Here is a 56,302-nt window from a genome sequence, read left to right as displayed (position 1 = left end):
AATTACATACAGTCATAGAGTCATACAGCACAGATATAGAACCTTCCAGCCACCTGTCTGCACCAACTAGACATCTCAGTCTTGACCTATTTGTCAGCATTTGGCCCATATCCCTCTAAAACCATTTTATTAATATGCCCATCCAGATGCCTTTTCAATGTTGTAATTGTACCCACCTCCACCATTCCTCTGGCAGCTTGTTCCAGACATATACCACCCTCTGAAGAAGTTGCCCTTCAGGGTCCTTTTAAGTCTTTCCCCCTCACCTTAAACCTATTCCCTCTAGTTTTGGACTCCACCACCCTACAGAAAACACCCTGGCTATTTATCCTATCCATGCTCCTTGTGATTTCATAAACCTCAAGAAGATCACCCCTAAGCCCCTGATGCTCCAGGGAAAATAACTCCAGCCTATTCAGCCTCTCCCTATAACTCAAATCCTCCAGCCCCAGCAACATCCTTGTAAATCTTTTTTGCATCCTCTCAAGTTCAATAACATCCGTCCTATAGAAGTGTAATCAGGATTGTATGCAGGATTCTAAAAGTGGCCTCATCAATGTCCTGTACAGCCGCAATGTGATGTTCCAACTCCTATACTCAAGATTCTGATGAATGAAGACAAGCATGCCAAACATTTGCTTCATCACTCTGTCTACCTGCAACTCCTCTTTCAAAGAACTATCCACCTGAACCACTAAGTCTTTTTTGTTCAGCAACAAACCTCAAGGCCCTACTATTAACTGTGTAAGCTCTGCCTTGGTTTGCCTTACCAAACTGCAACATCACACATTTATCTAAGTTAAAGTCCATCTACCACTCCTTGGCCCATTGGCCCATCTGATCAAGGTCCCTGTGTATTCTGAGTTAATCTTCTTCACTGCCCACTACTCAACCAATTTTGTTGACATCTGCAAACTTACTAACCATGCCTGCGATATCCAGATCACTTGATGGCTGGTCAGAATTTATTCCCCATCCCTAATTGCCCAGAATAGAGTTGCTGTGTATCTGAAATCATATATTGGTGAGACCAAGTAAGGTTGGCAGAGTCATCCATGTCCTAATGGGCATTAGTGAGTCGAATCAGGTTCTATAACAATTGACAGAAGGAAGGCTAGCTTTTTTATTGAATTGAAATTTCACCATCTTCCATATTCACAGAGCATTAATCCAGAACTTTATTAGTCCAGTGACATTATTATTACCCCACTGCCTCCCTTATTCCAGGTGCGCTGCATCATAACTGCTCTCTTAAATGGCAAGTTCAGTTCAAGGGCAGTTAGGGATGAACAACAAATTTCAGTGATGACCACATTTCATAAAAGAGTAAGTAATAGGACAGGGAGCTTAAATCAACCCAACGTGAAGTGGACAAGTCTAATCTGAGCTAGTGGACACAATGACTATTTTCTGATCCTATGTGTTCGTGATCACACGTGAATGTAATCTGAATGTGTACTGGGAATGGAATTAATAGCAAGCGTGGATCATGAGGATTAGGATGTGGCCTGATTCCATTTAAACCAATAACCCAAACTAATTATTTGGATAAAGAGTCCCCACCAGTGGCAATGTGATGCCAGATTAAGCAGGACAGCTGGAGATACTGATAAAGAAGAAAATCTCAGTTGACAGCAAGCAAGACGTGCATGACAAATTATTAAATCCGCAAAATACTGCATGTCAATGACTCATTACCTAATGAATCCACTGGGGAATTGTTCAGACAGTGGTTTCGATGTGGGACTCACTATGACAGGGAGTGATTGAATAATTTAAATGTATTCAAAGGGAAGTTAGATAAACACAACGGAGAATGAAATAGGTTGACGAAGTAGGGATCTCCTGTGACACAATGATAGAGTTAATACCTTTGGATTCAAGTCTCACCTTTTAGCCATTTAAAATGAGTTTGTAACGTAATTAAGCAGGCTGATTGCCAGTCCGTAAATTCTTCCAATGTGTTTGATGACAAAAAGTAAGAGTGGGAGGCTCTCTTGGTCAACTACCTTGCAGAAGGCAATGACAAACTATTGTACTAAAAGCAAAAACATGAGTGAATCCAAAGGAAGTCCAAGGTCAAACCCCTTGGAAAAGAGGACTGGGGAAAAAAACAGGTGGATGAATTGAGTGGGAAGAGGCCTCTGTGGAGCATAATCACTGGAATAGACCAGGGTGGCTCAGTGGTTAGCACTGCTGCCTCACAGCACCAAGGACTGGGATTTGCTTCCAGTTTTGGATGACTGGAAGTGTGGAGTGTCTGCATGGGAGTTCTCTAGGTGTTCTGGTTTCCTCCCAGAGTCTAGAGATGTGCAGGTTAAATGGATTGGCCATTCTAAATTGCCTATAGTGTCCAGGGATGTATTGGCTAGGTGGGTTAACCGTGCGAAATGTGGCATTATGGGGATGCATTTTGGGCCAAATGGCCTGACTCCACACTGTAGGAATTCTATGATTCTAGGTGGGCTCAATAGTTTGTTTCTGTGCTGTACAATTTGATGTAAATTGCTTTATATTTGGGAGAGTCCAAATTACCCATTTTTAAACAGGTGGCTGAATTAGACATCACTCCAAAACCAATCAGGTAAAGGAGTGGAAGTAGACCATTCAGCCCATTGAGACTGTTCTGCCATTCAATGAGATCATGGCCAATCTGATAATACTCAACTCTATTTTCCTACCTTTTTCCAATACTTAATGTCTACCTCAGCTTTGAATATGCTTAATGATCTGGCCTTGATCATTCAGTAGATTCAATACCCACTCAGAAAAAAAGTCTTTGCTCTTAAGTCTCATACAGAAAGGGAGCATGAACTAACATGGTGTTAAAAGGTGCAGCAAGTATATTATACAGCAATTTCAAACCCAAGACCATTATCCTCTAGAAAGACAAGGGCAGCAGTTACATGGGAACAGCACCTGCAAGGTTCCCCTCCAATCCGTTCACCATCCTGAGTTGGAAATATACCACCATTCGTTCAGTGTTGCTGGGTCAAAATCCTGGAACTCCCTCCATTAACAGCATGTATGTCTAGTTCAGTTCAAGAAGGCAGCCAACCTTCTGAAAGCGTGACAAGGAATTGCCAATAAGTGCTAGACTAGTACTGCCCATATCTCATGAATAAATAAAACTACAAAAGAGGTTATGAATCAAAATTTGCATCAACTCTTCCCTAAGCTGCTTTTTAGAATATGGGATTTGAACATCTCGGGGTTGGACAATAAACATTGGCCATCTAATTGCTTTGTACTGGTTCATTTTGCCATGGTAAAGAGCATTTAAGAGTCGATCACATTGCCGCATGTCTGGAGGTACATGTAGGCCAGACTGAGTAAAGATGGCAGATTTCCTTCCCTAAAAGAGGGAAGGTTATAGAAAATCTGGTCCATGTATCCCTGAGAATGGTTTTATAACGCAGATTTTAAAACTGAATTTAACTTCCATAGACTGCAGTGGTGGGACATGAGCTCATATCCCCAGAGTGTTAGCCTTGGTCATACATTATTCATCCAGTGACATTACTGCCAGGCTACTGCTTCCCTGTCCTAAATGGAAAAATGCAATCTAGAGAAGTATAAGATAATGCATTTTGTCATGTGTAACAAGGGAGGAGAATGCACAATAAATTGAAGGGTACCGTATAGTGAAGGAACACAGGGACCTTGAATGTATGTTCACCAATTCTTAAAGGAAAGCATGCCATATGTCTCCTAACCACCTTACTGACACCTTACTGAAATGTAGGATTTAAAAACAGGGAGATGATGCTCAAACTGCATGTCATGTTAACATGAGTCATCTCAAATTGAAAATGTTACAAGCTATAAAGCAAACATTACAGCAAATGAATTGTATTCTGGGTATCCATCTTTGTTATGGGCCAGACCTTCAAAATTAAGAAGGTAGCTGAAATAAGTGCAGAGAGGCCAGTATCCTGTCACCAAGTCACCCTTTATTTACTGGCGCACAGTGCACTGGCTGTAGCCAGCCAACTCAGTCAGTCCCCAGAACTGAGGAGATTCTAAATCACCGTTTTTTAAAAATTTGTAGTTACACAAAATACAATACAGCAGTAACAACACACAAGAGAAATAGGGACACAACTACAAAGTGCCCAAAACTTCAAAACAAACACTGCATAAAACAGAGTTAAAAATCACACAACACCAGGTTATAGTCCAACAGGTTTAATTGGAAGCACTAGCTTTCGGAGCGACGCTCCTTCATCAGGTGATGACCTGATGAAGGAACGTCGCTCCGAAAGCTAGTGTGCTTCCAATTAAACCTGTTGGACTATAACCTGGTGTTGTGTGATTTTTAACTTTGTACACCCCAGTCCAACACCGGCATCCTCAAATCATACATAAAACAGTTTTCACACAACTCACTGTCCTTTTAAAAAAGTACCACAATGGCAGAAATCAAGAAAAAAAAAGAAAAGAGTCCATTTCAGCTCATAAGGGCAAGGTTTAAGGGAGGTAAAATCCCACGATATACAATTGCGACCACTTTCACATCACCTGCACCCAGGCACAAAAGGAAGCAGTCTAAAAACATAACCAAAAACAGCATTCAACAAACAAAAGCACTGATTACACAACTCAACTCCCCCAAATACCCTGTAGTCTGCAGGTACCACAATCAACCCCTGACACCAGTCCACACCACATACTGATCACACCATTCTTAGCTAGCTTTCCTGCAGGACAGTCATCAGCCTTCCAGTCTTCAGCTGCCTTGTGTACCAACCAACCCTCCCAAATACAATCAATTACAAAACCCACGTATAGTAATTCGGTTTACAAAAATCCTCACACAATACAAATTCCACACCCAAAAGCAGGGTCCACACCCAAAAGATTGGCCTACCCACAATGGCACAACCCACAAACCAACAACACAAGGCCAGGCCATATCACCAAGTCATCCTGGAACTCACAGGTCTCTCCAACAGTACCATTGGCTGTTTAGCCTGCCATTTCAGAGCAAGTTCTAACAAACAAACAACAGTATATACTAGCTGTGACTCAGCCAGCACAGAAATCCATTCTCCTTACAACAGCACACTGGCAGTGTAACTAGCCAGCTCAGAATTAGTCCCCAGAACTGAAGTGATGCTAAATCCCCTGTTTATATTTTTTTACACTGACTGTAGCACCAACCAGCACAGAATTAGTCCCCTAAACTGAGAAGACTCTCAATCTCCTGTTTATATATTTTTTTCTATATCTCCTGGTTATATTTTTCCCCCCTCACAACCACCTAACTTCAATAGTGCTTATATTTTCCCCAGCACCCATGGTGTGTGTATGTGCGGGTGTGAGGCACAGTGAAAGACAACAGGTGTACAAATCTTTATTCAATTTCCACCACCAGGAAGAAAGGAAACATCAGCGTGGCCAGTGACAAGCAGTGCCCTTCTCAGAGGGCATAGCTGCATGATCAAACAGTGAAGGGGAGGGCAGGGGTTAAATCAAAATAGAGTTGGAGGGGGAAATAATATACTCCACTCCCTGCGGTGCCCACCTTTCCCTGAAAATCTCAAGGGTATCCCTTGTTTATATTGATTGGTCCAGGTTAATAACCCCAATCAAGGAGCTCATAGTCAACGATGTCCATCTGGCTCCAATCACGACAGTAGCCTACACCCTAACTTTTTCTTATTTCAGAGGTAAATGTAAGTGCTGTGTTCCAGATGTACAGAGGAACCTCGATTCTCCAGCATTCAATTATCCGAATATCGGATTATCCAGCAAGATTGCAAGGTCCTATGCTCAACTAAACTATGTTACCTGGCATTTGATAATCCGGAATTTGATTAACCGAACGAAATACTTCCTGCCCTTTTGGATAATCGAGGTTCCTCTGTACCTCAATCGGCCAAACTACTTAATGTTAAGCAAAACATAATTTATTCCAACCTATACTTAAAATACAACAAAAGAAAGATGAACTTGGAAAGTTACCTCTATTGGAAAGCTTAACAGAGTAATAGATACAGTAGCTATTACTGTTCCAATGTAGTAACAGCCCATAAACATACACTTCAGAAAATTCAGAAAAACAGATTGTTTCACGTGCCATCCTATCAACAAGAAAAAGATACACACAGCAGCTCCCCAAAGAGAGACAGTGCAGCAGCTAGGAGAGATTCGCTGCCTTCCAACCCTGCTGAGACACCAGCAACAACTGCCAAAAGCTAACTAAACGTCTTGGGTCTGTGAAAGCTTGACCACACCCCCTCAGGCAGCTTCTATTGTTCCATCTTATCAAAGAACCCCAAGACCTCACAAGTTATTTGTATTCTCACTACCTGCCTGCCAATCTTCCACTGTAAGAAACCAGGATAAAATACACCTCTTAAAACTGCAGCATCATCACAGCTTGCAGACCCACTTCAAATAATTGCCAGCCAGAGTCACAATATTGTAAAGAAACAGCGCATAGTCTTTAAAGGTGAACACTCATAAAGGCAAAGTCCACATACAACACTGACCACAACAGTTCTAGGGACCAGGAGACAGGAAAGATGTGATTGCACTGGAGAGGATACACAGAAGATTTATGAGGATGTTGCTAAGTTTGGAAAACTTTAGCTATGAGGGAACATTGGATAGTTGGAATTATTTTCCTTGAGAATTAAGAGACGGATGAGTGGCTTAGTTGAGGTATATAAGATTAGGAGTGTCCAAGATGGAGCAAATGGGGATGATCTATTTATTTTAACAGACGGTGAAAAACCAGAGAACTAAGTTAATTGGTGTTGAGAGAATGGAAGTAGACTTCCTCAATGAAGCTTTACATTATAGGAATATATACCTCAACACAGGAGAGCTCTGCTCATTAAGAGAACTGCAGGCAATCAATGATCCTGCCTCATTTGAGAGGTTGAGCTGAAAATGTGTTGCTGGAAAAGCGCAGCAGGTCAGGCAGCATCCAAGGAACAGGAGATTCAACGTTTCGGGCATAAGCCCTTCATCAGGAACCTCATTTGCGAGGTTTCAAACATAGCTGTCAATCAAGATTGTTACCTGTGGTGAGCCCTGACTCTATAGGACTGCCCTTCCTAAGGCTACCTGTAGAAGGTTCACAGCAACTAACCTTTGAAGTTACTAATAGATTGAAACTGCCTTTTCCTCATTAATGATAAACCTGTCTTTGATAGTTACAAAGCTGTTTTCTCAACACAAGACCTGATAGAATCATTGAGTGGCACAACACAAAAGAGGCCATTCGGCCCATAATGTTCGTGTAGAATATTGCTGTTCTATTCCTACTCTTCCTCTATCCCAACAATGATAACTGGAACTGAATGGCTCATCCACCTGTAATACATCAGAGAATGTCCTTATTTTGGTCTCTATGTTGTAAAACCATGTGGATTGGTCCCTATTATATGCTTCGTCATCAAAAACAATGCCGATATAAATATCACTTTGCTTATCCATTGCTACAAATTTGTGGTTACCCCTGACCGTCTTAGACAATTATAATCAAGATGACACATCTCATATGCAAGGAGCTATTACTTTGTTGAGTGAATGGGCAATAGTATATTAGACGAGACTGAAAACACACACACACACACACACACACACACAAACACACACTTCTCTCATTAATGTTAGTAAAGCCAAGATGGTAAATATGTGTATCAGGTACCTACATTCAGAGTGTTCTCACATTGGATTACCAGGGCCCTCTACTTTTCCTCATTTATATAAATGATTTGGATGCGAGCATAAGAAGTACAGTTAGTAAGTTTGCAGATGACACCAAAATTGGAGGTGTAGTAGACAGCAAAGAGGGTTACTTCAGATTTACAACAGGATCTGGACCAGATGGGCCAATGGGCTGAGAAGTGGCAGATGGAGTTTAATTCAAATAAATGTGAGGTGCTGCATTTTAGGAAAGCAAATCTTACCAGGACTTATACACTTGATGCTAAGGTCCTAGGGAGTGTTGCTGAACAAAGAGACCTTGGAGTGCAGGTTCATTGCTCCTTGAAAATGGAGTCGCAGGTAGATAGGATAGTGAAGAAGGCGTTTGGTATGCTTTCCTTTATTGGTCAAAGTATTGGGTAGCGGAGTTGGGAGGTCATGTTGCAGCTGTACAGGACATTAGTTAGGCCACTTGGAATATTGCATGTAATTCTGGTCTCCTTCCTATCAGAAAGGTGTTGTGAAACTTGAAAGGGTTCAGAAAAGATTTACAAGGATGTTGCCAGGGTTGGAGGATCTGAGCTACAGGGAGAGGCTGAACGGGCTGAGGCTGTTTTCCCTGGAGCATTGGAGGCTGAGGGGTGACCTTATAGAGGTTTACAAAATTATGAGGGGCATGGATAGGATAAATAGACAAAGACTTTTCCCTGGGGTCGGGGAGTCCAGAACTAGAGGGCATAGGTTTAGGGTGAGAGGGGAAAGATATAAAAGAGACCTAAAGGGCAACTTTTTCACACAGGTATGTGTATGGAATGAGCTGCCAGAGGATGTGGTGGAGGCTGGTATAATTGCAACATGTAAGAGGCATTTGGATGGGTATATGAATAGGAAGGGTTTGGAGGGATATGGGCCGGGTGCTGGCATGTGGGACTAGGTTGGGTTGGGATATCTGGTCAGCATGGACGGGTTGGACCAAAGGGTCTGTTTCCAGGCTGTACATCTCTATGACTCTGTGACTCTAAGTGCATAGATTGCTTAAAATCACAATGGAACCTTTACATATCCATTTTCTCAATCATCGCAGTTCATCTCAGAGTAAATGATTCATTGTGTTTAATAGTCACATAAGACCCATTGCTGAATATAGAGTATCTGTTTGGAATGCAGGACTTACCAAAGAGCATGTGAACAAGTTTCAAAGACTTCAGAAGAAGCTCTGAAGCTACTCTGAGACAGTTTGTCAGCTGAATGTGTATTCCCTTGCTGAAAGTCAGCAAAAGCTCTAGCTGGACCTCAGTTTAGAAAAGAACTGAATCCCACTTCACAGCACCAGAGTCCCAGGTTCGATTCCAGCCTCGGGCAACTGTCTGTGTGGAGTTTGCACATTCTCCCCATGTCTGTCTGGGTTTCCTCTGGATGCTCTGGTTTCCTCCCACAGTCCAAAGATGTGCAGGTGGGGTGAATTGGCCATGCTAAGTTGTCCATAGTGTTCGGTGCATTAGTCAGAGGTGGGTGAGTTACTTTTCAGAGGGTCGATGTGGACTTATTGGGCTGAAGGGCCTCTTTCCATATTGTAGGGAATCTAATCTAAAAGTACATTTTAGATCTAAAAGTCCAATTGAGGAGAAAAGACACCTTTGCTTAAATAAAATATTGAACAAACAGATCACAAGACAACTGAACACCCAGTTTTATAATTAATAATAGAATGTGACTGTTTGTGAATTCATTTAACTCAACTTGACAACGTCTGATCTGTAGACTTTAACACAAAATTCAGAACAGGGGAGACCATTCACCTCTATTCTATAAAGTAAGGAGAACTGTATTTGCTAAATACTCCACTATCAACATCTTGGGGGTTCCCATTGAATTAAACTAAACTGGACAAGCCATATAAATAAAAATATGAAGTGTTGGAGGAACTCAGCAGATCTGGCAGCATCAATGCAGTGTGGAACAGAATTGAAGTGAGTCCAATATGACTCTTCTTTGGAATTGAAGGATGCTGGAAAATGATGGCTTTTTGTTGTTGACAGAGAGTGAGGAGGAGTAAGTGGAACAGATGATGAGGAAGCCCACTACAAAAAGGCCAGAGAATGTTAATGGTCTTAGAGGAGCATATATGGATGCATCTTAGGTGTTAATGGTGGACATTAATAGCAGAAAATAGGTAGTCTCTGCCAAAAACAACCCTACATAAACAAGACACTGGGAGGAGGAAGGGGATGTAACCAAAATGGAGGACAGTGCTTGTGCTCTGATGTTGCTGAATTCAGTACTGAGTCCTGAAGGCTGCAAAGTGCTCAAGTACTTTGAGGTAATGTTCCTTCAGCTTGACTGGAACACTACAGGTACTCTCAGTTGCCACTTGCCAAAATCACAGAATTTGGGAAGTGTAATGGTGCAGAAGAAGGCCATTTGGCACACCGTATCTGCCCTGCCATTATATACAGTATATAATAGGGGAAAATGTGAGGTTATGCACTTTGGCAGGAAAAATAAGGGAACTGATTATTCAAATGGAGAAATATTGCAGAAAGCTACAAAATAAAGGGAGTTGGAAGTCCCTGTGTAGATATTGCAAAAACCTGGCACACAGGTTCAGCAGACAATGGGCAATGCAAATGGAACATTGGTCTTTATTTCAAAAGGACTGGTGTATAGAAATAGGGAAATCTTGTTCAAACTATATACGGCACTAGTCAGACCACAGCCAGGATACAGTGAACAATTTAGGGCCAGTTATCTAAGTAAAGATACTGGCAGTGGAGCCAGTCCAGAGAAGGTTCACTTGGCTGAACCCAAGTTTGGAAGGGCTGTCTTAGGAGGAGAACTTGAGTAGGTTGAGCCTGTACTTATTTGAGTTAAAGATTGAGAGGCAGCTTTATTGAAATATACAAGCTTCTTAGAGGACTTGACAGGGTAGATGCAGAGATGTATTTTTTCCTGGTGGGAGAGTCTAAGACCAGAGGGCATAATGTCAGAGTAAGGGGTTACATAATTTAAGACAGAGATGAGGGGAAATTTATTCTCTCAGAGGCTAGTGAACTTGCAGAATTATTTACCACAGAGGACTGTAGAGGCTGGGTCATTGAGTATATACGTTGTTGAAGTGACAGGTTTTTAATCAGTGAGAGAATCGAGGGTTATAGAGAAAAGTTGAGGATTATCAGTTCTGCCATGATCTCTGTGATAACCCCTACAAGGGTATCACTAATTAATCTCCTGGTGGAGCTCACTGTATATGAGTTCCCTTGGTAACAGTTAGTGTCCTGCCCAGCTGGAACTCACAACCTGAGCCCTTTATAGATCCAACTCAGGATGGGACGGCAGAGTTTTTTTTATAATATTCACTGGATGAAGTTGTCACCAGCTAGGTCAGCATTTATTGCCCATCCCTAATTACTCAGTGCAGTTAAGAACCAATCACATTGCTGTTGGTCTGGAGTCACATGTAGGCCAGGTAAGGATGGTAGTTTCCCTTCTTAAAGAACATTAGTGAACCAGATGGGTCTTAATTCCACATGTTTATTAATTCAAATTCCACCATTTGCCGTGGCAGGATTTGAACCTGGGTCCCTGTAACATTATCTGGGTCTCTAGATTAACAGTCGCATGGTGGCACAGTGGTTAGCACTGCTGCCTCACAGCGCTAGAGACCCGGGTTCAATTCCCGCCTCAGGCGACTGACTGTGTGGAGTTTGCACGTTCTCCCCGTGTCTGCGTGGGTTTCCTCCGGGTGCTCCGGTTTCCTCCCACAGTCCAAAGATGTGCGGGCCAGGTGAATTGGCCATGCTAAATTGCCCGTAGTGTTAGTAAGGGGTAAATGTAGGGGTATGGGTGGGTTGTGCTTCGGCGGGTCGGTGTGGACTTGTTGGGCCGAAGGGCCTGTTTCCACACTGTAAGTAATCTAATCTAATCCTGCAGTAACACCACGAGGCCATTGCCTCCCTATGCTTCTAAAACTATGACTCTATAATGGTCTATGTGGGATGAGGCTAGCTTTTGATGCAATGAGTAGTGGCTCTATTTTGATGCTTAGCAATAAATAATGTTTCTTTCCTGTTGGGTTTATTGATTCATTACAATCCCATTGATTGGTGGAGCAGGCTGGATGAGCTGAATAGCCTGCTTCTGTTAATAAATGTTCCGGTCTCATGAGGTGATTTGGATGGATGGGAAAGATTTGAAGGAAAGTGGGTGAGTCAGCTCTGCCTGTTATTTATCCTTCAACTGACATAGGTTATCTGGCCATTACCAAGTCGCTAATTTGTGGGATCTTGCTGTGCAGAAAATGGCTGCTGTGTAATTCTACTTTCTAACAAATGACTGCACATCCAAGGTATTTAATTGGCTGCAAGGCATGTTCAGATGTATATACAAAGAACAAAGAATAAAGAAAATTTACTGCCCAGGAACAGGCCCTTGGGTCCTCCAAGCCTGAGCTGATCCAAATCCACTGTCTAAATGTGTCACTCAATTCCTAAGCATCTGTATCCCTCTGCTCCCCACCTACTCATGCACCTGTCCAAACGCATCTAAAGTGAATCTACCGTGCCTGCCCTCTATTACCAGGCACCTGCCACCCTCTGTGTAAAGTACTTGCCACGCGTATTCCCCCTTAAACTTTTCACCTCTCACCTTGAAGCCTCTCGTTATTGAACCCTTCACCCAGGTTAAAAGCTTATCTCTATCTACCCTGTCTATACCCTTCATGATTTTGTAGACCTCATCAGATCTTCCCTCAATCTTCTTTTTTCTAATGAAAACAATCCTAATCTACTCAACCTCTCTTCATAGCTAGCACCTTCCATACCAGGCAACATCCTGGTAAACCTATGGCTATGAAAAGGACTATTTCGAAATGCATTTCATTCTGTAGAGATGATGTGAAGGTACCAGTGTTGGACTGGGGTGGACAAAGTTAAAAATCACACAACACCAGGTTATAGGCCAACAGTTTATTGGAAACATTAGCTTTCAGAGCATCACTCCTTTATCAGGTAGCTAGTGGGGAAGAATCATAAGACACAGAATTTATAGCAAAATATCACAGTGTCATGCAATTAAAACGAGAGATTGAACAAACCTAGATTGCTGTTAAGTCTTTCATCTTTTAGAATGGGTTGCATTAATGCATGAGGAAGAATTGACCAAAAGATTGACAGTAAAAACAGATAGAAGCCATTTTGTCACAAAGCAATTTTGCGGTAAGATTTCTAGCCTAATAGTGTAGTGTGAGAACACTTCTGCTCTGATCAGACTGACCTTGCAGGTGCAGGATGTCTCGTTTCCTCAGTGCCATTAGCTCTGTCTTAAAGAATGATGAATTGTTTCTCTCTGTCCCTTATCAGTAAATCTAGCCTAGCTAAACTTGGGAGTATAAGATAACATTTTGTAGACATTAAGAAACGTAGGTCAGGAAAATGTACGGGAACTTTATGACACTCCCCGAGGTTAAATAATTAAAGAGCAGTGAGCTTGTACTTTCTGTATAACTTGGAACATTCTGTATTTCGTTGGAAAATGTCGGAATTCTCTGAACGAAGGTGTGTTCCCCATCGCCATGAGAAAGCGAGTTAGTTGCTCAAGACCTCATCTTCTGACTATTTTGTTTTAAACAATTCGGAATAACGGGTTAATTTCCCCAACAATATATAAATCTCAGAACTTCTTTTAAGTCACATTCTCGAGATAACTTAAGGTTTCATTAAAAAAAAGGTGACAGATCAGACAAGGTCTGATACGTGTGTGTGTGCATGTCTCTCTCCCTCACATGCAGGCACATGCATTTAAGTCTATGGAGTGAATCTGCATTTGAAGACAATCTCTATTTTTGCTCAAAAAGCACACAATCTGCAGGCAGTCAATCCATATAACATTTTATAAAGTCCTACTTTGGAAATAGAACCAGTCTGACTCAAGGTTGGGAACAGACAGACTCTAACCTCACACCTTTAATACATTGTCTGAGCTGAGATGTCAAATATTTTCAATAAAACCTTAAGCTATCTTGAGAATGTGACTTAAAGAAATTCTGGGACTTATAGATTAGTGAACTAAAACCTGCAACACATTCTAAAAGACGAACTACATAACAACAATCTAGCTTTGTTCGATCTATCGTTTTAATTGCATGACCCTGCGATCTTTTGCTATAAATTCTGTCTTATGATCCTGCCCCACCTGATGAAGGAGCAGCCCTCTGAAAGCTAGTGCTTCCAAATAAAACTTGTAGGACTACAACCTGCTGTTGTTTGATTTATAGCTTTCTGTAGAAAGAATTCTCATCCCAATAATCCGCCTGGCAACAACGCACCAATCACAATCAAGAAGTATGGTAACAGGCAGGCCGCCAGGGGCGAGGATCATATGATGCTACGTCCGACAACAGAGCTCTCAAAGACTGGGAGAGTGAGTGGTGGAAGTGTTGGACACAGAGTTGACTTCGGTTGATGATGCTCCTGGTTCCAATGGTTGTGTTGTTTCTCCCTTGGCTGCAGTCTGCACTCGGAGGTAAGAGGTTGTGGACAGAGACCCTCAATGAGCCCTGAGGATCTGACATGAAAAGAGGAGTAGAGGAAGAGGATGAATGCTAGAAGGTGTTGGGCTGGGGGATGGTAAGGACAGTGGGTCGGGAGGATGACGATATGGGGGCTGGAAGGGTCACGAGTGTGCAAGGGAGGAGGATTGCTAAGAGCTTCTAGGAGGATAGAGGGTTTGGTTGTGCGAGGGATGCTGGATAAATGGGATTGAGGGAGGGTGAGTAAGAGATGGAGAAAACGTAGAGTGTGGGGCAGGAGACAGGGAATGGTTTAGGGACAGTGGGGAGGGAGAGGGCTTTACAAGGGCGGTGGAGTTAAAGAGGTGAGGTGTGGGTTGTGAAAGAGAAGAGGGGAGAGAGACTTGTTTCAGGGCTGGGGTAAGAGGAAGATGGAGGGAGCATGCGGTGTTTGGCCAGTGGCTGGTAGAAGATGGGTCTTTTTGAAAAGAGCAGGATTTTGGCCTTTCAAGCCCGTGCATCCACTGGACAAGTTTCTGTGTGATCCACGTTTCTACCTTTCTACACTCTGCCCTTTAATATCCAAAAACTTATCTGCATCTGCCTTGGATAGTGAACGTTTTCATGCAGAGGGTGGTGCGTGTATGGAATGAACTGCCAAAGGAATTGGTGGAGGCTGGTACAATTACAACACTTAAAAGGCATCGGATGGGTATATGAATAGGAAGGGTTGAGAGGGATATGGGCCAAATACTGGCAAAATGGGTCTAGATTTAATTAGGATATCTGGTTGGCATGGATGAGTTAGATCCCAGGGTCTGTTTCTGTGCTTTGTCTTAATGACTTTGAATTGCTGTGTATCCACAGACTTTTCAGGTGCAGAAATCAAAGATTCCACTGACTGAGGGAGTGTTGGGGAAGGGAGAGTGCGTCATCGACCATAGTGTGGAAGAGGGATTTAGATTGTGACTCAGTCTAGTTCATTGATCTATTTATTTGGGGAGCTGTAACTATTTTTTAAAAAAAAGTAATCACGGTCAACATTGTTTGAGTTTGTTTGAAGGTGTAACTTCCAATAGGCAATCTGGATCTCTCTCCTTTAGCAACTTTCTACCTTGTATTAGAAGGAAAACTTCAGCAGGTCAGGTAAGATCTAGAGAAATTGTGTTAAAGTTTTATGTTGAGATGCCCTTTGACGTGAACAGCATGCCTGCACCTTTTTTAATGGTTTCGAGCAAATTGAAGTTGTGAAGTCTGTGGTCCGCAGTTTGTATTGTCCACAAATTGAATGCAAAATGATTGACTTATTGGAGTACTGTACCATAAATCAAACCCAGTTTATTCCCAGAGTCATGCCAAATCTTAAAGCTTCTTAGAAGGGACGTGCAGTGGCCCATTATATGATTTCCAGACCAAAGCATGAGCCAGATATCTGCCTTAACAAGAATTGTTATTCACTGAATCATTAGCTATAGCCACAAGTAAACAGATACACTATTAGCAAAACGCTACTGAATAAAGCTCTAATTCCTTTTAAATTTCCATCTTTATACATACTCGTGTGTATGTGTGCGTGGCACCCCTCCCCACCAAAAAAAAAGATTTTTGGTGAAGGTTGGATAAAGCTAGAAAATTAGTTCAGTGACATTGCTTCCCTAATCTCATGTTGAGATGGTCCTCCAGCTAGCCAGGCCAATGATGAGTGGTTGTCTTTCCCTAGAAACTTCAAGTTTTGTAAGAAGAGTCACTGTTTCACATGGGAAGATGTCTCTGATTTGCCATTTTAAAAGTCAGCAATCGCTGCTGGGAAGCTAACTGGTTTCACATTGAGTTTTTTTAAACTGCAGAGAACAGGCAGCTTCTATTGGGAAGCAGAAGACAATGTCTGTCTTTGTCTGTGTGTGTGTGTGTGTGTGTGTCTCCAGAACTTTGTCTCTCAGCTAACTGAGCATGTTGGAATTGGAAACCGTTTGGATCACTTATAAACAGGGATAAAATCTTATTCGGAGCGTGGAGAAATTTAAAGTTGAGGTTAAAATCAGATCAGCCAAGATTTTTATTGACAGGAGCCTATTGTTCTTTGTTCTTAAACAACTGTTTAATGACTGAATGTCCAAACACTGCAGGAATCCAGAGCCACAAGAGTTCGTGCCAGATATCAAATTCCTTGCTATGGAAAAAGTATAGCCATCCTTGTAAATCCTATATTTTTAAAAAAGTTCTTTCACATTAAAAATAGTGTCTTTTCAGGACTAATCCTTTTTCTGAAGAGTGGGGTCTCGGGTAGATTAGATAGTGAAGAAGGCATTTGGTAGGCTTTTATTGGTCAGAGGATTGAGTATAGGAGTTGGGAGGTCATGTTGCAGCTGTACAAGACATTGGTTAGGCCACTGTTGGAGGATTGCTTGCAATTCTGGTCTCCTTGCTAAAGGAAGGAAGGATGTTGTGAAACTTGAAAGGGTTCAGAAAAATTTATAAGGATGTTAGCAGGATTGGAGAGTTTGAGCTATAGGGAGACACTGAATAGGCTGGGGCTATTTTCCTAGGAGTGTCAGAGGCTGAGGGGGACCTTATGGAGGATTATAAAATCATGAGTGGTGTGGATAAGGTAAACAGGCAAGGTCTTTCTCTGGGGTGGGGGACCCCAAAACTAGATGGCACAGTTTTAAGGTGAGAGGGGAAGGAGTCCTGACAGGTAATTTTTTTTCATGCAGAAGGTGGCATGAGTGTGGAATGTGCTACCAGCAGAAGTGGTGGAAGTTGATACAATGACCAACATTTTAAAAGGCATCTAATGGGTATATGAATAGGAAGGGTTTAGAGGGATATGGGCCAAAAGCTGTCAAATGGGACTAAATTTCAATAGGATATCTGGTCGGCATGGACAAGTTGGACTGAAAGGTCTGTTCCTATCCTGTATATGAGTCATAGCAGACTCAAAATGTTAATGGTTTCTTTTTCCACATACATGGTGAACCTGTTTCTTTTGACAAGGTTAGATTCTTCTCCTCTTTTTCAGAGGTTCTAAGTGACCCAGGCTCCAACTAGACTGAGTTTGAAAGCTTTATTGGGGCCCATTTTTGGTTACCGAAACAGATAATGCCCCCAGCGTAAGCCTTTCATGTATTGAAGAAAACCAGTATAGTCAAAGGGGAGTGGCCAGCTAGCTGTGTAGGGAGTCTTCATTTAGATTAATTAGTTGCAGCAGGAGATGTGAAAAAGTGTCTGTGTCAGCCTGGGCTACCTGCGTGATGTTTTCAGGAGTTGGGTCTGGTCCATGATACAGCTGTGTGCAAACTCCTGGAGGGGTTAAGACTACATCCTTTTTGCTGTTTTGAATGGATGTAAAGGATCCCTTGGCAACTGACAGAAGAGGAGCTTGATGTTTACCTATCACTTGGCTGCTATTCTGCCCTCAACAAACATTGCTGAAATCGTTTTTCTCTTTCCTGTGTGTGGAATCACACTGTGCAAATTAGCACCGATTTATTATAGTGCAGGAAAAGACCATGTGGGTCCTCTTGTCATGGCACCAGCACTCTGTGCATTGCAACTTGGTGCAAATCTGTTGCTTGTTTTCCCCAATAACTTTGCACATTCATCCAGTTTAAAAAAATCGAATACCCTCCCAAATGCCTCATTTGAACCTGCCTCCACCCCACATCCTGGCAGTGCACCCTGACCCTTGCTGTTTGTCATGAGTAAAGAATTCTTGCCCTCATCTTGAAACTGCCATCTTCAACAAACCACTTTAAAACTCCCACAGCTACTCACAAGAAACAGATTGCTGGAAAAGCTCAGGTCTGGCAACATCTGTGGAAAGAAATCCGTTAATGTTTCGTGTCGAGTGACCCTTCCTCGGAACACTTTTTAAAGTTGCCATCTGGTTCCAATCCATTTAAGAGCAAGAATGTCTTCCTCCTCTTGGCTCTGACTAGACCACTCGCAGAATCCCTATAGACTGAAAGTTGGCCATTAGGCCCATTAAGTCTACACCATCTGAGTGGCATCCCAGCCACACCCAACTCTCTGCCCTATCCCCTTAACCCCTCATTCCCCATGGCAAATCCACCTGCCCTGCACATTACAAGACACTGTGGGGAATTTAGCATGGCCAGTCACCTAACCTGCACATCTTTTGGACATCATGGTTGTGAAACCTTCGATCAAATCTGTGTTAGCACCTTCTGTCAAAATAAAACAGCCCTAACCTCTCTGGATTACCTTCCTAACTCTAGCACCATTCTTTTAAAACCTCTTCTGCATTCTTCCCAGTGCGTTTACATTTTTTCCATATATACATGTTTTCTACATTTACAACAGTGACTGCACTGTAGTTGTGCATCCTTTGACTGCAGTGTGACTTGAGCATCCCAAGACTGTGAAATGATATTATTTGTTCGTTGTGGTTTGCTTTTCCTGATGAGTGAAATTTTTTTCTGCTTGGGAAAGCAGCTTCGCTTTCTATGTAACTTGAGGCTTGTGTAGTTTTGGAAATCATCATGGCTTGTGCTTCTGGCTAAGAGTCGTCAGCTTAGATTATCTTGCAGAATATAGACCAGCAGAATAATGCATCCCAGGGTTTGTCACAGGAGTATTAGTAAACACAAATTAGACATCAGAACACAGGAGATACTGGGTCAAAAGGCTAAAATGTTGGTGAAAGGAAGCGTCTTTGAGGAAAAATATGGATGTTGTGAGGAGGAGGAATTCCAGAGCCTCAAGGGCTGCTGATGGTGAAGCTATGGAGTCTGGAATTCAAGGCGCACAATATCTTAGAGGTTTATGGGGCTGCAGGACACTACAGGGATGGGAGTGAGATCATGGAGTGATTGGAAAAAGGAGGATGTAAACTGTTACTGGCCAGAAGCCTGTCCAACTCCAGTGAGTCGTGAGGCTTAGGGGTGAATGGGTGTGGTGCAAGCAGCCATTGCTGGTTAATGACTGCAGAGACGTTTGTGTCGCTAGCATGGCTGGGATCCTTTGGGTGTGACGTGCCAGATATTGCAGTGAATGACCCAATATTACCTCAACTGTTTGGCATGCAAATTAATTCCATAACATGGGATAGAGGATTAAATATTGGGATTGGAGTATGTTTGGGCCAGTATTGGTTACCAGTGACCAGAAACTGAACTGGACCAGCTTTCTAAATATTATGACCACAAGAGCAGCTCAGAAGCTAGGAATCCTGCATTGAGTAACTTGCCTCCTGACTCCCCAAAGCCTGTCCCCCATCTACAAGGAACACGTCCAGAGTGTGATGGAGTATTCCCCACTTGCTTGGATGGGTGCAGCTCCAACAACACTCTAAGCTTGACACCATCCAGGGCAAAGCAGCCTGATTGATTGGCACCACATCCTTAAATATTCTCTCCCCTTCACCACTGATGCTCAGTAGCAGTGTCTACCATCTCACCGAGACTCCTGAGACAGCTCCTTCCAAACATAAGATGCTAGAACAGAAATAGGGCATGCAGCCTGTTTGAGTTTGTTTCACCAGTCAATGAGGTGACTGATCTAAATCTTCAATCCACTTCTTTCCTTTTCAGCCATAACTTTTGATTCCCTTATCGATTTAAATATGTTTAGTCAGCCTTCAATATATTCAACAGCCCAATCCCTGCAGCAAAAAATTCTCCACATTTTCTCCCCTCTGACAGAAGACTTTCCGCCTCACCTCTTTGTTAAATGATAGACCCCTTACTCAGCTCTCTCAACTAGAAGGACAAGGGCAGCAGATACATGGAACCCCACCACCTGCACGTTTCCCTTCCAGCCGCACACCATCCTGACTTGGGAAAATATTGCTGTTCCTTGGTATTGCTGGGTCAGAATCCTGGAATTCCCTCCCTAACAGCATTGTGGATCTACCTACATCACATGAACTGCAGTGGTTCAGGAAGGTGTCTTGCCATCAACTTCTGAAGGGCATCTAGGGATGGGCAATAAATAGCCCAGCCAGTGATGCCCAATATCCCGTGACTGAATTTGAAAACCAAGGCTACTCACGAAATGGAATCAGTAGCAGGTTTCTGCTTGATGCAAACTGCGATGTTGACTCTGGCTTGTCTGCCTGTTTAAACCTGCATTGCAATGCGTCAGCCTGCAGCAAGCAACGCTTGCCCCTCCCTCTGCAACTATGTGCCCCCGATACTCCTACCACCGCCTGTTCCCTGCCTTAATTGCTTTCCAGCCCCAGTTCTCCTAAATCCAGGCCTAACCTTGCCCACTGCCGTTCCCCATTCCACTTTAAGGTTGGTCAGTTGGCTTGGACATGTGGAGCTTCTGTAAATCATTGCAGTTGGTGTTCAGTATTTCCTTAACCCTGTGGTGTACTTAAACTGTGATACAATTATAATCTGTCAGCAAGGTCGGTAACTGCTTCACCGAATGAGCAACACTGAACAGAGGAGGATGAAGTACATGTTCATCTTCACCAGAAACCTGGTGACCTTCCTACCTATTACTGCTCCCATCCCTTGGCACATCTGCACTAATTTGAACCATGATATGCTGTCATATCAGAGTACAGTTAGTTTCTTAGTTAAAATTTATTTGTATACCAAAAAAAAATTAGCCTTTTCATGTTCTCTGTCAACATCAAATTGAGTAAATGTCCCTAACTAACACTCCAGGACAGGTGCAGAACTGCATAGATAGAAGTCGTGGTGTGGCTGTACAGGGTGTTGCTTAGGCCACTTTTGGAATACTGCATTCAATTCTGGCTATAGGAAGGATGTTGTAAATCCTTTTTGTACCCTTTCGAGTTTAACAAGGGTGTTGCCAGACTTGGAGGGTTTGAGCTATAGGGAGAGGCTAAATAGGCTGGAGCTGTTTTCCCTGGAGCGTGAGAGGCTGAGGGGTGGCATTAGGTTTATAAAATCACAAGAGGTATGGATAGAGTGAATAGCAAAAGTCTTTTTTTTTCCCGCCACGGTTGGGAGCCAAAACTAGAGGGCATAGTTTTAAGATGAGGGTAAAGATTTAAAAGGACATGAGGAGCAACGTTTTCACGCAGAGGGTGGTGCGTGTATGGAATGAGCTGCAGAGGAGGTCATGGAGGCTGGTACAATTACAACATTGAAAAGGCATCTGGGTGGGTACATGAATAGGAAGGGTTTAGAGGGACATGGGCCAATTAGGATAGATTAGATTAGATTACTTACAGTGTGGAAACAGGCCCTTCAGCCCAACAAGTCCACACTGACCCGCCGAAGCGCAACCCACCCATACCCATAGCCTAACACTACGGGCAATTTAGCATGGCCAATTCACCTGACCCGCACATCTTTGGACTGTGGGAGGAAACCGGAGCACCCGGAGGATACCCACGCAGACACGGGGAGAATGTGCAAACTCCACACAGTCAGTCGCCTGAGTCGGGAATTGAACCCAGGTCTCAGGTGCTGTGAGGCAGCAGTGCTAATCACTGTGCCACCGTGCCGCCCAATTAATTTATGATATCCAGTTAGCAAAGATGAATTGGACCGAAGGGTCTGTATGCATGCTGTATATCTCGATCAGTCTAAAGGTCACTATTATTTTAAACTGAAAGTACAGCTCTCTTTGCACTGCCACTATCGGACACTCTGCCTAATCAGATTCTGACAGGTAACAGCAAAAGACATTCCTCATATTAACCTGCATTCAAAACAAATCCTGGTCCTCAGGTGAAATTTCTCCTAGTCTTTATTCTTTGGAGAAAATAGCAACTGCATTTAGTCTTTGTGTGATGGTCTGCAGCTGACTGCCTTTTGGTTTTAGTTTAAAAATACATTTCAGCATAGATTTATTTTTAATAATTCAAATACTAATTGTCATTCAGGGTAGCAGGTCTGGCCTATTTCCATTTCCTATTTGTTTCAAGTCTAAGCTGTGCACAAGTCTGCTCTCTCTCAATGTGCCAACAAAGAGAAAATAAAGGTCCCACACCTTTAAATTGATTGCCTCTCCACAATGAGAGACGTGTATTTCCATTATGCTTTTCATAACCACTAGCTGTCTCTGAGCACTGCTATAGCCAGTGAAGTACTTCACAAGTGTGGTCAATGCGGAAAATACATCCAGCCAATTTATGCACAATGTGCATTGTCGAATACACAGTAATCTGATAATAGCCAGATAATCTGATATTGATTTGAGGAATAAGTAGTGGCCAAGTCACTGGGGAGAAGTTCCCCTGCCTTTCTTTTGAATTTGTGCCATGGGTTTTTAAAAAGAAAATCCATTAGTTTGACATCTCTGAAAAGCAAAAAGGCTACGGGCCAAGTGCTGGAAAACAGGATCAGAATAATTAGGTTGCTTTTGACAGGCACGAATGTGATGTGCCAAAGGGCTGTTTTCTGAGTTGTAGATCTGACTCTTGTGATGTCACCCCCAAATAGTCCAGTTGTACCCCAGTACTGAGCTGTTTGCTTTGATTTGTTTTTGTTTTCCCCTCTACCCTGACTCTTGGAGCGGAAACCTTAAACTCAGCAGCAAGAGAGCAGACACTTAAACACAAAAGAGGGATTTAGCCCTGCTCCTGGATTGCTGTCTTCCTGATCTGTAGCACTGACCAAAACCACCTTGAATATACCCCCAAGGGCTCCCCAATTGCCCTTAGCATCAACTTTTTTTTTTAAAAAGAGTAAAACCAAATGGCAGCAGATACAAAGGAGCACCTCCATCCCCTCCAAGTCTCTTCCCATCTTGCCTTGGGATTATATCAGCTGTTCCTTCAGTGTCGCTAGGTCAAAAGGCTAGAACTTCTCCAACAGCATTGTGGGTCTTCTTACGCCAAAGAGACTGCAGCAGTTCAAGAAGGCAGCTCACCACCACCTTTTCACGCAGTTATGGATGTGCAATAAATGTGCCGACGTCCCATGAATTGTTTTTGAAAAATTGCCCTTTTTTAATTTAAAAATCTATTAGTTGTCGTTCAAATCTCCATTGCTTTCACATGATGGTTTCCACTTCACGTGTGCTGTTTCTGCCATTTAGAAATAGTGTTTGTGCCACTTTTGCCCCTGCCCCCCAAAAAAAACTTCAAATGTCTGTTCTACTTTGCTTTTGTACAAGCTGCGTTGTTTTGCATGATAACAATGCAGGGCTTTGGGAAAATAATTCCAACTGGAGTGAAGCTGAATACTAGTCTGACACATGTCCAGTTTGGTTACAGTTTGTTTTTGTTTAAATTGCCTGCTTGCAGTATTGCCCTGGGAGACAAAACTGAAAAACTGGAGTTTCCTTCGTTCTTTTTTAATGGGAGTTTCGTATTGAGCAACAATTCACCAGGCCGAGCACAACCTTGTATCAGCTGGAAACTTAAGTCCGCGTTGCTTTAACTTTTGCAGGTTGATTTATTTTTCTAGAGAGCTTAAATAACTCATTTAACTCCTGGAGAGACCAATCCCTCAATATCTTGTGCGTTCACACTGTCTTCATGCTGTTCCTGCCCCTCCAAAACTTGAACTGTTCTTGTTCTTCAATTTCCACAGAAAACTCTGAACTGTTGTGAAACTGGGAAGGCTGAACACTACCTCATGTCATCTGACCCTGTCTTAGCCCACCTGCTGAAATCCTGACTCAAGACTTTATTTTGAGTCTTGATTATTCTGACATCTCCCATGTACTGCGCTGTCAGAAATATTGACTACAGGAGTAGGCTGAGGCCTTCCAGCCTGCTATATTCTGTTGTGATCACAGCTGACCACCCAATTTCTGTTCCTGCTTTCCTCCACCATCTTTAATTCCATTAGACAAAGTGCAATGTCCAACACCTCATTTGAAATTGTACAATTGTGGGAAAAAAATATCTGCCAACCCACAAAAGCAAAATTGGCCAAACTGTACCATAAAGCACCCAGAATGCCTCAGCAGGGACCAAGCAGGCTGATAAGTGAAACTAGACAGCACTCGCAAACAAGGGAATACACTTCAAGCTGAAAATGTGTTGCTGGAAAAGCGCAGCAGGTCAGTCAGCATCCAAGGAACAGGAGATTCGACGTTTCGGGCAGAAGCCCTTCTTCAGGAATACACTTCAAGCACCCACTAACAATGATATAGCACCACCGCTATCTCAAAGCCCTGAGAGCAATTTCACAACCCAGCAATACCAAAGCCACACAGAGCAGATCAGACAGAGGCACCAGCAAGAGCATTGCTCCCAGGACAGGACAATGAAAGCAACTCACTGCTTCAGAGGAGACACTAGCACCTACCTGTGAAGAGGAATGGAAGTTCCGAACCCATCGATACAGTCAGAATGTTGCTTTGTTTAGAGAATTAGGACATTCCTTCGATAACTGTTTTCCAATTAACATCATTGTAACTACATTACTCCATTTCCAGATACATTTTATTTTCACCATTTCCAATTAACCTTTATTGTACAGGATTATTATAAAAACTGGCTTCATCCTCAGCTCAAGAGAAATTCTCAGCTACCTGGACAAACTGTCTGTGCTGTTTCAGCTTGGTCAGTTTCTCTTCCAGCGATATCGCTTGTAATAAACAGCAAGTCAGTTTCACCCCGATCTGGTTTTTGTGGTCGCTACTTTTATTGGGCAAATTTCTCCAACAATATTTTGGCTTTCTGTGCTAGCAAATTCCACAGACGCTCTACCCTCTGGGTCACCTTTACGTCATTTAGAACCCAATTAGGATTGGAGTCCCTACAGTGTGGAAACAGGCTCTTTGACCCAACAAGTCCATACCAACCCTCTGAAGAGTAAGCCAGCCAGACCCAATCCCTTACTACTCTACATTACCCAGACTAATGCACCTAGTCTACACATCCCTGAACACCATGGGCAATTTAGCGTGGTCATTTCACCTAGCCTGCATATCTTTGGAGTGTGGGAGGAAACCCACGCAGACTGGGCGGAATGTCACCCGAAGCAGGAATCTAACTGGGTCCCTGGTGCTCTGAGGCAACATTGCTAACCATTGAGCCAACGTGCCGCCCCCATGTCCATGTCCTTGCCAAGTATTCATCGTGCTAAGCTGCTATTTAAAACAACACCTCAATTTATAAAACTCTCCTTTATTTTCCCCTACTTCTGGTCTCGTGCATATCCCCGATTTTTATTCGTTCGGCTGTGGGGGTTGCTGAATACCCCCCCCCCCCCACCCATTTCCCCGTAACCTTTCCACATCCTGTTCCTCCCAAAGCCTATCTCTTGGATCAACATTTTGATCAATTGCACAACATCTCCTGAATGTGACCTGCAATCAAATATTTTGATGCTCCACTGAAGTGCCCTGGGACATTTTGTCACACTGAAGTCATGATAGTAGCATTGGTAGGTTTCTGGCATGAATCACCATTTCAGTCAACAGTGTTGTGACCCATTAAACCTGTCCTCTGACTTTCAGGGCGGATCATGTGGCTGATTAAGCAACAAGTGCTGCAATCCCAGGAGCAAAGGATACAGAAGTACTTACTGAAGAACAGCAATGGGATGACTGAGCCCAAGGAAGGATTCTTTCCACAGACACTGGATCACTTCAACAGAAGAAACAATGGCACGTTCAAGCAGGTGAGTGCAACCTTCGTATGATCTCTCTTCCTCCATGCGCACCCTCTCCTATCCTTTGTTCCTTCCCTTTATGTCTAAATCCACACTGGATCAGGGACTTTTAAAACAGGAACTGTTCACTCAATTCAGCCACTCTGGCGTGGCCTGACTTATGCTCCAAATGAATCTCCTCCCAACTCATCTCATTGAACCTTCTGTGACCTTTTCTGTTCTGCCTTGTGTTTGATCAACTTCCCTTCAAATGGTATCAACTATGATCGTAATGAGTGGCCTGCAAGGGCTGAATGGCCTACTCCTCTTATTTTCTGTGTAATTGAACTACTGGCTTAGAGGGTTGAACTTCCATACTCTAACCGTGCTGTCTCTTGAGTCCCATCTTGGGTTCCTCAGTGACTGTCCCATAGTTTTGGCTTGGCTCCTCCAGGTTTACTATCCTTTCCTACCGAGAGCAACTCTGTGCCAACCCTTTTGGAATTTGAAAGATCATGTCAGTCTTCAGGTTTCTTTCACTGAGCAGCCTGGCCTTCTTTTCTGCTTGTCGTCTTTTTTTGTTGTTTCTGCATCAAACTTGAAGCAGGCCATTTGGCCCCTCAAGCCTGGTCTACCATTCTGGGAGATCATGGCTGATCTGATTACTACTCCGATTTTAGCCTTTTCATCTGCTTGCTTATCAAGAATTCACCTTGAAAACATTGAAGGTCTCTGCTTCCACCTCTATCCCCTCAATTTTGGCTATCCCGACGAGTTATTTTTGCACTTCCTCCAGAGCCTCGTTAACCATTGAAGTACTGAGCACAATTGTGGGATGGCTGTGGAAAATGTTCTTTTAATTAAGATGTCTGTGTGTTTGCTTCAGAGATACTGGGTCAACGCCAATCTATGGGAGCCACGTCTGGGTCCAGTGTTCCTCTTTATTGGTGGCGAGCACGTCCTATTTTCAAGTAGCGTGTTGGCAGGTATTGTGTTGCTTTGGGAATAGACTGGATGTATGAAGAGGGAATAAATAACTAGTGTTTGTTTGGATTTTGTCTGTTCCATTTGGGATACCCCCCTCACCCAGAATACAACTTGTTTTAACTCCAAACCATCTAATTGTAGACATTACAGCACAAGAGAAGCCATTTGCTCCATTGAGCCCATGTTAGAAAGAGATGAGGGTCAATGATTTCTCCTAGGCATAACCTAGTGATACTACTTCATGCTGAGGGGGTAAGTACGGAAAACAAATGAACAAACTAATTGGGAACAGGAATAGATCATTCAGGCCTGTTCCACAACTGCTGAAATAGTTAACCTTAAATCCTTCCCACTGTTTGATAACCTTTCATTTACTACCCAAGAATCTATTTACCTCTGTCTTAAAAGTATTCAAGGTCCCTAATCCTCTTCTCTTTTTTTGGATAGGGAACTCCAAAGACTACCAACCCTCTGAGAAAAGAAAATGGCCTCCGTTGTTTTAAATGGCTGACCCCTTGATATTCAGTTCTAGGTTCTTTGTAAGAGGAAACAGTTTCTTCACATCAATCTGTTGAGACACTTCAGTATCTTTATATTTCAATCAAATCAGCTCTTGGTCTTCTCCATTCCAGCAGGTATTAGCCAATCTTTTTTTAACCCATACAAGACTAGCCTATCTTTCGTTGCTTGTAAGACAACCAGTATTCAAGGTATTAGTCCGGTATACTTCCTCTGAGCTTTCTTCAAAACATCTGCATTTCATTTAAATAAGATTACCTACAATGGATACAGGCCCTTCGGCCCAACAAGTCCACACCGGCCCTTCGAAGAGAAACCCACCCCTCTATATTTACCCCAACACATCCACCTAACGCTACAGGCAATTTAGCATGGCCAATTAACCTAACCTATACAGCTTTGGACTGTGGGAGGAAACCAGAGCACCCAGAGAAAACCCATGCAGACATGGGGAGAGTGTGCAAGCTCCACATACAGTTGCCTGAGGTGGGAATTGAACCTGGGTCCCTGGTGCTGTGAGGCAGCAGTGCTAACCACTGACCCACTCTGCCACCCGAAGCTGATAAATCCTTCAGATGTGATCCCTGTCGAACTGAAACAGAGCCTCACTGCCTCTGTATTCAATTTCCTTTGCAGTAAATGATTTTACTAGTTTTCCTAATTACTTGCTATGTCTGCATGTTACCATTCAGGCTGAAGACCACACATGGCGGTATAGTGGTTAATGCTGCTGCCTCAGTACAAGGGATCTGAGTTCAATTCAAGCGACTGAACTTCAGAGCCGGATATACTCTCTCTGTCTGCATGGGTTTTCTCCAGGTGCTTCAGTTTCCTCCCACTGTTCAAAGATGTGCAGGTTGGGTGGATTGGCCGTGCTAAATTGTCTGTAATATCCAGGTGAATTAGCAACGGGGAATGCAGGGTTACAAGGATAGGGGTGGGCTGGGGCTGGATGGGCTGCTCTTCAGAGTTGGTGTGGACTTGATGGGCTGAATGGCCTGCTTCTACAATGCAGAGATTGATTCACATCGCTCTGCAACTGTTTGGATAAAATGCTGTTTTTGTTCTTTGTGCCAAATTGGACCATTTCACACTTTCACACCTTGCATTCCATTTGCCACCCCTTTAACCTGACTATGTCCTCTTCATAACTTGCTTTCTTACTTACCTTTGCATTGTCAGCAAATTTGACATCCTCATCCTCCATTCCTGTCCATATCAGTTAGATGCATTGTCAACAGTTGAGGTCCCAGCTCTAATCTGTGCAGCACACCACTCATTACATCTTGTCAAATTGAAAAAGACCCATTTGTGCCTACTGTTTTCAGTTGGCAGTCCAGTCTTCTATCCATGCCAACCTATACACCTCTTTACCTTAAGCTTTGATTTCCCACAACTTTTGATGTTGCAGTTGTCAAAAATACTCTACTTGCCAGAGTACAGTTGTTTCCCTTAATCACCACCACATCAACCAACTCCAATGGTTGAGGTAAACATTTTTCCTTTTACAAAACAATGTTGATTCTGCCTATGCACCTTTAACTTATTCAAGTTTCCTGCTATAACTTCTTTACTCGTAATCTACCAAGGGGAAGTTAAATCAACTAGCCTTTAGGGATCTGATTTTGGTCTTTCCCTTTTTAATAAAGGTTTTACATTTGCCGACTTCCAACTTAATGGATTGCTCTCTGATTCAAGGGAATTTGGATTTCTGCCCCAATCCCCTAGTGTAGGGATTTGGAATGACTAATCCAGGTGCCTGAGTGGAAGAGAGTTGTCCTTGTCTGTGAGGAACTACCAATGTATGAAAATCCAGGTTCATAACATAAGGGCAGAGTGGGCTCGATGGGTTGAATGGCTACCTCCTGTTCCTATTTTTATAATCTCTATACGATTGCCCCTGCAACAACTCAAATCACAAGTGGTACTTGAGAACAGGCAATTATATACTGTTCAGGCTGAGGGAACCAGGGTGTTATACATTGCTGGACGTGCCCTGCAGGTTACTGTATGCCTTGACAGTGGGTCTGTTTTCAATTCTACAGCTCCTCGATGAATTTGTTCTTGACATTCTGATCTAAGTCAGGCAACTTACGAAAGAGCCAATCTGCCTTTCTATAGCACCTTCATCTCATTTACTGAATGTGCTTCCTATACTGGCTGGTAGTTGCTGGGGGATGGGCTGCTTGGTCAGTGGGGTAATAGACTCAGCTGGGGGCAAAGAAGGATTTTGGTGTTTCTTGATGTCGTCTTGCACTAATTTTGCCTCTTGCTGTGCTTCTGTTTCTGCAGGTGAACATGTGGACCTAGCACAGAAATACAGGGCCTTGTTGGTCTCCCTGGAGCATCGGTATTATGGAAAAAGCATTAATCCTGATGGACTGACCAATCAGAACCTCCAGTTTCTGTCCAGCCAACAAGCGTAAGCTGGTTTCTTAACTGAACAATGATTTGAGTCCTGTCTTATCCTGACTGTTGCATCTCCTTGTCTTCTCTCCTTTAATAATGTTCTTCTCTGCTCCCTTTCTAGCTCGAGTCAAATTTTCCATCTGACTCTCCCTCCTTCACTGTTTAAATTGAGACTGAGGTTCTCCTTACCCACATTCTCTCTCCAAATAACCCCTTGCCAGAACTGAAGGGTTTTATATTCCTGTGGGGAGTGAATATCACTTAGTGTTTATCTCCCAGCTCTAAAGTTACCTGGGGAAAGTGCTGAGCCAATGTCTTGAGCTGCTGTAGTTTGGTGTGGCTCAGAGGAGCATGTGCAGATAGTGGAGGATACAGGATTGGAAAGTTTCAATGGAAGGAGTCTTAGTGAGTCACTGCTGTACATCCGCAGGTACTGTGGTCATGGTGTGTCAGCATTGGCGTAAGTGAAAGTAGTGGATGTGGTACCAATCAAGCAAGCTGCTTTGTCCTGGATATTGTTGAGCTGCACCCATCCAGGCATGTGGGGCGTATTCTATCACACTCCTGACTTGTACCTTGTAGATGGCTTTGGGGAGTCTGGAGGTGAGTTACTTTCTGTAGGATTCCTAGCCTTTGACCTGCTCTTGTAGCCACAGTAGTCATATGGCTATTCCAGTTCAATTCCTGGTCATAGAATCATATGATACAGAAGAGGCCCTTTGCTCCATATCCATGCTGCCAAAGTTATGCTACTACTAGCACTAGTCCTACTTTTTCAAAGGGTAAATGGTAACCCCAGACTATGTCAAACATTTTGTGGGGAATTCGGTGATAGAGATGCCATTTATTGTCAAGCTGATAACTGGGTTCTGCCTGATTGGAGATGTTCACCGTGTGGCCACAAAATTGCACTCACCAATTAGCAGGTTTTGGTAAGGAAGAATCAGCCACAAAACCCAATGAACCATGGCTGCCTGATTTAAGTCATTGTTTGGACCACTCCCATCTCATTTTTTGTGGCCTCGTTTGGCTTGTCAATGTCAAGAAAACATTGGACTGTCCACTGTCAACTCATGACATGCAGAGAAACCAAAGCCACAAGATATAAGAGCAGGATTAGGCCATTCAGCCCATCAAGTTGGCTCTGCCATTCAATCATGGCTGATGTGCTTCTTGACCCCATTCTTCTGCCTTTCCTCATTACCTTTTTGACCCCCTTACTCAGTAAGAACCTATCTGTCTCTGTCTTAAATACGCTTAATGACTTTGGCCATCACAGATTCACCACCTTGCTGTGTACTGGGGTCCTAGCCCCTCTACTAGTGGAAACATTTTCACTCTATCCAGGCCTCTTGGTATTCTGTAAGTTTCAGTGAGAGCACAACCACCCTCCTCCCCCCCCTCAATTGCTCTAAACTTGTTTGAATACAGACCCAGAATCCTCAATTGCTTCTCATGACAAGCTTTACATTACCTGGGTCGTTCTGATGAACTTCCTCCAGACACCCTCCAACGCCGCACATCCATCCTGAAATATGGGGTCCAGAACTGCTCTGTATTCCAAATGTGGTCCGATCGGAGTCTGGTTAAAACCTCAGCAGTAAATCCCTGCTATTGTACTCTGACGCACTTGAAATTAATGCTGACGTTGCATTTGCCTTCCAAACTGCCAACTCAACCTTCATATTAACCTTAAGAGAATCCTGAACTAGGATTCCCAAGTCCCTTTAGGTTTCAGGTTTCCAAAGCCTTTCCTTATTTAGAAAACAGTCTAATCTGTTCAAGTCCTTCTGCAGCCTTCCTGCTTCCTCAACACAGCCTGTACCTCCATCTTTGTCATATGCAAATTTAGCCCTGAATTCCTTTGTTACTGTATAACATAAATAATTGTGTTCCTGATCCCGACCTCCATGGATTTCTGTTGCTCACCGACTGCCATCCTGAAAAAGACACATTTATCCCTACGCTCTGCCTTCTGCCACTCAGCCAATCCTCTCTGTCAGTATCTTGTCCTGAACACCATGGGCTCTGCACCTTATTTTCAAGTCCATTGTGCAGCACCTTTTTGTCAAAGGCCTTCTGAAAATCCAAAAGCTCTTGCCCACTGGCTCTCCTTTGTCTAATTTGCTTGTTACCACCTCAAAGAATTCTAACATGTCAAGCATGACTTCCCCTTGACAAAGCCATGCTTGACATTTCATGTACTCTGCAATCTAATCCTTAATAATAAAGTCTCAAATCTTACCAATGACCAAAGTCAGGCTAACTGGCTTAAAGTCCTGCCTTCTGAACAGGGGTGAGATATTAGTCATTTGAGCCCTCTGGGACTCTCTTTTGGCTGCCATCCTCCAAGATCACCCACCAATGCCTCCACAATCTCCTTTGCTAGCTCCTTCAGAATTTCTCCCAGGGGTATAGTCCATCTGGCCCAGACTATTTATCCACTTTCAGACTTCTCTGCTTCCCCAGTACCTCTGTAGAGGGCCACTTTACTTACCCCTGCCCCTAACTCTCTTGAGCCTCTGGTATCTTCCACCATGAAAACTGATGTAAAGTACTTTTTCAATTCCTCTGCCATTTCTTTGTTCCCCATAACTACTATTCCTGCCTCATTTTCCAGCAGTTCACTCTTGTCTCTGTTGGACTCCCCTTCCAATCAACTTACATTAGATTAGATTACTTACAGTGTGGAAACAGGCCCTTCGGCCCAACAAGTCCACACCGACCCGCCGAAGCACAATCCACCCATTCCCTTACATATACCCCTTTACCTAATACTACGGACAATTTAGCATGGCCAATCCACCTGACCTGCACATCTTTGGACTGTGGGAGGAAACCGGAGCACCTGGAGGAAACCCACGCAGACAGGGGAGAACGTGCAAATTCCACATCGACAGTCGCCTGAGGCTGTGAGGCAGCAGTGCTAACCACTGTGCCACCGTGCCGCCCAATTCTGGCCAGCTCCTCCCTCATTTGTAATTGCCTTACACTCCATTGTAATGCCATCACATCTGATTCAAGCTTTTCGCTCTCCCTTTTTTCCTCACGCCCAGGCGAATGCTATCCTTTTATGCCCCTTAGGGCTTCCTTCATCTTGAGCTCCTGATCAAGATGGTTATATTTACACAGCACCACCAGAATTGCCTGGTCCATGGGCTCTACCACAAGCTGCAACAAAAAATCATCTAGATATTCCACAGGTTCCTTTTCTTGATCTGCTCCAGATTTGATTTTCCTAGTCCACTTGCATATCGAAATCCCCCGTGATTATTAAAAGAATGACTTTCTTGCATGCCTTTCCTTTCTGATTTATTTTCTGCCCAACATACTGCTTGGAGGCCTGTACATAACACTGAAGTCTTTATTCCTTTGGTCGTCTTTGTGGTTCCTTAACTGCCTGCACAATTTATATGCCTTCTGACCCTAAATTGCTATTGCCTTTTTGCTATCTATTTATTTAATTTCATCTCTCACTAACAAGATAACCCCTGGTCCTCTGCCTCACCTGCCTGTCCTTGTGATAGGAAGCATATCCTTGGATATTTAATTCCTGCCTCTGATACCCAGAACATTGTATTGACAAACTTCAAAAAGTGTTACGACCTCATTTGCCTTGTTTTATATACTGTGTGCATTTATGTACAACATAATCAGTTCTGCATTGATCATCCCCCTTCTTGTATAGGTAGTTATCCTCCCATCAGCTGTGTCTGGATTCCTGACCAGTTCCATAATCTGTTGTCATATTTGTCCTGGGAACTTTAATAATATCTCTCCCAGGATTCTTCTCCTCCCTCGTCCCACCTCCCAAATTAGTTTAGTCTTCTTGACCTCTATCCACCTCCATTTGTGCCATCAGTTCATCTACCATTTTCTGAAGGCTTCCATGCATTAAGATAAAAGCTTGAGTTTGTTGTATTACTGAGTTTCTCTACATTTTATGGTTTCTTGGTATGATATGACATTCACCGCCTTTTTATTCCTTTTTTATTTTCTAGTTACAATCCCATCTGTCACTAACTAGTCTACCTTTTTTGATTCCATTTCTATGCAACGAGGCTCGTTCCTTTAGGGATTGAAGCAAACAGTCTAAAGAGCCTACTTAAACTCTCTTTGAATTAAAGCAAACTGATTAACAACACGACTTTTGGAGGAAGAGTGCCTCATCTTCTGCCTGGGAACCCTCCAACCACAAGGGATGAACTCAGATTTCTCCAGTCTCCTCATTTCCCCTCCCCCCCACCTTGTCTCAGTCGATTCCCTCGAACTCAGCACCGCCCTCCTAACCTGCAATCTCTACCTGACCTCTCCGCCCCCACCCCACTCCGGCCTATCACCCTCACCTTGACCTCCTTCCACCTATCACATTTCCATCGCCCCTTCCCCAAGTCCCTCCTCCCTACCTTTTATCTTAGCCTGTTGGACACACTTTCCTCATTCCTGATGAAGGGCTTGTGCCTGAAACGTCGAATTTCCTGTTCCTTGAATGCTGCCTGACCTGCTGCGCTTTTCCAGCAACACATTTTCAGCTCTGAACTTCTGATTAACCTTGCCTGAACTTCTGATTAACCTTGCAGCAACACTTCCTGGCAAAAGACTTCTTTTTATTGCTCATCTCCTGCTACGGCCCTCCCCTATTTCCCTCCAGATCCAAATGAGGTACCAGCCACTCACTCAAGGCTTTATTTCTTATTTATAGCGAGACAATCCATCTGCAAACTCTGCCGACCTCCACCTCTGACATCTTGCACATCCATCACTTTTTGTAGTCTACCACTTGTAGCTCATTGGCCTGTGGGGCTGTTGAATTTTCACTATCTGTGTCTCTCTTTCTGAATATACTTCAGAATGATCTTTTTGATCTCTCCATAATCTCAGCCTGGAAACTTGGCTCTAACCTTTCCTATTCAGTGGTTGAGTGTGGAATTGTATTTGATTTTTATTGCTGTGAAGTTCGTTGGAATGTTTTACATGCTCGGTAGAGGCAGCTTCTGGTACTTTCTTAGTTTTGGACTTTGGCCTTCTAGCTCTTCACCGTTTTTGGCCTCTCTTGGTTATCCTGGTGGCCCCTAACTCCATGTGCTTCTTTGGATAGGCTCGCTGACCTAGCAACATTCCATGAGTTCATTGGCCGACAGTACAATCTGACCAGAAACAATCGCTGGGTTTGCTTTGGGGGCTCTTACCCAGGCTCCCTCGCTGCATGGTTCCGGCTGAAGGTAAGAAGGGATCTGCTTATGGCTACAAACCAGTTATGAATCTGCCTGACTTGAGGCAGTGCTTGGGTAGTTACCATTCTGATAATGATCTAAACCCCACCCCTCCAATGCCTCAATTGAATCTGCCTCTGCAACGCTTTTGAGAAATGCATTCCACTCACTGCATAATTAGATTTTCTTCCTGTCTGTACTACTTTTGCCAGTCAACTTGAATTACTGCCCTCTTGTTCTTGATCCTTTCACAAGTGGAACATTTTTTTCTTCCCATTTACTTTATTCAGACTTCTCGTAATTTTGAACATCTTTGTCAAATCTCCTCTGTTTTCTCTTCCCAAGAAAATGATCCCAACTTTTCCAAGCTAGCTTCATAATGGAAATTTCTCGTTCAATCTTGTGAATCATCTCTGCACCCTCTCTAATACCTTCAAAGTGCCCAGAACTAGGGGTAATTTTCCAGTTGAAAACTGTTAACTGTCAATCAGTCCACAGTTAAATTGCTCGAATCTTCTGAACAGTAAGTCTGGTATTTGATGTGGTTCTACTCTGGGACAATAATTCCTAAATAATGCAGACTGCACTAAGTAGGACAGAGGGTAAACTATACAAGGTTACAAGTAGGGCTCAGTGTGATGCATGCACTAGAGGCTAATATACGAATGCACAGGGATTCTGCTTTATGTAGGCATCCAGGACACAAACCTACGTTTGTGGAGGGGGTACTGACTTAGTGCCCCCTTAGAAGGCTAATCGTGGGTGGCGCAGTGGCTCACTGGTCAGCACTGTTCCCTTAGTGCCAGGGCTCTGGGTTTGATTTCACCCTCAGGAGACTCTGTCTGGAATTTGCATGTTGCATCTGTGTCTGTATGAGTTTCTGCCAGGTGCGCTCATTTCCTCCCACAGTTTAAAGATGTGCAGATTAGGTGGATTGTCCATGCTAAATTGCCCAAAGTGTTCAAGGATGTGTAGGTTTTTGGTGCTTCAGTTATAGGAAATGCAGGGCTCCAGGGATAAGGTAGGGGAATGGGTCTGGGTGGGATGCTCTTGGATTGGTGTGGATTTGTAGGAACAAATGGTCTGTTTCCACATTAGGGATTCTATTGGATTCTAAGCTGGATCAGTGTTGTATATAAATTGATCTTGTACTTTGTGACCCTGTTATTAAAGACCGGGATCCAGCATGCTTTATTAACAGCTCTGCCACCAAGTGTCCTGCCACTTTTGATAACTTTTTAACACAAAATCCCAGGAGCCTCTGCTCCTGTACTTTATCCCTGCTGGACTTGTGCTACATTGATTGACTATGTATTGTTGCTACACTCCTGAATTTGATGAAATGGAGACACCTACTTTAAAACATTATGACACTTTGATATTCAGAGGTTATTTTGTCTTAACCTCTTCAAAATGAAAAGAAAGCTTTTTAAGGCAGAGGTGTGAAGCAGCAGTCTACCAGAATTATTAAACAGTTTGAGGCTTTGGGCTTTTTTTAAAAAAAAAGCTGGAACAATAGAAGCAGCCTGAATGGGTGTAGTTAAACTCCCACAGAATCTGAATGTCTCGTTTTAGCTTTCAGCAGTTGCTGTTGGGGTCTGGCAGAGGTAGAAGCTGCTACTTCCCCCTCAGTTACAGCCAAAAGTGGAGGTTCTGTTCCCGCTGTGGGAGACCATTTTGTTTTTCTGAATTTGTCTTTTCTGATGGGTATGTTTAAGGCATGTTACTGTAATGCAATTACTAGTTAATTAGTAAATACTGCACCTATTAAGTTTTCCATTACTTGAGTTGTTCCAATTCTTCCTCTTGTTGTATTTTAACTATAGTGGATAAATGAAGTGATCATGCTGTAAATCTGGTAGTTTGACGAATTGTTGCATTCCAGATGCAATTCATGTTACATTTACCTTCCTAACAGAAAAAAGTTAGGGTCTAGACTGTCTTCATATTTGAGGGCAGCATGATGGTTTAGTGGTTAGTGCTGCTGCCTCACAGTGCTGGGGATTCATGTTTGTTTGATTCTACTCTTGGGCGACTGTGTGGAGTTTGTATGTTCTCCCCATGTCTGCAAGGGTTTTCTCTGGGTGCTCAAGTTGCCTCCCAGTGTGCAAAGATGTGCAGGTTAGTGGTTAACCATGCTAAATTGCCAATGGTGTCCAGAGGATCTGTAGGTTAGGTAGGTTCTCCATGGGAAATGGAGGGATAAGGTAGGTTCGGATGGGATGCTTTTTCAGAGGATCACAGTGAACGCAATCTGAATGGCCTGCTTCCATACTGTAGGATTATATAACAACATAGCAAGGTCCCATAAAAAAGCAAGGTAAATATCTATTTGCTAGGATGGCTATTTTTGGTGTTAGTCAAGGGATAGCTGGACTTGAGTGAAGGCAGAAAATAATTGGGTACAAGTACTGGAGAACATTAGTGAGAGCATGAATCTTTTTCATGTGATAAAATGAGCTTTGTGATAGGTTTAACTTGCAAAAAGGGAACACAGATTGGAGTTTGGTCCCAGTCCTGATATCTGCTTGATATGTGCTTCACATCTGCCTGTTAGTATAGTCTGACTTTTTATTTTTAATCCCCAAATAGTTCCCTCACTTGGCTTTTGCTGCTGTTGCTTCATCTGCTCCTGTCCGAGCCCAGCTGGATTTCACTGGATACAACAAGGTAAGATTCGCCCTTCTCACAGACTACTTTCTGTCAGCCTGCTTCCACAGCTTCTGGGTCCTCCAGCTGCCTTGCAGTCTACCATGCTAACTGCTCACAAACTGAAATTTAGTGCAGACCTCTTCCTAACACTTACAGTTCAACGTGGCATAGTTTGGGATGTTCCAAACAAATATATATGCTACTAGTCTGTCTTCAAAACACTGTGGATTCTGTGTGCTAGTTGACTTATTTATATCTCTAATGGAGTTAATAGCTGCTTTTCTAGACTTTCTGGTTCCACCAAAATGATGAGATTAGATTACCTACAGTGTGGAAACAGGCCCTTCGGCCCAACTAGTCCACACCGACTCTCTGAAGAGTAACCCCACCCAGACCCATGTCCCCCTAACTAATGCACCTAACTCTACGGGCAACGTAGCATGACCAATTCACCCTAACCTGCACATCTTTGGACTGTGGGAGGAAACCAGAGCACCCGGAGGAAACCCACGCAGACACGGGGAGAACGTGCAAACTCCACACAGACAGTTGCCAGAGGCTGGAATCGAACCCCGGTCCCTGGTGCTGCGAGGCAGCAGTGCTAACCACCGAGCCGTCCCGAAAAGAAATCCCTTTTACAAAAGGTGCCTTTAGCTTCTTTGTCCTGAACTCCCCAAATGATCTAAATCACTTTATTGGCATTTTAAGACAACCGGTCTACAACTGAGGGAGGTCGCTAATTATTCTCAGTTCTCACTCTGATTATAATTCATAAATACAAGTGAACCATTGAAGTGGATTTACCTGTACTGTTTGCCAGCACTAAATGTTTCCATTTACCTGTCTTTTGTTTCAAAAATACAACTCCACTAATCATGAAAGTAAGAATTTCCATCACGTTCTCCCTCCTGCAGTTAGATACAGAGTAAAGATCCCACTACACTCCCAAGGCAGGTAAGATATGAATGAGATTTGAGGGGGACATCCTCATTTGGAGTCATTGCTATTTGAGGGTGGAGGAGCAGTTTGGGATAATGCTTGAAAGAAGACTCACACGGGAGACTGCTTTCTCTCTTATTCCTTTTGTCTATTTTATAGGTTGTGTCACAGAGCCTGTCAAACCCAGTGGTGGGCGGATCCATGAAGGTAAAAAATTCATTCAACTGGCACTTCTGTCTCTTGCTGTTTTGCTCACTCAGTCTCATTGGTCTGGAATCTTTGTTTTGAAACCATCAGGCCTGTAAGACATAACCTAGACCTTTTTCGGTATGAAGGCTCCCACCTCACCTTAGTCACTATCTCTATAATGGAGTCAGTGTACTGCTATGGACCAAACCAGACCCCCTCCAACATTTTAGGCAAGTAACCTGGACCCTAACTTTCCAGTTTGTTTTAAGCAGTTGTAAAATAGATGTACCAGGATGCAGCTGGCCCAACTACGTCATTTTAAACAAAACAGAATTTATTTGCAAGATTATAGAATGAAACAAAACACAAGAGAACAGAATATAGAATAACACCCCAACTTTTTTGGGGTGGCACGGTGGCTCAGTGGTTAGCACTGCTGCCTCACAGCACTAGGGTCCCAGATTATGATTCCAGCCTTGGGCGACTGTATGTGTGGAGTTTGCACATTCTCCCCGTATCTGAGTAGGTTTCCTCCAGGTGCTACGGTTTCCTCCCACAGTCCAAAGATGGGCAGGTCAGGTGAATTGGCCATGCTAAATTGCCCATAGGTTAGGTGTGTTAGTGAGAGGGAAATGGGTTTGGGTGGGTTATTCTTTGGAGGGTCAGTGTGGACTTGTTGGGCCGAAGGGCCTGTTTCCACACTGTAGGGAATCTAATATAATCTAATAATCTTAATGGTGCTTGCAACAATTCCTGTAAATACCCCGGGGGGGGGCGCTGGGGGGAAGAAAGGTAAAATCTGACAGGAGAGGTTTAGCATTTGGTATAGCTGTTTCTTTGATCAGTAGCCTCAAAACTGCTTGCTTTGAAAGCCAGACTGCAAAAGCTAAGCCAAAGCAGAGAAAAGTGGAACTGGAGAACTGGCCACTCCCAGTTCATTGTACAGGTTTTTGTTTTGAAACCTTGAAAGCCATTTCTTGAGGCAGTATCTGTTAGCAATAATCAAATTGGTCCTAAAATCCTTCAAACCTAGACCTCCTGGTGTCCCTACACTTATGACCTCCTCTCTCAAAAACTAAGGACAACCTAACCTTGTCAAAGGAACAGCATCATTACACACTGTCATTAGTCAGACGCTTGCTACTATACATATGTGCGTCAGTACACACAGGAGAAAGTGAGGAGTGCAGATGCTGGAGATCAGAGCTGAAAAATGTGTTGCTGGAAAAGCACAGCAGGTCATGCAGCATCCAAGGAGCAGGAGAATCGATGTTTCAGTCATAAGCCCTTCAGTACACACAACCCAGACTGTTTATAGGATAGAATCCCTACAGTGTGGAAGCAGGCCATTCAGCCCATCAAGTCCACACCGACCCTCCATAAGAGCATTCCACCTAGACCCACCCCATCCCTATAATCTTGAATTTTCCATTGCCAACCCATATAGTTTGCACATCTAACCTGCACATCTTTGGGCTGTGAGAGGAAGCCAGAACTCTGAGGGAGAATGTGTAAATTCTGTACGGTTACCCAAAGGTGGAAGTGAACCTGGGTCCCTTGTGCTGTGAGGCAGCAGTGCTAACCACTGAGCTATCGTGCCGCCCCATATGATGCCCCCCTTTAAATAAACTTAAGAGTGTCTGTCTCGACCAGAACCCAATTTTTCTTGGGATGTTTGTGTGGTTTAATGTATTTGGGAAAGCTCATCAGTCACCTCCCACCTCACATCTGTGGTGATGCTGTGCCTTTGAGGTTATTGCCATATGTTTTTTTTTGAGGTTGCACATGATGTGCTCAGTTGGGCTAGTGGAGACCACTTGGGTAAACAGCTTGGGAGGCCTTGGATTTCTTTTAGTCCCCTAAATGGGTGTGGCCAGTTCTCTCCGATTGTGATTTCTTGGTTTTGGGTTTATTAGAAGCAGTAGGATCTTGACCGAGTTGGAAGCTTCAGTGAATGTCTCCTGGCTGCTGCTACTCTCTGAACCTTCTCTTGATATTTCGTTCCTCCTGGAATGGAGAACTGCATGTGAGACTGTCGGTCTGAATTTGCCTTTTCACCAAGATGTTTTGTTTCTGGGATGTTACTATTTTGGAACAGTTAATTAGTTACTATCTTTTCTAGCAATTCTAAGTTCCTTTCTTCTTTGGTTGTTTTGCTTAATATTGAGTTACACTGTTTTGCTTGACCAGTTACACTGGCATCTGGAACTCGGCATTTCACATTTGCCTTTAAAATAAAAAGTTGGGGTCGAGGATACCTATTTTTGAGGGGTCTGGTCTGGTCCATAACAATTATCACCAGATGAAGCTCATTGTGAGTGTAGTCTGTGAGTTAGCCTGATTCTGGATGACATCAGGATTAGGCTAAGTCAAGACCAGTCAGAATGGGCCTAATGAGGTAGAGCAAGAGGAGGAGATGCCATTTCCTCCAAACCCAGAACATTTTGAGGTCCTTCTCCAAAATAGTATAACCCATGTTCTGCCCTTAATAGTCTGCCTGACTGAATCCAGGACTAAATCTGGCTGTGGCATTTCTAGTCTTTCTGCAGCTTTTGTTTTGCCTAGAGTGGTTTAATTGAAGCTTTTACTCCTTCCCTGGTGCAGGAGTCACCAGAGCAGGTCCACAGGAAATGCTTCAGGTGGGCCTGGGAGTTTGGCTTAGCTAGTCAGGCTTCAGGTGGAGATGGAGGCCTGATTCCTGCTGAGTTGCTATTGCCTTTCTCTCTCCCTCCCATTCTGGCAGTGCCGGTCTGCGGTGGCAAATGCTTTCTCCCAGTTGGACCGGATCATGGCGGGCAGCAACACCTCCCAGCTGGAGGTTGACTTCAAGTCGTGCCAGAAGCTGAACGGGAGCGACGACCGTGCGTTGTTTGCCTGCAACCTGGCCGGTATTGTCAAGGGAATCGTCCAGAACAACAAGATGATGCCAGACAGGAACATCACCAACCTGTGCCAGATCATGACCAATCAGAGCCTGGGCTCTGTCTACCAGCGGTTGATGATCCTCAACAAGGTGAGGGGTGGGGGAGTGTGGTGGTGGGCATTATGTGGGGGCAGGGCTGTTGGTCAGTGAGGTGGGTGGGGGTGTTTGACTCCTCGATGTATTATATGGAGGATGGCTCTGCTCTTGTTCCCATCTGCTATGTGACTTGTGAGGAAATGGGAGCATGAGCCCCAGCCATTTCCCTTCACTGAGAATGGGGGGGGGGGGGGGGGGGGGTCGGTGTAGAAATTTTGGCTATAGAATTTAGCTGGGTGGGCCTCAAATTCTGTGTTCATTAGAATCCCTACAATGTGAAAGCAGGCCAGTCAGCCTGTTGGGTCCACACTCCACCTACTGAAGAGCATCCCAACCAGACCCACCCCATCCCTCTAACTTTGCATTCTCCATGGCTAATCCACTTAGCCTGAACACTCTGGGCAATTTACCATGGGCAGTCCATCTAACCTGCTCATCTTTGGACTGTAGAAGGAGGAAACCAGAGCACCCAGAAGAAACCCATACAAACTTCAGTAGAATGGCAAACTCCACAGTGACCCAAGGATAGAATAGAACCCATGTGCCTGGCATTGTGAGGCAGCAGTGCTAACCACTGAGCCACCAAGTCACCCTCTTGTGTAGATTTGAAGTATAAAATGTCTGAAACGTCATCCTTTGACCCTCTGGGTATCAGGGTCTGGGGCAAACAGACCATGCTGGAGAAATTCCGCAGGTCTGGAAACCTTTTATGAAGAGAAGCCCAATTAACTTCAAGTCTAATATGACTTTATGCATGGGGTGGGGTGTTGCAATTGCATTTTCTGTGGTATCTTCCAGTTGGTGGTGACCTTTCTGTTTTCAGGATTGCATGGACAGCATGGATCTGCAATGTGTGGACAACTCTTATCAGAACATGCTGACCTACCTGAGGAGTACAGAAGTGAAACCACACCCTACGTCAGAGCGACAGTGGTACTACCAGATGTGCATGGAGTTTGGTTACTGTGAGTTCAGAGAGATGTCTGTGGGGATTTGACTGTCACTGGGGATGGTATATAGTGATAGTTCACTAAATTTGTCCCTGGGATGGGAGACACTCCTCATAGTGAGAGGCTGAAAGAAGTTAGGTTTAACCTCCCCGGAGCTGAGGACAGGAAGTGAAGTCGTTGAAACATACCTGATTCTGAAGGTAGCCACTCATTTGCCAATGGCTGGGGAATGTGAGCTGCAGGAGGGTTGGGGGAAACTCACAGGCTGAGTAAGGCCGATGAACATTTTTTTAACAGAGAGGAGGAGGAAATTTCCTCGCTGAAAGGGTTATGAAGTTCCAATCCTTTACCTCGAAGGACTCCATCATTGCAGCTGTGATTGACATCTCCCAAGGAAGGCAAGGACATGGGGTGTAGACAGCCAGAGACTTTTTCCCAGGGCAGAAATTGTTAACACCAGGGGTCACAGTTTTAAGCTGTTTGGCGGAAAGTAAAATGGGGACGTCGGAGGTGGGTTCTTGACGCAGAGAGTTGAGAGCATGGAATGCGTTGCCAGCAGCAGTTGTGGAAGCAAGGGACATTGGGGATATTTAAGAGTCTGCTGGACATGCATATGGTCACAGAAATTTGAGGGTTCGTACATTAGGTTTATCTTACATGAGGATCGATGGTTGACACAACATCGTGGGCTGAAGGGCCTGTTCTGTGCTGTACTGTTCTAGATCAAAAGTGGAGTCAAAACAGAGACCTGTTTTGAATGATAGACTGAAAGATTGACTCCTTGTTCTTGTGATTTTCGAATCTGTCCCAACTTTCCCCTGTAGGGAAAAGTTGAAAGGTCTCATAGTTCGTTTCCACTCAGTGACCTTTAGCTTCAGAAAAAACAATCCTGCGGCAGGAACTGCATTAGAAGACTTCCCTCTAAAGTACCTTCAGGGAACATCCTTGAATTCTGCAGAAGGGTGAGTCAGGCATCCGAATGAAAGCCCGATCTAAGCAGCCCCCAATTCAACACTCTAACCCAGAGGCTGAGCCCCCACCCACTGGGGGTTGACTGGCCTTCCATTATTTGGCTGCAAAGCACATTCAATGAGGTACAGTCCTGCTGCTATGGTAATGCAGAATCCCAGCAGCCAGTTTATGAACAGCAATATCCTGCAAACAGCAAGGGGGAATGACTAATTGATTTTTGTCTTTAAAAGTGACTTTGTACGGGTGAGATACAAGAAAACCTGTCCCTCTTATAAGTAGTTTAATTAGTTACATCCTCCTGAAATGGTAAGCCTTTGTTCAAAACCCATTTGAAAGGTGCCACCTCTGACCATGCAGCACTCCTTTAGTATTGCACATAAAAGTGAACACGGAATCATAGATTCCCTACAGTATGGAAGCAGGCCGTATGGCCAATTGGGTCCACACCAAAGAGCAGCCCACCCAAGCCTCCACATCCCTGCAACCTTCCATTTCCTGTGACTAACCCATCCAGCCTACACATTGACGGACTTTAGGCTCAATCTACAAACTTATTATCTTTTATGTGTGAGCCAAGTCCTGCGTGCTCTTTAAATAAAGCAATAGGAAAAAATATCTAATCTTACACTTTTAGTTTTATTCTAGCATAAGTGGATAGAGTATACAGAGCTCTGGGTCTAAACCTTTCTGTCCCTGACAAACTACTCAGTCAGTCAGTTCAGAAAGAACAAAAGACCTCTCTCTGTCCCCAGTCGTTTATACTATACAAAACATCATACCATCACTCAAGTGAGATTGTCTTCTCATTGGATGTTGCTCCGACTCCATTCCCCGCCTCCTCGCATTTCCGGCTGTCCGACCTCACGTGACCTTCCCTTTTCGGAGACAAAGGACCACCATGCGGCCTCCTTTCGAGTGCGAAACGGCAGTCTCGCCCACTTCCGGGGCGCAAAACGGCCGATCACGTGACCTCCCGGAGCGCGAAACAGGGAGACCACATGACCACACCCACGTCTCGGAGCATCACGTGATTATCCTCTGCGCGCGCATCAGACGACCACGTGACCTCAGAGCGCTGAGGACACGCACCTCAGAACTCGACAATTTAGTTTCTAGGTAAGTTTTTATTTTTATATACACACACACACACACACACACAACATCCTTGGACACTATATGGACAAGTTAGCATGGCCAATCCACCTTGACCTGTACGTGTTTGGACTGTAGGAGGAAACCAGAGATGCTGGGAGAATGTGCGCAAACTCCACACGGGCACACACCTGAGGGTAGAATCGAACTGGCGCTGTGAGGCAGTCTCGAATGTAGAACCTCTTTTCAAATCTGAGCAGGATGTGCTACCCATGGGCCATGATTAATGCTTTTTGGAGGGGGGGGGGGGCATGGGAGTGGTCATTAAGTAGTGAGATTTACCACCATGTTCATCCCAAAAAAAAATCGCCAGGCTACTCTGGCTCAAGGTCCCTCTCTTTGTCGTTCCAGATCAGTCGTGCAAGGACAAGGGCTGCCCATTCTCCCACTGGGCGACATTGCGGTTTGAATTGAATATTTGCGCTAAGGTATTTGGTATTGATCCGGGCAGCATTCAGGATGCTGTCGATTTCACCAACTATTATTACGGAGCTGATCATCCAGCATCCAGCCGCATCATCTTTGTCAATGGTAAGGACAGGGTGGAAAGGATGGTGATAATATGGTCAGAGTTGTGATCCCAATTGAAGAGGGTCAGGGGTTAATCAGATGGCAGTCATACAGGTCGGGCTTGTGCCCCTGGTTGAGAGAGATCTGGGTTTTAAAGGATTTTTAAAAATTCATTCAGAGGTAGTGGGTGTTCCTGGCATGGCCAGTGTTTATTGCCTGTTCCTAACTGCCCAAAGGACATTTAAAAGTCAACTCCACTGGAGTCGCGTGTAGGCCTGACCCATTAGTGAACACAGGGATTTTAGGACAATGGGCCCATCATCACTACTAGGCCATTGTTTTAATTCTGGATTTTTATTGAATTTAGATCCTAACATCTGTGTGTTCCCAACATATTTGGGGTTCTGGATTACTGGTACACTGACTACCACTCCAATCCTGCCTCCCCTTCAATACAATTCATATACAGCTGGTAATGGCACCCAGCAAACTCCATCTGACATCCTGATATGAATGAAATCCACTGTTCCTACCTGGATTGCTCATTGCCTGTACTGTGCGGCTTCTGGACTCCATACTGGGTTCATCAAATCTAGAGCTTGAGCACCTTCCACACACCCCACACACCAGGCCTTGTTACCACATGCAACCCACTGTCAGCTACCAGTAATCCTCCATTAGCAACCATTCATTCTCCCAGGATGGCCATTACCCATCCTTCGTCTGTCCAGCTGTTTTTTCCTCTTTTGGGCTCTGTCTCCACTTACCTACTCCTCTCCTTCTCCCAACCATCTTCTGCATAAATACTAACTTTTTTTTCTTGGCTCCTATCAGTTCTGAAGAAGGGTCACTGGACCTGAAACATTAACTCTGCTTTCACTCCACAGATGTTGGCAGACCTGTGGAGTTTTTACAGCAATTTGTTTTTTGATCCTTACCTGGCCTGGCCAATATGTAACTGTAGGCCCACATTTTGAGTACGATATGACTTTTTCTCATTCTGCCTGCCTCCAATAATCTTTTGACCCCCTTGCTAGTTAAGAACTTAGCTACCTCTACCATCTTTAAAAAAAAATGACCCTGCCTCCTCCACTCTGGGGAAATTTGAGTTTTCACTGACTGAGCCTGTTAAATAGGAGACTTGATTTAAAGTGTCCCCTCTTCATTCGATCATTGGATGTGGGCACCATTGGCTATGCCAGCATTTATTGCCCTAAGGGTATGTAAGCCTCAACATTGCTGTGGGACTGGAGTCACATGTAGGCCAGACCGGGTAAGGTTGGCAGTTTCCTTCCCTTCGGAATTTTGTGAATCAGATGGATTTTTCTGACATTTAAACCTCATAATTACAGATTTCAAAAAAATTGAATTCAAATTTCACAATCTGCTGTGGTAGGATTTGAACCTAGACACTATCTGGGGTTTTGGATTAACAGTTCAGTAATAACACCACTCGTCCATCACTTTCCCAAGGTTCCAGTCCCTCCCAACAAAGGAGTGATCTTTCTAACCTGACCCTGTTAACTTAAACCTGGGGACAATGTCACCTCAAAATCTCACTTACCATTCTAACTTAGACACATCAGGCATTTCTCCAATGTCAGTGTGTCAAAATCCTGGTACCTGGGCCCTTGCCTTTTCCCACTGAATTTTGTGGCTTAGGATTGCTCACCAAGTTTGGAATGCCTGCAGGTGAGAATAATTCCCTGCCACGGATTCTCACAGTCCGAGAATGAAAATAATGGAATATTGTTGTGCTGGACTCAGATCCTGGTATGTTGCTGACACCTTGTGGTTAAAATGAATACTGCAATATTGGAAAAAGGATGCCTCATTATATTTGAGCATGGTTAAAAAACAACACCAGGTTATAGTCCAACCGGAAGCACTATTTTTAGATGAAAGACTTAACAGCAATCTGTTTGTTCAATATATCGTTTCAGTTGCATGACACTGAATCTTTTGCTATAAATTCTTATGGTCCTGTTCCATAGCTATCTGAGGAGCAGTGCTCTGAAAGCTATGATTCCAAATAAACCTGTTGGACTATAAACCTGGTGTTGTGATTTTTAACTTCGTCCACCCCAGTCCAACACCAGCTCCTCCAAATCGTACTTGAGCATGTGCCTCTGATGCTGCCTTGCTCTGAATTTCCAGGAATTTGAACGAAGCCTGATATATTGATGGCAGAATGCAGGAAGGGGAAGTGAGCAAGGCTGGAAATGGGTGGGGGGGAAATGCTGCATGTAGAAATTCAATGCAGGAAGAGACCATTTGGCCCAAGAAGCTCGTGTTCTATCTATCAGGGGCAAGTGGTTCTATCTACATGTGCCTGACCCGTTCCCGTATTCCTACATCTGATGGCTGATTAACTATATTCAATATTAAACTAAGTCCTGAGGCTATAGAATTCCTGCCCTAAGTCTCTTTGCCCCTCCCTTCCTCTGAGATGTTCCCACATCTTAAGTGGCTCACTATTCTTTGATTCCAATCCTGTGAAATGTCTGGATTTTGCCTACATTAATGGCACTATATAATTGCGAAAAGGAATATATTTAGTAGCAACGGTTTCAATACTAAAATGGGAGAAACATCTTTGACTGAGGTCAGTTGGAATGTGGAACTTGTTACAACTATCATGGATTGTGTTGCTTGGTATAGATGTGTGTGAGGAGAAAGTGAGGTCTGCAGATGCTGGAGTATCAGAGCTGAAAATGTGTTGCTGGAAAAGCACAGCAGGTCAGGCAGCATCCAAGGAACAGGAAATTCGATGCCCGAAACGTCGAATTTCCTGTTCCTTGGATGCTGCCTGACCTGCTGCGCTTTTCCAGCAACACATTTTCAGTATAGATGTGTGTGAAGGTAGAGTCATAGAGATGTACAGCACAAAAAAGGTAATCAAATTGAGTGCAGACGCTGGAATTCTTGCAGCTGTCTCCCCAGAGTCTGTTGACCCATCTACAAGGTACAATTCAAGAACGTGGTAGAATCCTCCCCACTTACCTGGATGACTGCAGCTTTATCAACACTCTTGACACTATCAAGAACCATGGACACCATCCACAAATGCTCACCACCACTGATGCATTGTCTATTTAGGTGTATTACAGCAACTGGTCAAGTCTCCTTGGACAGCTTTTTCCAAACCCATACTACCTAGAAGGACAAAGCAGGTGAATGGGAACGCCAGCACCTGCGAGATCCCCTCCTTCACTACTGCTGTGTGAAAATCCTGGACCTACCTCCCTAACAGCATTCAGGTGTAGCTACCCAATTTCATGAGCTGCAGAGATTCAAGAAGGCAGCTCACCACCACCACCTCCAGGGTAGCTGAGGATAGCAGCATTTATTGTCTATACTAATGAACCCCCATTGCCAAGAATGAATTGGACTTACAGACGGGACTTTGTTCAATGAAGCTGATTGTAGGCTGTATTTTCTGAGATTTACTGGAAATGGGAAGCTTTCTCACTGCAATTTTTTTTCTAATACCGACTGGTTCTGTGTGTAAGTGTTTTGATCTCCGATTTGCAGCCCCATAGTTGCTGAAAAGCAGTTTGCTCCCTCGGACCTGTCCCATTCTTTCAACATTTTGATACTTTGTGCCTGCTTTGTATCAATCTGCTCTTGTTGTTGTCCTGAACTGTCTCATTCCCATTTCCTGACTCTGCATACCCGTGCATACCTGGGCTTTTTAATGCGTACCTGAGTGGAATTCTCCACGTATCAGGTGTGACTCCATGAGGAACGCTCTTGTGGGAATAAAAAGGTTCTGCTGTCTCCATTCTGGAGATAAGCACAAAACCTAGGCTGAGACTCTAGCGTGACACTAAGGGAGTGCCACACTGTTGGAGATGCCATGATATCAAGGTCCTGTCTGCTCTTGTGGTTGGGATGTAAATGGTTCCATGGCACTATTCCAAGGAGGAAGATGCAGAAGATGTTTCTCTCTTGTATGACTGGGTGCAGACTCTACAGGTTGAGTTGTTTTCCAACATCTTTGTCCTGGATGACTTCCTCCATGAGGTCTCCAGTACATGCACATACTCTGGACCTGTTCACATAGTCATAACCTTCAGTCCAACCAATCCATGCCGACCAATGTTCCCACACTAAATTAGTCCCACTTTCCTACATTTGGCCCATATCCCTCCAAACCATTCCTATTCATGTCATTATCCAAATGTCTTTTAAACATTGTACCTGTCCCTTTTCTTGGGTGTGGGTGTTGCTGGTGAGGCTGGCATTTGTCTGTCCCTAAATACCCTTGAACTATATAGCTTGTTGGGTCATTTCCAAACAGTTGAGTAAACCACACTGCTCTGGAGTCATGTAAACCAGGCCAGGTAAGATGGGCAGATTTCCCTCTCTATTTGATTTATTATTGTCACCTATCTGGTACAGTGAAAAGTTTGTTTTGCATGCAAAACAAACAGATTAGATTAGATTCCCTATAGTGTGAAAACAGGCCCTTTGGCCCAACCAGTCCACACCGACCCTCTGAAGAGTAACCTACCCAGACCCATTTACCTCTGACTAATGCACCTAACACTATGGGCAATTTAGCACGGCCAATTCACCCTGACCTGCACATCTTGGGACAGTGGGAGGAAACCAGAGCACCCAGAAGAAACCCATGCAGACACAGGGAGAATGTGCAAACTCCACACAGACAGTTGCCTGAGGCTGGAATCGAACCTGGGACCCTGGTGCTGTGAGGCAACAGTGCTGCTCCAGATCATACCATACAAAGAACATAGTGATAGAACCAAATGAGGAACAGTGTTATCGCTGCAAGGAAGGTGCAAATCAGGAAGATCAATAAGAAATTTGGGGTCCATTCAGAAGGCTAATAACAGCAGGGAGCAAGCAGTTTTCGAACCTGTTGGTCCATGTGTCTAAGCTTTGGTGTTTTCTGCCTGATGGAAGGGGTTAGAAGAGATGGTAACTGGGGTGGGAAGGAGCTTTGGCTGCCCCTCTGAGGCAGTGAAAAGTGGTGGTGGAGTCAAAGGGTTATCATTGGTTTGTATGACGTACACTGTTTTCATGGTCAGCATTACTGAGGCTCAGTTTCACTTTCACATTTATGGAAATTAAATGTTACCAGCAGCTGTGGAGTCATAGAGATGTACAGCACGGAAACAAACCCTTCGGTCCAACCCGTCCATGCTGACCAGATATCCCAACCCAATCTAGTCCCACCTGCCAACATCCAGCCCATATCCCTCCAAACCCTTCTTATTCATATACCCATCCAGATGCCTCTTAAATGTTGCAATTGTACCAGCCTCCACCACATCCTCTGGCAGCTCATTTCATATCCGTACCACCCTCTGTGTGGAAAAAGTTGCCCCTTATGTCCCTTTTTATATCTTTCCCTTCTCTCACCCTAATCCTATGCCCTCTAGTTCTGGATTACCCCACCCCAGGGAAAAGACTTTGCCTATTTACCCTATCCATTCTCTTCCATAATTTTGTAAACCTCTATAAGGTCACTCCTCAGCCTCTGATGCTCCAGGGAAAACAACCCCAGCCTGTTCAGCCTCTCCCTGTAGCTCAGATTCTCCAACCCTGGCAACATCCTTAAAATCTTTTCTGAACCCTTTCAAGATTCACAAAATCCTTCCGATAGGAAGGAGACCAAAATTGCCTATCAATATTCCAACAGTGGCCTAACCAATGTCCTGTATAGCCGCAACATAACTTCCCAACTCTGTACTTTGACCAATAAAGGAACGCATACCAAACGCGGCCTTCACTATCCTATCTACCTGCGACTCCACTTTCAAGGAGCTATGAACCTGCACTCAAGTCTCTTTGTTCAGCAACATTCCCGAGGACCTTACCATTAAGTGTATAAGTCCTGCTAAGATTTGCTTTCCCAAAATGCAGCACCTCGCATTTACCTAAATTAAACTCCATCTGCCACTTCTCAGCCCATTGGCCCATCTGATCAAGATCCTATTGTAATCAGAGGTAACCCTCTTCACTGTCCACTACACTACCAATTTTGGTGACCTCTGCAAAATTACTAACTATACCTGTTCTGCTCAAATCCAAATCATTTATATAAAACGACAAAGTAGTGGACCCAGCATTGGTCCTTGTGGCACTCCACTGGTCACAGGCCTCCAGTCTGAAAGGGAACCCTCTACCATCACCCTTTGAGCCAGTTCTGTATCCAAATGGCGAGTTCTCCCTGTATTCAAGAAGATCTAACCTTGCTCACCAGTCTCCCATGGGCAACCTTGTTGAATGCCTTACTGAAGTCCATATAGATCACATCTACTGCTCTGCCCTCATCAATCCTCTTTGTTACTTCATGTCTCTCAAACTTGATTTGAGTTTTTTTGATTTCCCACGCACAGTGGGATTTGAATCTGTCAGATCTTTACTTAGTCTGTGGATTGCTAGTCCATTGACAACCACATCATGGCACTGTGGTTCAGTGCCACTGGTGGGCAATGCATTCACTGACTGGGGTAGGGAGGGCAGCGTGCATCATGGGTGTTCACTCTTGTGTTTGTGCTTTGTCCTTTCCCCGATCTCTACTTTGGCACTATTTTTCTGCAGGATTTCTTTAATGTTCAGAGTGTCTGGGTTTGCTGGTATGGAACAAGTAAGAGTATTGACTGACTGTATCTGCCCGCACTCCTGGAATTTGTCCTGTTGACGTTTCTGATCTGTCTCTGAAGGTGACATTGATCCGTGGCATGCTCTCAGTGTGCTGAAGAACCAGTCATGTTCTGAAGTGGCCTTAGTCATTAACGGCGCAGCGCACTGTGCAAACATGAGCCCTGAGGAGGAGGGAGACCCACCATCTCTCCGCCAAGCCAGACAGGTGAGACCCAACACATTCTGTTGCTCAGAGACCTGAGGCTGGAGATCTTGGATTCAGAAAGAAGCGGCTTTGTACACGCTGCAATGCGTCCTCCGGTAGATTAAACCTATGTCACTGGAGATTCTGGGCATTTCCTACAATGGCTGTAAAATCTCCATGACACCTTAACCCTGAAGGTAGTCCACGAGCAGGTGCCTTGGCAGACTCCTCAGTGCAAATAATTGAACCTAGTCCATAGCGACCAGTTCAGGGACGCGATTCCTGCGAATGAGGTTAGATACGCTTGTGTAGAGGCCACAGCAACTGGTCTCTCTGCAACAGAGACACTTCAGAATGGGCCAGGTCTAGGAGAATTCACACACAGGGCAGGGTGCCTTTTTTTTAGGCATCTTTAGACTCCAGGGAGTTACCTCACCATTACTCTGATTAACCTCATACTGGCCCATTCCTGGACGGTTTGATACCAAAAGTGTAGAGGAAATGTTATTGTTTAACCCCATGCTGTGTCCTACCTGAGAACATTTTGATGAGAACAGTGCAGGGGTAGCTTTATACTGTCCCCAACCCTGTGCTGCCCCTGTCCTGGGAGCGTTTAATAGGGGATGGTGTCAAGTGGACTTTACTCCATATCTGACTCTGTGCTGGGAGTGTTTGGGAACATCACTGAGAGACATTTAATTTCTCTTCTCCTTTCAATTTTAAGAGTAGAGGGACACTGCCTCATTTAAGATTGAGGGAGCTTTACTCTATCTCTCCCTGTGATGTACATGTCCTGGGAGTGTTTGATGGATGAAATAAAACTTTTCTGTTCTGCCCAAAAATATATTCCTTTTTTGAGAAATGGAAGCTATTTGGAAAGGGTCTCCTGTGGGTTTTGATGCTTCTGTTGATCACTTACAATTTAGAAGTCAAACACGGAGTTTAATTCTTTTTTTTCAGAAAATTGATTATCAGATTGGAGCATGGTTGGCTGAGGACCCAGAATTCCAAGCTCTAGAAGACCGCATGCCTTGCACACAGTGACTGGGTGTACAATGTAATTCCAATTCAAGGAAAGCTTTTGTATGTTAACCTGGCCTAATCATTGTGAATCTATTTTAAGGAATCTCTCTCTCTCTCTCTCTCTGGGTTTGGGGAGAATTGGGTAAGTTCTGAAGTAAGTCTTGGATTTACAATTTCCACATGTTAATGTTTGTTCTTTTGAGGTGTGTGCCCTCCCCAACCTCCAACACGGGCTGCTGCAGGCCCTAGGGTTGAAGGTTGGAGTGGAGGTGTTCCTCAGCCCACTACCACTTGAAGTACCATGGCCCTTGTTGAGATAGAGACCAGCTTAATTCTGTCTTGGCAGTGTATAGCCAGCCCGTGTCACCCTGGTAAATAAACTATTGATCCCCAAGGTAAACCTTGATCTGTCCAGCTGCTCTGTTTCCCTTTGGATAGGGCGACCTCTAATATATTGGGAAAGGGCATGTTCTTGGGGTTAAGTCCTGAAATGCCTTCCTCCTGAAGGTTGGAGTCAATGTTGGTTGTACTGAAAACATCATTTTCATTGCTAATGTTCTGTAAGGTTCCAACCTTTTTCCTTGGTGACTGTGCACAAGCCCTTTTAGGGCTGTTGCTGCATGTAACATCCTGCTGTTGTCCTTCAGAACAAGGCCTTAGGCCTTGTGCATCTTCCATCAGTTTGGATTTCAGTTGTTTAGAGGGCAGTGCCCCCTATTGGCAGTAGACAAAGCTGCTGATACCCTCACTTGCTTTCATTTGCCTGTTGAGGTGAGGTGCCAGGATGTGCCTCTTACGTTCAAAAACTATTGTCAGCTGACTGATTCAGGTACAGGCCCTTTCTCAGAAATACTCCATTGACCCCAATAAACTAACTCCTATATAATTGCGAAGCACATATTCTGAGCAAGCTAAAAGATGTGATCAATCCTAAGATGTAACTTTTGAGGAATGTTTTAAATTTTTGAAGATTCAATTTTTTTTAAAATCAGGTTGTGGTAATTCTAATGTGATTTTTAAAATGCAATCAAATTAAACTGTTTGAAACTTGGTGTAATGTATTCTTTTTATTTTTGCAAATCCTTAGTCAAGCAATAGCCATCTCAGTTGCTGAGTTCAAGGTGATTAGTCCATCGCTCTTTGTAAAGGAACTCGTGTTGGTAACACTGTCTCCCCACAAGTGCAAATGGGTTTGTCTGAGGGCCTGGGAAGTGGATGTTGGCTGTGCAGAGGCTGTAGGCTTGTCCTGATCCTGTTTAGCAAGAATTGAGTGCAGCAATTCAAAGCCTACCATTGACAAATGAAAGTTTTGCCCCACTGAATTAGTGACTTCCTGTTTGCTCTGTAGGCTGCCATGATGGAAGACTGATAGTAGGTGGTTTGAACAGTTCTTTGTGAATTGGACAAAGACTAATTGGTTTTGGCCTCCTGGGTTGAGGAGGGATGTAGTTGTATTGGAGACAGTTCGTAGGAGGTTCACTAGATCCATTCCAGAGATGTGGGCCTTGTTCTCTATGGGGTACAGGACGTTGGTTAGGCCACTTTTGGATTTACTGTGTTCAGTTCTGGTCTCCCTGCTATGGGAAAGATGTTGTCAAACCTGAAAGGGTGCAGAAAAGATTTATAAGGATGTTGCTGGGTTTGGAGGATCTGAGCTATGTGGAGAGGTTGAATAGGTTGGGACTATTTTCCCTGGAGCATTTGAGACTGAGGGGTGACCTTTTTTAGAGGTTTATAAAATCATGAGAGACGTGAATAGTTAGTCCTTTTTCTCAGGGTGGTGAGTCTAAAACGAGAGGGCATAGGTTTAAGGTAAGAAGGGAAAAATTTTTTAAAGGGACCTAACGAGGGGCAACTGTTGCAGCAGACTGTGTTCCATATAGGGAATGAGCTGTCACAGGAGGTGGAGGCTGGTGCAATTGTGACATTTTAAAAGGCATCTAGATAGTTATGTAGAAGAAGGGCTCTGAGGGATATAGACCAAATGCTAGCAAATGGGACTAGATTAATTTATGACATCTGGTTAGACCAAAGGGTCTATTTCTGTACTAGATGACTCTGAAGGATTGGGCAGTTTAGACTTTACACACTAGTTTACTCTGAAGTTCAGAAGAATGGAAGGAGGTCTAATTGAGATTAAGAGCTAAAGGAGATTGACAAAAAGATTAGATTCCCTACAGTATGGAAACAGGCCCTTTCAGTCCACACTGACCCTCCTGAAGAGTAGCCCATCCAGACCCATTTCCCCCTGAATGATACACCCAACATTATGGGAAATTTAGCATGGCCAATACATCTTTGGACTGTGGGAGGAAACTAGAATACCCAGAGGAAACCCATGCAGACACAGGAAGAATGTGCAAACTCCTCAGTCACCCAAAGCTGGAATTGAACCTGGGACCCTGGTGCTGTGAGGCAGCAGTGCTAACCACAGAGTTACTGTGCTGTCTAACAAGTCCAACTGACCCTCTGAAGAGTAACCCAGCCCCCTAACTTTTTATTTACCCCTGACTAGAAAGTATGTTTTCTCACATGAGACAATCTAGAATGAGAGTTCATAGTTTCCTTTTTAGGATAAGGGGTGATAAATTTAAAACACGAGCAATTGCTTCTGTCAAAAAGGGTTGTGAATCTGTAGAATTCACTACCCCTGAATGTGCCTGAATGCTGGAACATTGAGTAAATTTAAATATTTTTAAAATTTTAATGGGTTGTAGAATTAGAGAGAAGACGAAATGAAGTTCAGGCCAAGATGAAATCAGCCATGATTTGTGTCCAATGATGGAAGAGGCTCAAGGGGCTGAATGGCCTACTCCTCCAAGCTCTTATGTTCATAAGTCAGTCCTTGTGTAAAAGTATAATGACCTACTGATGTTGAGTGGAGTCTAAGACACAATAAGGTAACCACTTCCCACCTCTTCCTCTGCTACGTTGATGACTGCATTGGCGCCACCTCGTGCTCCCGCGAGGAAGTTGAGCAATTCATCAATTTCACCAACACATTCCACCCTGACCTTAAATTTACCTGGACCATCTCTGACACCTCCCTCCCCTTCCTGGACCTCTCCATCTCCATTAATGACAACCAACTTGACACTGACATTTTTTACAAACCCACCGACTCCCACAGCTACCTGGATTACACCTCTTCCCACCCTACCTCCTGTAAAAATGCCATCCCATATTCCCAATTCTTCCGCCTCCGCTGTATCTGCTCCCAGGAGGACCAGTTCCACCACAGAACACACCAGATGGCCTCCTTCTTTAGAGACCGCAATTTCCCTTC

The 56,302-nt window shown here is 44.0% G+C and overlaps 1 protein-coding gene across 2 annotated transcripts; it reads left to right on the top strand.

The window, feature by feature from the left end:
- The first annotated feature begins 14,099 nt into the window (after positions 1 to 14,099).
- Positions 14,100 to 53,959, top strand: LOC132836720 (thymus-specific serine protease). 2 transcript variants are annotated; one of them, XM_060856129.1, is made up of 12 exons: positions 14,100 to 14,181; positions 25,529 to 25,692; positions 26,549 to 26,648; positions 29,461 to 29,590; positions 34,676 to 34,799; positions 37,383 to 37,460; positions 38,541 to 38,588; positions 41,314 to 41,583; positions 42,413 to 42,554; positions 45,015 to 45,194; positions 51,869 to 52,014; positions 52,954 to 53,959. In XM_060856129.1, the coding sequence occupies exons 1-12, from the start codon at positions 14,121 to 14,123 to the stop codon at positions 53,035 to 53,037; spliced, it is 1,527 nt and encodes a 508-aa protein (XP_060712112.1). In that variant the 5' UTR covers positions 14,100 to 14,120; the 3' UTR covers positions 53,038 to 53,959. The 2 variants fall into 2 exon arrangements, with proteins under 2 accessions (XP_060712112.1, XP_060712113.1); XM_060856130.1 differs by lacking the exon at positions 37,383 to 37,460.
- The last annotated feature ends 2,343 nt before the right edge of the window (positions 53,960 to 56,302 follow it).

Source organism: Hemiscyllium ocellatum, chromosome 47 (genome assembly GCF_020745735.1).
Source record: "Hemiscyllium ocellatum isolate sHemOce1 chromosome 47, sHemOce1.pat.X.cur, whole genome shotgun sequence".
Lineage (NCBI taxonomy): Eukaryota > Metazoa > Chordata > Chondrichthyes > Orectolobiformes > Hemiscylliidae > Hemiscyllium > Hemiscyllium ocellatum.
This window is presented reverse-complemented; position numbering and strand designations above follow the sequence as displayed.

What these genes read in the sequence shown, in the direction of transcription:
- LOC132836720 (XM_060856129.1), top strand. Translation starts at nt 14,121, where the DNA reads ATGATGCTCCTGGTTCCAATGGTTGTGTTGTTTCTCCCTTGGCTGCAG. An exon ending in ACAATGGCACGTTCAAGCAG is followed by an intron (nt 25,693 to 26,548) that starts GTGAGTGCAACC and finishes TGTTTGCTTCAG; the next exon opens with AGATACTGGGTCAACGCCAA. An exon ending in TTCAAGTAGCGTGTTGGCAG is followed by an intron (nt 26,649 to 29,460) that starts GTATTGTGTTGC and finishes CTGTTTCTGCAG; the next exon opens with GTGAACATGTGGACCTAGCA.